This window comes from Barbus barbus (genome assembly GCF_936440315.1).
Source record: "Barbus barbus genome assembly, chromosome: 10".
Classification (NCBI taxonomy): domain Eukaryota; kingdom Metazoa; phylum Chordata; class Actinopteri; order Cypriniformes; family Cyprinidae; genus Barbus; species Barbus barbus.
In genome coordinates, this window is record NC_136738.1 from 12,722,680 (window position 1) to 12,777,620 (window position 54,941).

Consider the following 54,941-nt stretch of genomic DNA (forward strand, 5'->3'; position numbering starts at 1 on the left):
AAACATCATGGACGGCTAAAGAGCCTCCTGCAGATCTGGGAAGTTGCCTGGTGGCCCACGATCCGCAGCGACGGCGACAAATCTCCAGACGATTGCAAGTTGTGTGGTATGGAGACCAAGGAGTGTGCAGTCATCAATCCTAACAAGAAACCACTTCACCAGCAACATCATCACTGTTCATCATCACCGAAAGAGACCCTTAAGCCGGATAGAAGGAATTGCCGGGGTGAGTGGCATGCCAGGAAAGCTGGGTATTTCAGTACCCTGGGAGGAATGGCGTCACCGACCCAAGGACACCCAGGCTGGTATCGGATTCCACCTCTCTCTGGTGTTCCCATAGATTCCTCCGGCAGACTAGTGCCTGTGTGGGAGGGCCTAGTTTTATCTAATTTATTACAAAGGCATTTTTGGGCACGCATTCAAGAGGATACCCACTACATGGACATTGGCTGACAGTACCTTCAAAGGACTAGTACCTTCCCTGGGGAGCCGTAGGCTGGGGGGGGGGCTATATGACATTGTCACACATGACACATGTTTTAACCACTCTATGTATTATAATGATTTTATGTATATTAGAGTTTTAATAGGTTTACATGTTGTTTTAGTCCATTTTATTCCTCTTTATTCCTTTATGAGCAATCACATGACAGGAAACAGGTAATAGCCAGCATAAATGAAGCAGCATGGCAAACAAAAGGGGTCTCTGTCAAGAGGACCAAAGCTGGATTGAGGAGTTGCTTTTAAGGATTTACCATTCCAGCAAACCACATCACTTTCATTGGATTATCACTACAGTTGGATTGTATATACACCGGTGGACACTTTCACATTGGGACTTACAGCACGCAAGGACTCTTAAGGACTGTTTTATGGTATGGAACCAATGGACTATGCTTTTAACAGCCTAAGGCTTCTTTGTCGTATTGTGTTTTAAGTTCCTGGTAGAAAATGTAAATACACTTCATTTATTCACTTTATTTCTGTTGTTGTCTCATCTTTTAAAACACTTTAAAACCTCTCACAGTTTAGTCTGACCCCAATTTTATTCTTGTAACGCTACCGGTTAGGCCGATTGTTACACTTGTCACGTGGTATTAGGCAAGGGTGTCCATTATCTCCTTATTTATTTTTACTAGTTTCCCAGATATTCGGTCTTCATGTTATCTCAATTGCTGGCAAACAGATACTCATCAGTCAGCTGGCTGATGATACCACTCTTTTTTTTTTTTTTTTTTTGCAAGATGCTAATCAAGTTCATTTAGCATTAAAGTATATCCAGCAGTTCTCCAAAGCATCAGGCCTGTTCTTGAACCTCTCAAAGTGTGAACTGATGTCCATCAAAGAATGTAATTTGTCAGAAATTTGTAATATTCAAATCAAGTATCTTATTTAGGTGTTTTTATAACAAAAAAAAACTTAGAAAGATTCTCCTTAAATTTTAATCCATTAATTGAGAGTACTCAAAAATCTGAATATGTGGCTCCAACGTGATCTCTCATTGAAGGGAAGCCAAAGCTGAAGGTTTGTCAAGGTTAACATATGCTGCTCTCTCTTTGAATGTTGACACTGCTATTCTTTAAAAATTGATACAATGCTTTGTTTGGAAGAATAAAACTCATTTTATTAGAAAATATGTATGTATGAACACCATTGAGAAAGGGGGTTTAAACTTTCTTGATTTCACCACTTTAAACAACACCTTTAAAATAAATTGGATAAAAAAAACTGTATCAATAAGCCCTCATCTATATGGAATCTGATCCCTAATGTTGTTTTTTCCAAACTAGGTGGTTTAAGTTTCTTATTAATCTGAAAATCCCTGTCAATTATCTCTTTTTCATAGGCAAATGTTATTAGCTTGGTCCCTCATTTTTAAACACAATTTTACACCTCACTCGTATCTAATCTGGAATAACAAGAATCTACTGTATAAACACAAATCTCTTTCTTTTTGTACTGGTTTAAAAATTGTATTTTTGTCTCAACTTTTCAATCAAAATGGTTCAATCTGTAATTACTCTGAGGTTTTAGTTAAGCATGGAATTCCTTTTAGTCTGAAAGAGTTTGCAATTGTTGCTGATGCAGTGCCACATGGAGTTCTCGTGCATTTTAGAGGTCTTTCTTTTTCAATCTCATGTCACACTGTGGATCTTTGTGAAACATTTGTTGGAAAACAGTGCCTTTCGTCATCCAAGTCAAAAAACAATAAGAAAATTAGTTTTATTTCAGATGGAGTCTATTTCGGTGCCTTATGTGATCTCTTATTAGAATGGTTTAGTAAGTGATATTCCCTGGAAGAAAGTTTGGTCATTACCTCACAAATATTTAATTGAAAATGAGAGAAACTGCATTTAAGTTGATTCATAGAGTTTACCCGGATAAGTGCTCTCTTAAAAGACTTAAGAATAATATTAATAATGATATAACCAACTGTTCTTTCTGTTTAGAAAACAATGAAACATCTTTACATTTATTCTGGAATTGCTCTTACACAACATAATTTTGGTTATTCTTGACTTCTTGACTTTATCAAATGTTATGTGAATCCTAATTTTGAGTTTACTTAGCAATGTCATTTTTTGGCTTTCATGAATGTGAAAAAAAGTGACGCTTATTTTATAAAACTTATTTTCCTGTTAGCTAAATATCATATTCATAAACGTAAATTTTCTAAATGTAAACCTCTTTTTTTTAAGATTCAAACTTGAAATGAAAATGTATTTTGATTCTATTGAGTTCTCTACGAACATAAAAGCGATAAGAACAATGCCTTTGTTGAAGGACTTGGCACTTCCTTTGGACCGAAAGGCTGAATGTCCCTGAACGGCTGTTGTATTATGTTTTGACGATGACAGTTGTTATTGTTTTCTTTTTTTTTTTCAAGCATTCAATTAAAAGAAAAAAAAAGACAGACTCCATTTAATAGTGACAATTGTGTGGTCGTAATTCTGTGTTTAATATTTAATTTTACACGTATTATTTTATGTTGTATGCTATTATATTATATTATGACGGCGCATGTAAACCGCGCATGCACCCTGATCTTGCGAGCAAACCACGCCCTTGATGATGTCGTCAGACAAAAGCTGTTTTAAAGCAAGGCTATGCAGCGCGCCGCGGAGGAGACCAGAGGTGTTTTTTTTTAAAGGATGTCAGTGGAGGAGAGGCTTCACTACGCTGAATAGGCCAAATAAACTGCTTTCTTGGGAAAAGAAACATATTATTTTTTTAATTTAATGAATCAACCGCCTATAATGCAAATCATCATGACGTTACTTTCCATTAAACATTTGTGTTGGATAGATCTATAGGCTATTTTATATCAGACGTTACGGCACTGTTAATTAATTTAATATGCGCAAAAAGTGATTGACTTTTGCTTCAATGACGTTAAGGCTGTAATTAGTGTGATTGGTAATCAAGGCAGACGTGAATGTTCCAAGTTGACCGTTACGCTTTTTCCAATGATAGAGCCTCAGAGGTTGATATCTCCCGAAATTTAGACCATCTCTGCTCAAACTCGAAACAACAGGAAGACAGAACCGGAAATAGTAGAAGAACAAAGGAAACGAAAGTGTGTGTGTATCCACTGTACATTATTTTTGCAATGTCAAAAGAAAGTATATAATGTGTCAGTATTTAAAAAAAGTATTATGTGAGGAAGGGGAGTAGAACCTGTAAAAAAATAAATTATGGGATGTCTCTGGGAGAACAGATGAGAAACAACTGATTGATCAATATCACGCAAGCATCGCAAAATGTATGTAATGGCAAGGATACTAACAACAATTGCTTTGTTTCACCTAGGTAAGTTTGCTATTATTTATATTTGCTCTTCTGTTTAAAACTTGTTGATAAGTGTTGTTAGATGAAAAATTCTCATTTAGGGCTGTAGTTTATTGTGACATGAGGCACACAATGTAAAATGTAAAAGGGGTTTTCCATGGCAAATCAACAAACTCACAAAACAAGACTTTCCTAGCTGAATTTTTATTGTACTGTGAATGTGTGCTATTTTTGTTTGAAAATTGTCAATTTTTTTAAATCTCGAAGATCAAGATTATTTATTATTATTATTATATATTTTTTACCATAAATAATTTATTTAATACAAACAACATTATTTGGTTTGACCTCTTAAAGTATAAGTTGAAGCATTCCAAAGTTTTGGTAATATTACTAAGTGGGGAAATAAGCTATTCTTCTTTGATTCAATGCAAATATATTGTGTGTAATCTTTTTAACAAAATATTAAAAATTAACAATTTATTTATGATTATATTTATTTGTCCAATTACATTTGAGCCCCTGAAAATGGGGGGAATGTGTATAAAATGGTTGTGTATAAAATCGTTTTGTTATATTTTTGTTCAACCCCTTGAATTAACCCCTTCAATTTAATCTTGATTGTTTTATTTTTAATTCTGTTCTGGTGGGATACAGAGCCGGAATTATTAAATTTGTGTCAGTGTCCAAATATATATATATATACAGTCAGGTCACTGACACAATTTTCATAATTTCGGCTCAGTGTGCCAACAGAATTAAAATGAAACAATCAAGATGAAATTGATTGTTTCATTAACAACATAAACTGCACGCATCCATACCGAAATTGTAAAGCAGTTATGTTTATTTTTGAAAATATGTTTCCAATAAGTAACTAGATAAGCCAGTTTGGGGTGTGCAGTTTATGTTGTAGAACAAAACGTATCGTCAAGTTTGTTGAAAACAGGCTTTATTTTCATCATAAATTGAAAATGTCCTGTTCTGAAGCACACGTTTCCCCTGCTGGTGAACTCGAAGAGTTGCCTCCTCAGATGGGCAGACTCTATGAAGAGTTTGAGCCAACATAAGATCAGACATTAATTGCAGTCTGCGTAACAGACCTTTATCAAGTGTACCCATGACTATTCGATCCTGAATGTGTTCATCTTTGTTCCCGAAGTCACGGTGTTCCAGCCTTTTCCTTTTCACCAGGATGTTGTACTCTTTGATAGAAACAGGCTCACTCGTGAATCACAAGAAATAGGGTAAACAACGTACCTCTTAAGCACACTAAAATCTACATTGAGACATTTTTAGTGCACAATATATTGGTTTCAGTACAAAAAGTTACGTTAAAATAAAATAATCTCACACAAAAATATTTAATTTTATTTTAAACGACAAAAGCATTTCAATTAAGATATACATCTTTAAATTCAAAAAGTCCGTCTGTGCTTAATGGGTACATTTTTGTACCTTTTAAGCACACCCCTGTTCCCATTAAGCTCACATCATGTTTTATTAAAAAAAAATTCATTTTTAGGAAAAATGTTTAAGAATAATTGTGAAAATATATTTTTTTGAAGGTACAAAGTCAATCACAAAAAAAACCCCAGAAGACTAAAATCAAGCAACAAGGCATTCAAGTCGATCAGTTATATATTCATAATGAAGTGGCATCTAAGCACATTGCAACATAGGCTAGTCCACGTTCAGCAAAATAACACATTCAAAAATCAAATAAAACAAACCAATAAAACATTTAATACATGGAGATGAACGCAGAAACTAGCTTCATTATGAAACCTCTTGTTAAATGGATGTAAACCTATCTATAGTCTCTTATGCTGAAGAACATTACATGATTTTTGCCCGATTTTCCACCGATTTACAGTCTGGAAAAGCTGATGCTAGTGGCCAAAGATCAGAGTCAATCTGCAGATTGAGTTGAAGAATCCATAGAAAATCGATTAACTTAATTTAAAGTGACAACCATCAGTTAATATTTAAAGTCTGTTTATGAAGTATTTACATTGACGTTCAATGTGGAAGAGCTTAAAGAGAGCACACTGAGCTTAATGGGAGCAGCAACAATTTTTAATAAATTTCATGTAATATTTATTAAAATGACAGGATTTGTGCTGAATAAATAGTCCAGGTCATATATTAAGTTCATACATATTTTAATGTGAACGACTATTATTAACAATATCTATGAAATTATACTTTTTTTTATTGATGTCACACTGAAGCTGTGTGATTTTCATAGTAGTGCACCCTTTAAGCTCACCTTAAAATATGAAATCTTTAAAAATTACAGCAATATAAAACCACAGACCAGCAATAAACTGTCAATTTATAATATTATGGATGTAAAAGTACAAGCCAGTAATCAGAATCAGAATGAGCTTTATTGGCCAAGTATGTTTACACATACGAGGAATTTATTGCCTGTGAAGTAGTATGTTAGCGTAGCACACAATCTTATACAGCTAGTCAGCTAACTGTGTTCTGTAGCATCTGTGCTATGTTGCTAAAACTATCTTTTGGATCTAATGTAATTATTTCCCACATCCAAGTTCCAGGTTATAATATGCAAAAGTCTGATCATTAATCTCTTAATTTTACAATAAGTAGTGAAATTTACCCAAAAGTCTTAAACATCAAAAAAAAATGCTCATTTAAAGGGCTCCTCTTTTGGTGAAAGTTTTTAGACAGCTTTCAAAATGGCCACCAGATAGCATGAACATATAGAGACCCATATCTCAGTGTGCAATGATCTGATTGACTTGAAATTACAGGAGGTATATAGTAACAAACACATCAATTGGTTAAGACATCAAGTAGGATAATAAATTATTTTTTCTTTTTATAATCTGATCTCAAATATGGAAGTGTGCTTAATGGGTATGTGAGTTTAACAGGTACGTTTACCCTACTCCTTGTATTTAACACAATATCAAATCTCTTCTTGTCACTCTCCTCATTATTTAAATGTGTGTTCAGCTTAATTTCCAAAGGCATAGATTAATGAACTGACCTGGACCCAACCATCTTTTTAACCAATTTTGTAACACTTTATTATCACTGGGAAACGTGAACTCACAAAAAACATAAATTGTGATGAACTACCTCCCTAATCACAATGTAATCACATCCTCTTAAAGGCATTATGCCCATTACAATGGCCTTTGACATAAATTGGTTTATAGAGCTCTATGTTGCAATAAAGGTGAAAAACATTTGGATGGTATTAGACTTAAGTTTAAGTATTTCTTAAGTTTATCTTAATGTTTTCATTTTCACCTCTTAAGGATTGTGCATGGACTTACCTGCCCCTGTACATCTGGTCCTGTCTTCACAATACTTTGTCCACTTGTTGTCTTGGAAAATGGGGCCAGGCTCTCCTGATGGTGTCCACTATACAGTCAGCGTGCATGCACTCAAGTATGTGATGTACTGTTTTCACACATGACAAAATAGAGCGCAGAAATGAGTAATTTGGTTACTAATTGGAATAAAACGGAATAGATGGAAATATACAGGATTTTAGAAACAATACAGCATTATAGAGATATGTTAAGAGGCTATTCCTACTTTTATACCCAACCAAAACAATTTTTTTTTAAAATATGTACAGCATAAAGTTAAACATGAAAGACATTAAATTACAATAATTTATGTATTGCAACAATGCCAGAAGAGCTACACCAAAAGTAGTGTTGTGGTCGCAGTAATTTCTTGTAAGATACATTAGTTTTGTGTGAGTAACAGAGCTAAAGTCACCTAAAGTAACTGAAATTGTTTTGGTTTCACTTTTCAGGACATGTGAGGCACACTTGATTTAAACGCACATCACAGTCTGTGACGAAGCAGGCGAGAGCCAGTGTGCATTTTGATATCGATGCTGTAAAACCTTTCACATATATTGAGTCACATAAATTTCACAGCTTCTTGATTTGGCAGTTATTGAATTTGTAATCAGCATGGATTTTTGGGTCTATTCCTCGCAATCTTTTGGATTGTAAAGATTTGGATTATAGCACACAAAACTGATTACTTTTGTGATTCTTATGTTGTGTATTTTATGGTTCTATTGTCAGTAACAGGATGCCTTTTGTGTCCCACAGCAAACAAAATGAAAACTACATTATAAGTAATGGTAAAAAGGTTACAGAAATATTATTCATTTTAAGGTTTTAAAGAGTAGTAACTTAATCCTTCGAAAGGAGTTGGCAGCACACAGAAGTCACACAGAATAGAACGAAATGCTATCATGTCATATTAAGTAAATGAGTGAACTACGTTTAATAAATGCAATAGAAAACAATGCATTTATATAACAACTGAATACAGTGTAATCAAAATGATAATGAAACAATTTCAGTATTCATGTAGCCTATTCTGTAAAGTTGCTCATGAAATTAATTTTAAAATTTAATTTTAAAAATTAATTTTAGATGTTGTCAATACATCAATATTATGTTTAGATGTCACTATTGTACGTTTCAGTGTCTATGTAGACATAAGTAAATGTTTGGTAGTTCCACACATTACATAAAAATACATATGAAAACTCATCAGAGCACGTTGGAAATACAAGTTAAGTTAAATTTTAAATTCATGTAAATTGGTAAAACTTTCACATAAGGCTCAGTCTAGATGATTTGCCCTCTGTCATGCTCAGATGGATGCTTATTCTAATTCTGATTCTGTTCTGTGTTGACAGTGGGGGGGAGGTGGTGGTGAAGGAGTGTGATAAGGTGACATTCCCTCTGCAATGCAATCTCACAGAAGCCTTTTCTGATGTGGATGACACCTATTACGTCAGTGTGTCTGCTGCTCTGGGCAACCGCAGCTCACCGTCTTCCTTCTGCGACCCATTCAAACCCATTTCTAACAGTAAGAGTGAGACCGTTTCATGTGATTTTTATTTTTATTATTTTTATTTATAGGCTTACATGAACCACAAAACATGCCCCATGGTTACGGCGTGTTGCAACTTTTGTGTCGACAATCCTGTCTTGGATTAATGTAAAGCTTCTGTAATACTTGTTGGGGTAAATTATACAGCTCTTGTACATCAAGTCTAGTCAAGGCATCTTTATGTAACTCTTTATATAATACACTTTGTTTCAAAGCCAATAGCTTTGATAGACAATAGTCATTATTCAGTTGAGATCAGTTCATTGTTGATTCAGTTTGACTCAATAACTGGGGTGCGTTTTCCAAAAGTATCGTTAGCTTACTATTGTTGCACGTTCCTTTGAACTCTATTGGTAATGATGGAACTTGCGACTATAGTTGCTTTTGGGAAACGCACCCCTGCTCAGCTTAGTTCAGTTCTCATCCAATAGTGTCTGTGTAGTCAAGTCAATAATATTACCAAACATCAAGTGTCCCCAACTAACCAAACCAAATGGCGACAGTGACAAAAAGCCCAAGTTCCACTAGTGAAAGAAATGGGAGGAGTAAAAAACCTTAGGAGAAACCAGGCTCAGTTGGGGGCCGGTTATCCTTTGGCCAGACAAACCAACGTTATGTGGTTTAATTCCAGGCTCATGGACTGATATCTTTCAGAACAGTTCATCCAGTTTCTTCTCCTTTGAAAATCAGGATGAATTATACCAGCATTTGTTGGGGGAATCGAAGCTGGCCATAGGGTCTGTGCAGAGGACTTGTCTGGTTCTCGTGGTTTTCGCTGAAGGTCTGTGCCGATGGCTTTCTAGTCGACAAGGTCTTCGCAGGGGATCTGTCTCTGTGGCTTGTGTATTTGTCTGTAGTGCTGATCTGGAGACAGACCGGATTTGGGTGACTACAGTAACCTCGGAGTAAGAACGAGGAGTCCTCAAATAGCGGTCTGGTTCCAGACACATCTTGGTTCCAACCGGGCCGCGAGACATAATGACAGTGATTTAACGGTAGCACCAGTTTACCATTTCTACAGTTTAAAGTGAGCAGCTCATTAAAAAAATGGAGCTGTACACACCACAAGCACCCAGGGTCATTTATTGTAGTGGTCTTTCTGTGCTGTATCCCCTAATATTTATATTTAGAGCCAAACACCTTAAATTCAAGGCCTTTTTGCTCCATGTATATGGTGGTTCTCTATCCCGCTAAAGACTAAAAGCAGTTCAAGAGCTGCAGATGACATAGTTATTTTAACAACAGTAGCAAAAACATGGCGAACAAATAGATTGATACTTCCACTAAAACACAGTAGAAAACATTTCTTAAATTTAGTCAGTTGAAACAGTTTTGAGGTTATTTTCAAGGTTAATTTTGTGTCACTGGAAAGTAGTGATCTATTATATTGTTGTTTATATTTTTACATTCAATACAAATTATACATGTAAATTATTACAAAAAAAAAAAACACAACGACAGGACATATAAAAAACAATATCAGACTTAATAACAGATTGAGTAGTATACATGCCTATTTAAGTGTTTATATTTTTACATTCACAACAAATTATACATGTAAATTATTACAAAAAACAAAACAAAAAAAAAAGTTTCCTTAACCAGAACAGCTGTATATTTCTTCCTTTAACCTTGTCCATGGTACCTAATCTGCACTCAAGCTTTACTTCTCTTCACATATTTTTATTTTTCTCTCCCAACTATATACAAAAACACATGAGGATGTTTCATTTACACTAGATTAATATTCTATTTTACAATATGGGTATTTTTATTTGTTTTACTTTCTTCAATTCCTTTGATAACCCCATTGCCTCACCTAAGATTTCTCTTTTAAAATCTATGTTAGGTTTGGCCTAATTGGAAGAATATAATCTACCCATTTACTCCATGTCTCGTTAAATTTCTCAGCTTGTAACCTAAGATTCATTGTTAATTTTTCCATTTTGTAAATGTCATACACTATTTCAAACCACTCATTAATTTCTGGTTTCTCAGGTTGTAACCACTTTCTAGTTATAGCTTTTTTACATGCTATCAATAGAATATTCATTAAATATTTGTCAGTTTTGTTTTTTAACTTAGAATTTGTGAGGCCAAAATATAATGATGAAAAACTAAAATCGATTGACTCGTGGAATATATTCTCTAAACACTTGTGTATTTCTTGCCAGTATGTCTGAACTTTGGGACACTCCCAGAATATATGCATATGATTGGCTCTATTAGAGCCACACAATCTCCAGCAGTCTGCATTTTTGTTGAAATATCTATTCTGTTCAGGAGTGAGAAAAAATCTTGTTATATTTTTCCAACCACATTCTCTCCAAACTGAAGATGATGTTGACTTCCATTGTAATTTAAAAATGTTCTTCCACTCTTCTTCCGATATATAAAAATTTCCCTCTTTCCCATTTATTTTTAATATATTGGCTGTTCTCTGATTTACTGTCTTGTAGACTTCTGTATAATTTCGTGATTATCTTGTTCTTGTTACCTGCTTTATATGCAGATATAAACGGTGTAAGAATACCATTATTTGTTTTTTCATTATATTTCCTAACAGTATTTTTAATTTTATGTTTTATTTGTAAATACCTATGGAAATCTTGATCTCCTAACAAGAACTCACTTTTAAGCGTATCAAAATCCTTCACTTCTCCTTTATGTAAAAAAGTGCAGTATGAGGTGAGACCTTGTTTAATCCAAGATTTGAAACTGTTATCTATATTATTTGGAGCAAATGTTGAGTCATAAGCAGGCCATCTCAATATTGTTACTAAATCTGTCAAGTCGTTTTTTTAAATTATATCTTGCCAAATTTTTAAGTTGCTTGTCCATAGGCTGAATTCCTTTCCATAGCTTTTAATCAAATTATCATCTGCCATTATAGCTTGCACTGGAGGTCTATTAGGGTTAGCATTTTCTATTTCTTTCCATCTGGCCTTATAATTTGGATTGCACAAACATATTAATGGTCGTAATTGGGCTGCATAGTAATACTCTTCTAAACATGGCAGGGCAAACCCTCCATCTTCTTTCTTGCATTGTAGTGTATTGAATTTAATTCTTGTTTTTTTCCCTTGCCATATAAAACGTGATATCAACTTGTCCCATTCTTTAAAATGTTGCTTACTTATTTCTATAGGGAGTGCTTGAAAAAGATACAGAAATTGCGGGAGTACATTCATTTTAATTGACTATTCTAGAATGTAGACCTAAATATGGTATGAGGTTCCATCTAGCTATATCTGATTTTATTTTAGCAGATAATGGCTTATAATTTACATCAAATAAACTTGAAGTTTCTCTGGGGATATTAACTCCTAAATATTTCAAAGAATTTTCTTCCCAATTAAAATTAAATTTTTCCCTTAAATATCTAGATGGTTGATAATTAAAAGTTAAAACTTGAGTTTTTTGCACATTTAATTTATAGCTTGACAATTCTCCAAAGGATTCTAATGTTTTTATCAGGATTTCTAGTGTTTTATTAGGTTGTCCTAAATAGACTAATATATCATCTGCAAAAAGAGATAATTTCTGCTCTTCTCCTAGTATATTTATTACTTTTAATATCAGGATTTTGTTTTATACATTGGCTAAGTGGTTCTAAAAATAAAGCGAACAATAATGGAGAACACGGACACATCCTTGTCTACATGATCTTTCTAAAATAAAAGATTGTGAGAGGTTTCCATTAACTTTTATTCTGGCTGTTGGATTGTAGTACAGTGCTTGGAAAGCTTTAATAATAGTTGTATGAAAACCAAACTGTTCTAATACCTTATAAAGATACAACCATCTGACTGTATCAAAAGCTTTTTCTGCATCCAGTCCCAGGAACATAGCTTCGATTTTATTATGCTGGATATGCCAGTGGATGTGTAGTGTTTGTGTAATATTATCTTGTGTTTGTCTTTGGCGAATAAAGCCTGTTTGGTCTAACTGTACAAGATTGAGTATTACATCTCTAATCTTTTAGCCAAGATTGATGTATATATTTTATAATCTATGTTTAAAACCGAAATTGGCCGATAATTTTTACACTCTAATAATTTTGATTTATCTTTTCCTTCTTTAGGGATAATCGTAATTGTAGCTTCTCTCCAAGATGGGGGAATCTGTCCCGTTTGGAGGGCCCAGTTACATGTAGTTTGGAGTCTTGGGACTATTTGTTCTCGAAAGCATTTATACCATTCAGATGTGTATCCGTCTGTGCCTGGGCTTTTGTTAGCTTTTAGCCTTGTTATTGACGCTTTTAATTTTAGTTCTGTTATTTCTTTTATCAAATTGGCATTCTGCTCTTCAGTAACTCCTGGTAAGTTTAGTGAGTCTAGAATTTTTTTATATATTGTTCATTCTGCATTTGGGGTTGTGAATATAAGGTTCTATAATATATTTCAAAACTCTGCTGTATCTTTTCCAATTTATGATATACTTTTTTTAGTTTGGGGATTTTTTATTTTATAGACTGCTGAATCTGTTTGTTGTTTTCTTAATTTATATGCTAAAAGTATTGTAGATTTATTTCCTGATTCATAATACTTTTGTTTAAGAACATTAATTTACGCTGAATTTCATTTGTGAACAAATCATCTAATTCTTTTTGCAATTTTTTTATTCTGTCTTTTTTCCCTGGATCCTTTGTTTTCTTATGCTCCTTCTGTAACTCTTCCAATTGTGTTTGTAAACTATCCATTCTTTTTTGTCTATTTTTCTTTAATAGGGCTGAACGGGCAATAATTTTCCCTCTTAAGACCGCTTTAAAAGCGCCCCATAAAATTAACGGTGAGACTTCACCATTATCATTTTCATTAAAGTAAGAAATAATCTCGGATTTGATGCTTTCTTTCACTAAAGGGCTATTTAGTATACTTGAGTTCAACTTCCAAAGAGTAGTTCTTGTGCTGTTGCTGATATTTATTGTCATTATAATAGGTGCGTGATCTGATGTATCAATGTTTCCAATATCGCATGAAGTCACTCTATGTCTGTCTTTAAGAAAAGTAAATAAATAATCAATTCGACTGTATGTTGAGTGAGGGGCTGAGTAATGTGAGTAGTCCCGTCCCTTTGGGTAAAAAATTCTCCAAATATCAATGATACCAATATTTTTTATCAAAGTATTAATTTTCTTCCTCACTTGGTTCTGTGATATAAGATTTTTCCCTGAAGAGTCTAATTTTGACAATCGAATATTCATATCACCCCCACATATAAGAATACCTTCAGATTCTGTAGATATCATATTAAATATTTGTTTATAGAAGGCCCATTGACTTCCAGTAGGAGCGTATAAATTGAGTATTGTTACTAAAATTCCATTTATTCTCCCTTTTAATGAAAATAAATCTGCCATCTTTATCTTTCTTCTCTGATAAATGTTCGTAGGTTACTTGGTTTGATATAAGAATTGCTACCCCCCTTCTATGTCCAGATTTATATGAAGCTGAAAATAAATATTTAAATCCTCCTTGTTTCAATTTCAGATGTTCTGTCTCGTTTAAATGTGTCTCTTGTATGAGAGCTATATGAGTCTTTTCTTTCCTTTAGCTTAGTGATTATTTTTGTCCGTTTTTGAGGATTTAAAACCCCATTAACATTGAATGAAATTATTCTTAATCCTTGTTTATTAGTCCCCATGTTGGTACTGCATTTACTATCTAAGACTTTCTTAGATAAGTCTACCAGACTTTTCAATACCCATATTATTATGTTACATCCTCTTGTTTGCAATGAACATCCGGCACAAAACAGTGCTCCTCAAGAATAGAACTAACAACACTGTGTAACTTAAAGAACATTACAAATACCTTAACTTTAGGTTTTAGGACTTCCAAAAGTGAGGTTCTTAAAATAACCCTAATTGTGTTTGGAAAATTTGTTTCCAAGGAGAGAATACCTCTTTCCACCGCAAGAGGGCTCTCCAACTTCACCTTATAGTAAAAGTCACTTATGACTTCAGGCGCGTGAGTTCCTCTGTGCTCCCGATCTTATTATCTCAATTTGTTCGGCAAAATGTAGTCATCAGAATTCAGTCCGCTGAATATTATCTTAGTCTCCAAAATGGGTGGGAATAAATCAGTCCAGTTGCGTATAAATAACTACACAAAGAGAAGAAATGCCGGCAAATACAGTCATTCATTGAAGCCATATATTTTCCCAATTTTAAACTTTTTTTTTTTTTTTTTTTTTTTTTTTTTGGAAAAAGGGAAAAAAAACGTCATAAGATTAGTCGTCTTCTGCAGATTCACGTCTGAATTGCTGAAGTTTCTCTACCACTGAGTGCTCGGCTCGCCTCCCTCGTTCCTTTCTTTTACCACTGCTTCTTCCTCTTCCATCATTCGTTGACCAGGTCATCTTCTTGATTTTCTCCATCAGTGTCTCCGGTTGTTTCACTATGGAGACAGGTAGACCCCTCTCAGCCATGTCTCGGGTCGCCTCAGTTGCAGAGCAGTAGATACGGATGCCGTCCTCGTAGAAGACCCGCATTTTGGCAGGGAAAGGAGTCTGAAAGCGTATCCCTTTTTCTTTTAGTTGTTTCTTTACCTCCGCATATTCTCTTTGCTTTTTTAACACTACCGATGCGTAGTCATGGTCAAAGTTGATTTGTCTTCCATTCCAAACAAAGCCTTTGTTTTGCCACGCAGTTTTAATAATTTCCTCTTTTGTTCTGTAGTTCTGAAATCTTACAATGATGGATCTCGGTGCTGATCCACACGGTGGAAGTGGGGTGAGCGCTCTGTGAGCTCTTTCGATCTGCAGATTAATTTCCGTCGGTAACTGGAGATTTTTTTTTGGCAACTGCTCAATAAAGGATATCATCGATGGACAGTTTTCCTCAGATCCTTCGGGTATTGAGTAAATTCGTATGTTATTGCGCCTGTCGCGACCCTCTTGATCGATTAGTTTCGCTTCAAGTTGACCGTGCAGCTTTATCATCTCCGTGATCACCTCCTCTGTAGTTTGCATTCTTTCCTCCATTGTCATCCGCTCCTCCATTTCGTCAAGTCTCTGATTTGCTTTATTGACTTCCTCTTTGAGCTCTTGGAATTGTTTCTTGTTATCTTGACGGAACTCCTTTAACTCTTTGAATATCATCTTCAAATCAACTTCCATGTCCCCCTCTTCCTCGCTGTGGGTAGTTTGTGAATCTGCGTCATTTACCTCAGCGACGCTTTCGGTGTTCTGTGCGGTTTTCTTGCCTTTATTTTTGTTTTGCCTGTCTTTTGTCATGGCCCTAGACTTTATTAAGTCAAACCCTCAAAACATATAGAGTACTACTCTTCGTTTAGGCCTTTTTATTCACTTTGTCGGGAGCGACTCTTGTTGTCGTCCAAACCGGAAGTCGTAAAAGTCTATTTTAAAGTAAAAAGATAAAATTAGACCCTTGGAGTAATATGACCCCCTTGGATTTGGCACAGAAGCCCCCAAATGTTTGTTACTAGTATTAATTATTTTAAATGTAATACTTATTGCAATTAACAGGATTATTAATTATATTTCCATGAATTGGATGTATTTTCCGCCATCTTTGCTTTCATTAATGGAAGGGAAGTGGTGTGTGGCCAAGTATGGTGACCCATACTCAGAATTTGTGCTCTGCATTTAACCCATCCAAGTGTAAACACAGTAGTGAACATACACCCGGAGCAGTGGGCAGCCATTGCTGCGGCGCCCGGGGAGCAGTTGGGGGTTCGGTGCCTTGCTCAAGGGTCTCACCTCAGTCGTGGTATTGAGGGTGGAGAGAGTGTTAAAATGACTAGAATATTAGCCATGTATTAGTGCTAAATAAGCACATATTAATGCCTTATTCTACATGAGCTTATTCTACATCCCTAAACCTACCGAATACCTAAACCTAACAACTACCTTACTAACTATTAATAAGCAGCAAATTAAGAATTTTTTGAGGGAAAATTGTAGTTAATAATTAACAAGTGTTACCTATTCTAAAGTGTGACCGTTAATTGAGTAAAATCATTAAAAGCTATAGGTTAATTGAGTGAAATCGTTAAGCTTGCATTCAAAGTGTTTCTGTTATGACGTATCTTTCCTTAAAATATGGGCAGTTAATTACGTAAATATTTATATGTCTGTATGTAAGTCTTAGAATAATTTTACCTTTCAGATAAATCTCTTTTACTGGGATTCTGCGTTCAGTTACTGAATTATTCAATGAAATTTTCAATATAATATTTTAAATAGAATAGTTTAGTATTTTACATACAGTATTTTAAAAATATATAAATATTAGTCATTCTTTCAATATTTTATTTTGTACTATAAATTAGCAAATGTTTTTATTTTATTATTATAATTTTTTTATAACAGCACACTATTTGAGGCATCATCATCCAGCACATGCTAAACTTATTTCTAAATATGTTACAAATTCTTAAGGGGTGCATCTTGCCCCATCTTCAAATTAACCAGGTTTGTGAGAAGACGTTTTTTTTGTCGGTAACACTTTATAATAACTGCACGCTATCAGTGTTGGGGAAGCTACTCTGAAACTGTAGTTTGACAAGCTACAAGCTACTCGTAAGTTAAAGTAGTTAAACTACAGTCAAGCTACCCTTTTGGAAAAGTAGTTAGCTACACTACAAGTTACTATCAAAAAGTAGCTAGCTACATTGAAACTACTTTTGATTTTTTTGAACAACGTATATTATAAATAACTGAATAAGTGTCTGAGGAATGTTTTAAGCAAAATATTTAGTGTTTAAAACAATGCAATACAATTATGATTTCAAAGAGTATTGTTTTATTACACACAACACTCAAATATCTCAGACTGTTTGTCAAAAGTGCAAAAATTGCAACAAATACAACATTGCAAGACCAAAATATACATCCAACGTAAATTGCATGTAGAACTTTTTCTCAAAAATACATAGAGAGCAATAAAGCAGGATAATTAATACATTTAAAATGGCCATTACTCACCTGTATGTGCGTCCTTAAATTTGTGCTTGAGGTTTTCGACGTAGACAGCGTTTTAAACTTTGGTTTGCAAAGATTGCATACAAAAGTGTAACCTTTACTTGTCGTTTCTTTGAGAGACATGAACTTGGACAAATAAGGCCATGGGTAACCCTCTGATTGTTTACGGGGTCTTTTTGACCCCAAATGACTTTTGCTCAATTTTTAAAAAATGTTCCCTTTGTCCAAATGGTATGAAACCTTCTACGGCTCTCAACACTTTCTAGATCTACAAAAAAAAAAAAAAATTGGAATGATATCTGTTTTTATGTTAGCGTGACAAAATTTGTGACACTCGTGGTTTTCGGGGTCTCTGGAGACCCCGCAATCAAAATAGACAAAATTCATCATCAAAATCAGAAACAACGCAGAACACATCGACAGAAATGGCACAAATAAAGTGGCACACTTCCACCAATGCAAAAAACATCCACAATGCTAAATTATATTGCTCACAACACTCACACACACACACACACATAGAGGAACACATTTTTGAGACTATAAAAACTGTTCTCTTATCATTTGTAAAATAAAATCATCCAAAATGCAGTACCACCACAAAAATAAATTGGTGACACTGACACATTGAAAATGTGCACACTCACACACACACACACACACACACACACATTTGTAAGGCTATAATTTGTCAAATAAAATCATCCAAAATGCAGAACCAACACAAATATAAAGTGGTTACACTGACACCGACAATGTGTACTCACACACTCTCACTCACTCACACACACACACACACTTATTGTTCCTCGTTGTTTGATTTTTTTTCCCCATTTACTGATTTCTTTTACTAAATTTTATCTTTTTACTGCTTTATTTGCTCACTTGTTATTGCTGTTCAGTTCATGTGTTCATATGTAATATAACTATTCATTTTTGTTCTGTTACAGTTAGTAACTGAAATGTTGATTAAAATTGTAGAATTATATTAAAAATAGATAATTGAAATAAATGATAAAATCTTAAGACTCCAACATTTCTCTTTGTAACATTTTGTTCAGGTTTGATTCTAATCATAATGTAACATTATTGAAAAACTGGGGGTTTTTCAGTACAAAAAATACTAAACTTTGACAAAAAATATTTTATTTTTGTTATAATTGTGATTTTATAATATTTAGATATGAATGCAACTGAATCCAACTTGTGAAAAGATATCTTTCAGGTCTCTCAAATAGCAAATAGTGGCGCTATATCGCCATCTAGTGGTTAAAGTGATTTTTATTTTTATTTTAAAACTGCATTTTCCAAAAAATGGGTATAAATGTTACATTAAATAATTTTAAATGATCCATGTTATCCCCATGAATGAAAGTTAGAAATCTGGGCCTTTTATAAAGTGAATTTTACATCAAATGCTGTTTTTTTGTAAATTTGTAATTTAAATAAATATTTATTTATTTATTTATAGAAATTTGAAAGATATCATAAATCCTCCAAAAACTGCACAAACGTTGAGTAAAAACATTAACAGAGTAAAATTACATTTGTAAAAAAAAAAAAACCTATTATCTTGTTACAAAATTAAATGTTATTGTCTGGGGTCTCTAGAGACCCCAAAAAAAAACAATAGGGGACAGAAATAAAAACCATCTGAGGGGTAATTAACGTTAGTTGTTTCTCCATCCTCCAAATCTGCCGCCACGTCTTGCTCCATCATGGATAATATGGGTGTCAACCCACTTCTGTACGTCAGTGAACTGTTAGCCGCAAGATGCGTGATTAAACAACAGGTGGCGGTAATGGCAAAAAATGAGTTTGTAATCTAACAAGAAGAATATCCTTGCATCGCGCTGATTCGCGCAGGCTCGACAAAACGCAATGTAGCTTTTGCTCGCGCTACACCGCTACTTTCTGCAAAAAGTAGTTAGCTACTGGAAAAGCTACACTGTTTAAAAAGCAACTGAGCTACTGCCAAGCTACTGAAAAATGTAGTTAAGTTAGTAGCGTCGCTACTTGTAGTTAACTACTCCCCAACACTGCACGCTATGAATCATTAGGTAAGCATTAGTAAATAGTCAGTTCATCCTTTACAAATTGGGATGCAGGGATTGTGTGATTATCAGGCAAAAGTGAAGCGAACGCGGAGAGAGCGAGTGTGTCCGAGAGAGAGAGAGATATGGAGCGACAATGTATGTATTCTCATATGTGATAAGGGTACAGCGAACCAGTGTTGCCAGGGTCGCGGTTTTCCCGCACAATTGGGCTATTTTAAAAATACAAAATACAGTTGTGGGAAAAATTACAGAGCCGTGGGTTGCGGTTTTTTGGGCTACTTTTATAAATGTACCGCAGCCGCCCAAAGTATACACGTGATCGCAAAAGGAAGTTATTACAAACACTCGATGGTGGTTTAAAGTGAGTTCTGAATAAAAGTGTATTAATCTCATAAATTGTCTTATCTAGCATGATGCTAATGTTAGCTCTAATGCACCTGCAGAACAGGTCCAATTCTTCTTTATAATGCATTTTATTATAATACTTCATGTAAGGTCGGTCGCAAGGAAATATTTTGTTGTTTTTATTTAGAAATACTTTTAATAATAGTTGGGTAAATGTGATTGAAACGATGTGGCTTGGTAAACTTTTTATTGCCAATATAAAGGCTGATAATGGCTGAATTAAAACAAAAGAATAATAAGGATTATGTCTCATACCTGGCGGAGATGTGAAAGGTTCTGTTTCCTTAAACTAGATTGTCATGCATTCCTTTATTTCAACACATTTACAGGTAAATCCTAGTATTTTAAATTTGCGATTAATCATGATTAATCACAGTCCAGGACTGTGATTAAGGCGATTTAAATTTTTTAATCGATTGACAGCACTAATATATTTTATTTATATATATATATATATATATATATATATATATATATATATATATATATATATATATATATATATATATATATATATAACACACACACATATATACTACTGTGCAAAAGTCTTAGGCCACTAGTATTTTCACCAACAAAAAAATGGTTTTAGGTCAGTTATTTCTATCTTTTAACTGGTATGTCTGACTGGCGCCGAACATGGCCTCTTCGGTTTGTTGCACCTTGGTACTTTTTCTGTTTTTGTTTGTTTGTCCTGTCTTAAGCAACGTTTTTCCGATCAGCTTCACTAGAAACAAACACTTGGACATAAGAAATAGCACAGCAGATAACTTTTTGCCGACGTTTGAACATTCGGACGCTTTACTGGACATTTTAGTTGGAGGAGCATGCGTTCCTATACAAGCGCTCCAGGCGACGCAAGCGAGGGAAGTGCGCTGGTGAAATCCAGACAGCACGGTTTAAGGACTCCGCTGCTGAGTATTCACCTGGCGAATCTCCGCTCCCTTGCAAATAAATCAGATGAACTACAACTCCTCACCCGCACAAAAAAGGACTTTTTAAACTCTTCTGCGATTTGTTTCACGGAAACCTGGCTGAACGGATCTATCCCGGACAGCGCACTACATCTAGCGGGCTTCCAGCTGTTCAGAGCTGACCGAGTCATTGGGGAAAATGAGAGGCGGTGGATTATGTTTTTATATCAATGAAGGCTGGTGAACAGACATGACAGTTTTAAAGAAGATGTGCTGCCCAAACCTGGAAGCTCTCTTTATTAACTGCAAGCCTTTTTATTCGCCGCGTGAGATTTCCTCTTTTATTCTGATGACTGTGTACATTCCTCCTGAAGTGCGTGTGAGCGCCGCGCTAGAAGTATTGGCCGACCAAATCACACACACAGAGCAGCGTTACCCGGACTCTTTCATTATCATTCTCTGTGATTTTAATAAAGCTAATCTCACCCGCGAACTGCCTAAATACAGACAACACATCACATGCCCCACCAGGGACAGCAATATACTGGACCATTGCTACACTGTTTTAAAGGATGCGTATCACTCTCTCCCCCGTGCAGCACTGGAACTCTCTGATCACTGTTTGGTTCATCTTCTACCAGCCTACAGGCAGAAACTTAAATCTGTGAGGTTTCATTCCGATATGTATTTCTCAGCTTTTTTCTGATTTTCCACAGAAATGCCTGAGATCTATTTATCTAAACCTTGGAACGCAACAGGATTCCTCCCCCTGACATGTGGAGATGCCAGACACCACCGGATGTAGGGACGGACCATAAAAACACAAAAACATTCTTCAGGACTTCATTTTGACATCAGACAGAAATGGACAAACAATTGTACCAACTATGGAATTCCACATATGCCGGTTTCCAACAATGGATCTCATTGTTTCAAAAAGGTCAAAGCCATAAATCAATCTTAACAATTCTCCAGGTGTATGTTCACTACTGTGTGTACACTTGGATGGGTTAAATGCAGAGCACAAATTCCGAGTATGGGTCACCATACTTAGCCACACACCACTTCCCTTTCCTAAATCATTCTTGACACCAGGTACTCCATATTTACTACTCATGGATCAGTTTGAGTACATTAAAATACTTAAAGAGGTTATGTTGCCTTATGCCGATGTGGAAATGCCCTTGAAATGGGTGTTCCAACAAGACAACAACCCCAAACATACAGTAAGCGAGCAGAATATTGGTTCCAGACCAACAAGATTAAGTGGCCAGCCCAATATCCAGACCTTAATCCAATAGAAAACTTGTGGGGTGACATCAAAAATGCTGTTTCTGAGGCAAAACCAAGAAATGCAGAGGAATTGTGGTATGTAGTGCAATCGTCCTGGGCTGGAAAACCTGTTCACAGGTGCCAGACTCCATGCAACACAGAGGTGAAGCAGTTCTCAGAAACCGTGGCTATACAACTAAATGTTAGTTCAGTCATTCACAGGAAAGCTAAATCTTCAAGCATTTTTCAGTTTATAGAGGAAATGTTTGACTTTGTAAAGACAAATGCAGACATTTCTATTTTTTTGAACAGCCTAATATTCCTTTTTTTCACTTTCTGTAAAGTAATAACAAATTTGATACATTTTTCTTCATGTTTTGATTTAGAATAGAATGCAATGTTCCCAATGCATTTGTGTGTATTGAAGTAAAGGTTATTATACGGATTTTGAGCTTTACTCACTTTTTTAAACACACTGCTATTATTTTGAACACAACTGTAACATATATTATGTGACATATAGCGTATGTGACATATATCGTATATAACATATAACGTGGTTGCGCTACAGTCCCGCCTCCCTCTCTCTCCCTATCCCAATTCACTTCCTGTCAACTCTAAACTATCCTATCACAATAAAAAGAGACAAAAACAATTATATTAGATCTTCAAACAGGTTCTCCCCACTGAGCAACCTGATGAAAGTGCTCTAGTTATTGGCGATTCTATTGTACGGAACGTAAAAGTAGAGACACCAGCCACCATAGTCCAATGTTTACCGGGAGCCAGAGTGCCAGACATCTTGGCAAATTTAAAAGTGCTGGCTAATGCTAAACAAAGTCAGTAAGATTGTTATTCACATCAGCACAAATGATGTTCGACTTGAAGATCACTAAAAATAACATTGAAGAGGTGTGTGAACTTGCGAATACGGTGTCAGACACTGTAATATGCTCTTGTGCAGACTGTCATAGCAGACTGTCGTTACTCAATGGCTTGATGTTTAAGTGGTGCCCGCAGAATAACATGGATTTCATAGACGATTGGACGAGTTTTTGGGGCAGACCAGACCTGTTGAAAAGAGAGGGTCTTTATCCCTCCAGGGGTGGTGCCTCTCTTCTCTCTAGAAATATGGCACATAGTCTTAGTTTTGGACATGACTAACTGGGGCCCAGGTCAGGAAGCAGACAGACTGGCTAAACGACCGTCTGCTATTTCACTGGGAATCTGACTTTGTCAGTCTCTCAACAGTAGCAAAAGGAGTGTGAGTGTTGTTTAAGTTACGGTTTATAAGGTTTGAGAAGAAGGTCTGTCTAGCTGTAGCTAGTTCCACATTGAAAGCATGAAGGCTGTCTTTATAGATGCTATAATGAATTTCAAGATTCGTCTTCCGCCACATCCGCTCAGTTTTTCTGCATTGTCTTTTCATACTCTGAACTGCTGTTGATTTTCTCCAAGGTGACTTTTGTCTGCCAGTCTTCTTACTGACTATTACAGGAGCAATATCATCAATAACATTCTTAACTTTTGAGTTAAACGAGTCTGCAGAAATGCTTGGTGTTAACGATGGATGAAATGTTTAGACCTCTACTGATGAGTAAATCTGATGATTGTGCCCACGATTGTGTGTGGGTCCATGTACATGCTGAATCAGGTCAAAAGTGTTTAAAAACAGTTATAATTTCTTTTGTAGTTTTGATTTCCGCATTATGTGCAATAGCAAAACAGTCAAACTCATTGATCATTGATAACAGTTCTGTGAACTGATCAAACTAAGGAAATCATTGATAACAGTTTTGTGAACTCTTCAGCAAAGGCTGGAGAGTATTTTGGAGGCCTGTAAATTATGATAAACAGAATGCGTGGAGCAAATCTTTCAGCACAATACCTAGATATTCAAAAGACAAGACCAAATGACACTTGCTTGCATTGATAGACATCTTTAAATAGAGAAGCTACACCTCCACCTCTCCTAACAGTCTTGCAGACACTTATAAAATTAAAGTTAGGAGGGGCTGTTTCATTGAGGACTGTTGCACAGCAGCTGTCTTCAAGCCATTTAGAAACATAAAATCCAGGTTATTAAGTCATTGATCAGAAATTATTTATTTTTTAGTGAGCGAACGTTTAAAAATGCCTCTACAGCAATCTTAGTTTGATGCATAATAGGCTGCAGATTACATGGGTCAGCCGTAACGGCTTGAGAAGGCCTTAGCCTTTCTATCATGTGATAAACCAGAAATAGAGAAAGCTACAGGCACACTGGGTTCACGCTTGTTCTTTTAACATTTGTGAATGTTGCTACTATCATAGCGGGGACCCGACACATATCACTGAGAGCTGTTAGTTGTTTCTGGTTTACCTAAAGCAGATGGAGGGTTTGTTTTGGCTGCGTGGTGTTATTAGTGTCCTTGCGGGATGTCAACCACATGATGACTTGGAAGCTGATATGAAGTCCTGTGGTCACTCATATTCTGTCCCGGTGTGTGTGCCATTCAGGCTGAGTGGATTAGCACACACTATTCAAGTTCAAGTTGAGCTTTATTGTCATTCCGCTACATGTGGGGACATACAGTGGAACGAAATGTCGTGTCTCGCAGGACCACGGTGCTACATAAATACAGACATACAACAATGAAGTAAAAAAAACACTATAAACCTATACACTATTAACCTACTGACAGATTTAACTATAAGTATACTATATATAAGTATTTATCAAACTAAAAGAATAAAGGATAAAAAATACTAACTATACGAATGCTTCACATAAATATTACCCTGTACAAACTAAAAAATAGAAGATAAAAAATACAAACTATACGAATGCTTCACACATACTGTACATGTGCAAAGAGAGACATTTGAGTCAGCAGCTGGTTGGGGAACAGTGCAGGATGATTTGTAGTGCATGAGCATGTAAACATACATATATTGCTGAGTCTTTTGTGGGATTGTGCACACGCAGCAGTGTGTGTAAGTGTCCATAGTGCACATAGTGTAAAGTGTCCATAGTGTAAAGTGTCTAGTGCACATAGAGGAGAGTGTGTTACTACAGGTGGTTTGTACAAGCCCACTCGCCTGTGTGTAGCACACTTCGAATTGCACAAAAAAATAAAAAAAATAAAAGTTCCATACAGTTTTTCTTTGGTGTGGTAAGGTTTGGGGTGGGGGGTGGTCCATGTTTCAGGAGGTAGGGGTTTGCATGGGGTTTCAGAGGGGGGCGGGGTGGTTTGAGTTCAGGGCTCTCACAGCCTGGGGGAAAAAGCTGTTGAGCAGTCTGGCGGAGCAGGCTCTGATGCTCCGGTACCGTCTTCCTGATGGTAGGAGCTGGAAGAGACTGTGGGAGGGATGGGTGGAGTCCTTACACGATGCTCCTGCAAAACCAACAGCATCGTGAAGGAAAATGTCCAGGATGGAGGGGAGAGGGGCACCGATGATCTTTGCAGCTGTGTTCACTGTCCGCTGGAGGGTCTTGCGGTCAGCAGCACTGCAGTTCCCATACCAGACAATGATGCAGCTGGTCAGCACACTCTCAATGGTGCCTCTGTAGAATGTGGTGAGGATGGGTGGAGGGAGACTTGCTCTTTTCAGCCGGCGGAGAAAGTGTAGGCGCTGTTGTGCCTTTTTGGAGAGTGACATGGTGTTGGTGGTCCAGGTGAGATCCTCTGTGATGTGCACCCCCAGGAATTTAGTGCTGCTGACTCTCTCCACAGTCGAGCTGTCGATGGTCAGTGGGGGGTGGTCAACGGAGTTTCTCCTGAAGTCCATCACAACCTCCTTTGTCTTCTCCACATTGAGGGACAGATTGTTTGTGCCACACCATTCAGCCAGCTGTGCCACTTCCTCTCTGTAGTGCGTTTCATCGTTGTTGCTGATGAGACCGACCACTGTTGTGTCATCAGCAAACTTGATGATGTGGTTGGAGCTGAACTTGGCAGTGCAGTCGTGGGTCAGCAGTGTGAAGAGCAGCGGGCTAAGCACACAGCCTTGTGGGGCACCTGTGCTCAGTGTTGTAGTGCTCGAGGTGTTGCTGCCGACACGGACTGACTGAGGTCTTCCAGTTAGAAAGTCCAGGATCCAGTTACAAAGGGAATTGTTAAGGCCCAGCAGGTTTAGTTTATTTATGAGCTGTTGTGGGATTATTGTGTTGAATGCTGAGCTGAAGTCAATGAACAGCATTCTAACATAGGAGTCTTTATTTTTTAGGTGGGTAAGAGCCAGGTGGAGGGTGGAGGGAATTGCATCGTCCGTAGAGCGGTTTGGACGGTATGCAAACTGGAGCGGGTCGAGTGTGTTGGGGAGGCTTATTTTGATGTTATGCATGACTAGCCTCTCAAAGCACTTCATCATGATTGGAGTCAGTGCTATGGGACGGTAGTCATTGAGACAGGACACAGGTGATTTCTTTGGTACCGGTATGATTGTTGTGGATTTGAGACATGTGGGGACGACTGCCTGGCTCAGCGAGGTGTTGAAGATATCTGTTAGGACATCTGTCAGCTGTGCAGCACAGTCTCTCCGAACACGGCCAGGTATGTTGTCAGGACCCGCAGCCTTGCGTGGGTTAATCCTAGATAGGGTCTTCCTTACGTCGGCTGGAGACAGACATAGCGCCCGGTCGTTGGGAGGTGTGGGCAGTTTTTGTGCAGGTGTGTCATTCTGCATTTCAAACTGTGAATAAAAGTGGTTGAGTGCATCGGGGAGGGATGTGTCCTGTACTGAAGGATGACGGAGGGAGAAATACATATTGTCCTTTAGCACTCTTGCACCAAGTTTTTTTGGGTGGAGGCCATCCAGTTTAAATCAGTTAAATCTAGGCTGCAGCAGATTGTGCAAATGACTCCTCTGGTTCCTGTGGTCTTCACTGGGGATCAGTCTCTGGGGCTCATCTAGTTGTCCTGGTCTCTGCTGACTTTCAGGGCTGTAGAGGTCATCTATAGGTGCTGATCCACCATCTGATCTGGATACAGTCTGGATCTAGGTGGCTACGGTGACCACGGAATAAGAAAGAAACAGACTAATATTAGCGTAGATGCCATTCTTCTAAAGATGTAACAAGTACATCGGGTGTTTTGTAAAGTGTTCCCGGTTCCGGTTGACCTAGTACAACAATTGCTGCCTTCGTCCTTAAATAAGGGTCACTTGTTTGTCACTAGTTTTTTCACAAAATGATTTACCTCTCTAATTAAACGCCACACTGCTATTTTGAACATGCCCCTTTCAATTAATGATTCAATTACACAGAATCAGCTGCATGCATGTCATGACTGTTGGGTCTGTTGGTTTTCTATTACTCTACCACACCTACTAGTAAAATATTTGCCATAGAAATATAATTTCTACCAAAAACAGTGATTGATCTGGTTATTATATGGACTGCTATTATTTTGAACACAACTATGTTGAACACAATAACACAATATGTTGGCGCACTGCTCACAAGGCTACCGGCGCCGACCCTATTTGAAGTTCTGATAGGAACTGGAGTGATGTTTTGTCCTGCGACTAACTGCCTCACCGTCACCCAGTTGAACTGCAGTGGGAGCTCTGCAGCTGGAACTGTTCAGTTGTGCGGGACTTGCTAAGACTTGCAAAGTTTGGACTAGTTCTGTCTAGTTCTAGTGTCACTAGTTCTGAAATCTTCTCTGTTAGCCTGACTGTCCCCTGCATTTATCACATGTCAATCCCTCGCCGCTGACAGAGAAAGCTACACTAAACATGTGGCAAGCAGTGCAAGTGACAAAAAAGTAGCAGCTATAAACCTCTGGCTTGCTTAGTTGGGGACACTTAATTTCCAGTGATATCGTCGACTTGATTGCACAGATACTATTTGAACTGGACTGAGCTGGATGAAGACATCACTGAATTCAATGATAAACTGCCTTTAACTGAAAATTGAGTGTTTAGTGTTGTCCTTTTGCATTATTGACACACTACTTTCCTATTTAATACTGTAAAGCTGCTTTGACACAATCTCTATTGTTAAAAGCGCTATATAAAGAAAGGTGACTTGACTATGACTCACTGTGATTGATGCCAACTTGTGAAAGTTGGAGTGAGAGAGAGAGAAAAGAGATGGTAAAGCACAAATGACAATTTAACAGGCTAGCGAAATGCTAATGCACTGCTCTAGTGGTTTAGATTATAAAGCTAGCGATGTCAGAGTAATTTGACAGACAATATCACATTATATATGTATTAGTGCTGTCAAACGATTAATCACATCCAAAAATAAAAGATTTTGTTTACATAATATGTGTGTGTACTGTTTATTTGTGTATATATAAATACACACACATGCATGTATATATTTAAGAAAAATATAATATGAAAATGTTTATATATGAAATATATTTATATATGATAGAATTTATATTAATATAAATATATACATGTAAATACATCTAAATACTTTCAAAATATATGCTGTATGTGTGTGTCTTTTATACATACATAACATATATACACAGTGCACACAAAACAAACTTATTTTGGATGCGATTAATCGCGATTAATCGTTTGACAGCACTAATATGTATGTATATGTATGTAATCACATGTGGTACTTGTGTAGAATGTCTCTTTCAGCATGTTTTTTTTTAATTTTATGTCTTTTGTCTTATGTCTTTTTCTTTTTTTTCTCTTACAGCCACCTTTGAGCCTCCGCTGCTGACAGTAACTGCATGTAATCAGTCGCTCTGTATAAGTCTCAGAGCACCTGCTGATAAACTCTACAGCATCTATAATTCATTCAAGTTTTACTATAGGTTGATGGTCAGCAGTGAAGATAGAGCAGAGGTGAGAGAACAAACTTGTCATGATTTAATTTGGGTAAAGTGAACAGATAATATAGTCAATTTTAAACACCAGAAGTGTACTGTATCCTTTAAAGGAAGAGATCACAAATAAAAAAAGTTGTAAGCTGGTCTGTTAAAAAGCCCAAAAATGCAATTATGCTATTTTTTTTTTTTTTTTTTGAAGAATAATAAATTATTTGCTGTCAAGTGAATAAACATGTATAAATGGCTTACAGTCAGAGGATTCCAGTGAGTTGTGTTAAACCCATTCTCTCATCAGCACAGAGTTGTGTTCTGTGTGTAGTGTGTGAGATCTAGTGATAATGTGAACCGGTTTTACCCTCCACTCATGTCCACAGCTTTAAAATACCCTACGTGTGTCAGAGAAGACATCTGTTTATACCCTCACTAGTCAGCCCTTACATTGCAGTACACACTACAAAGTATTCAAAACCTGTTGTGTAAACGCATGAATAAATCATTTACAAAGCTTTATGCATCCCCTAATCTAAAGTGTAAACAATTAATCTCTTGTAAATATGCTACACATCATTTGTAGATCTTTCTTACCTGTTACAAATGATCTGTAGGTGTGTACAAGGTATACACTTTCTGCATTCCCTAATCTAAAGTGTAAAATACTCATTAGTTGTAAATGTTTTACAAACCTGCCGGTTACAGGTTGTGTGTGTATACACGGGTGAAAGATCTACAAATGATGCGTAAAACATTTACAACTGATGAGTAGTTTACACTTTAGACAGATATTAATCAATAATAATATTCAAAACCTGTTGTGTAAACACATGTATAAATCATTTTCAAAGCTTTCTGCATCCCCTAATCTAAAGTGTAAACAATTCATCACTTGTAAATGTGTTACACATTATTTGTTTCATACAGCGATAGGCTTTTTCTAATTATGCTCCATATGTATGGAATGAGCTTCAAGGTACATTACATATATGGAATCCAGGGCTTGACATTAAACATTCTCATGTGGTTGTCCTTCAGACAAATAAATTTGTCATTACTTGCCCGGAGAGAAAAAAAAAATGAATTGAGTTATAAATATAATTATTTATTGTGGTTATACAAAACAAATTTAGTTTATTTAGTTAGATTTTTCTTTTTAAATAAAATAATGAAAAAAATAATAAAGTGTGATTATACAGTTATATTTTAACATAAAAAGCGAGTATTAATTACAAATACAATTATTTTATATTAAACTTAAAAATAAAATGATAATATTTACTACTTTTTTATATATTATATATTCTTTTTTATTTTCAAACTTTCAAAATTTTAAATTTTTTAATTAGTTCAATTTAATCAGACAATTAGTATAATAAGACATTTGGGCTGTTACCAAACTAATGAAATAAGTATCAACAAAATTCATCTTTGCAATGCAGAGGAAACTGCATCTGAAATAAAACGTTGTAAACTGATATTTTCAATTATTTAAAAAATACTGTAAATGTGAAATTAAAACCACCAGTAGGTGGCATCAAGTCACTTTTTATAAGTGAGTCATTGCGACTGAACCGAATCATTTAAACGGTTGATTCATTAAGGTCATGTTGCTCAGAGACGCAGAACAGTGCTGTGGCTGTGTTTGGAGTTATTTTTGTTGTTGACATAGCGCAATAGGGTGTCTAAAACATAAGTCTCTTAATGTTAACTTCTTGTTTATTGAACTGTTATAAATTCACATTTGTAATCATGATGGTTTTTGGAGAAAAAAACGGCGCTCGATCTTCGTTTGAAACTATATGAAATTATATAAATATACATTTTCTGCTCCCATCTTGAATTTTCTGATCATTCTTCATGCATTGTAATACTGAATCATGCAGTGAAAGAACGCTCTTGCACGTGAGCTAGTCTAACCTAGACGATTTTACGCGTGCACTCTCGTTAAAACAATTACGAAATTATCGCAAACGATATATATCGCACACCCCTATAACAAAGGCTAAATCATAAATAAAGGCAGTTATTATTGTTTTTGGTATTGACTTTAAGTTACTTGTCCGATTGGGCATGTAAATTTCTCTTTCACTTTCATTTCTCTTTCCCGTTCAAAACATTCACTTGTCGCGGACAAGCGTTAATGTCGAGCCCTGGAATCTGTACCATCTCTCGCTATGTTTAAAAATATTTTAAAGTCTGTTTCTATAGAACAGTGTGCATGTTTTAATAGCTGACTAGGATTTGTATTGTTTTTAGAAAATTGTGTTTTATGTTTTGTTTTATGTTCATGTCCACCTGGTTAATCGCTGCCTTCACCAGAATTCCCACTGGAATGGGTGTGGTTGTCAACAGGACTAGTGGCATGTGATGAGAATCAATTGAAGTGAATGATGCCACTGTTAAGAGCAAAGCACACCCCTCTTTTAGGCCTGTTAACTGGGCCAAACACACTCTCTGCCTTCACTACTCCTGGGCACAGTAAGGACAGCAGATCCCGTTTATTTTGGACAGGGTTGCTCATTTGAACACTTTAGTCTCCGCTGTCTTCCTCAACCTGCCAGTTATAGACCTAATGCGCTAGAGAAACAAGCACGTAGCCATCTTTAGTCAGTGTTTGTGAAGATGCTGCAGGCAGCGACACTGTGCAAATCCATGAATGAATGTTCCCGAAGTGAAGTAAACTTCAGCGGATTTCCCCTGCTCAGGCAATGAACAATGAACACGGTGTAGGGATCATATCAATCGGAACACAGTTCATGCACGGAGCTGACTTCTAACGAGCTGGTTATCTGAATCAGGTGTGTTAACTAAGAGAGACAAGCAAATATGCAGAGCAGGGGGCGCAAGGAATGGGATTGGGAACCACTGCCTTAGAATAATTAGCTAGTGAATTGGATTAATTTGTTAAGTTAACGAAGGTTATCAGGAATGTCTTAATGTTTGAAGCAGACAACATACTTAATGTCAGTGGACCGGGAAGATTTAAAAACAGTTGGTTCATTCATTAATCCGTAAGATTTTATCTTCACGCTGTGGAAATACAATGCGGGAGGCAGAAGACAATGAGTGATGCGTTAAAAGTGGCAGGGCTACATAAGGCTACTATACTCAGAATAAAACTGAGCTTTATTTGCCAAGTGTGCACAAACACACAATTTCTCACTAATCTACTGCAAGATCTCTTTACAGTAGTGTAATGAAAGTAAACTTTTCAACAATTGCAAATGTTGTATTTGCTGCTCTTTGTGTTCACTTATAGTTTCATGTGGATACTGAAGGATTAAAGAATGTGACCCTAAAGGACCTGGCCCCTGGCCGAAGGTACTGTGTGAATGTCAGCATCATTGATCTCAGCCCACCCAATAGACCAGCAGTATGTGCCTCCATTCCCGAAAGAGCAAATGTTTCAGGTACTGTATTTTTCAACAAAATGTAATAGACTCCAACAGTGTTACACTGATGCTATAGATTTAAAAAAATGTAATGGCCAAGTATAATGCATCAATTAATCATGTCCTAGACAATAGTTTCAATTTCAGTTGCTCTGAATGTTCTTGTATTTGACATATTGCAAGAGACTGCTAACCAGATCGAGGTGTGCACCAAAAGTGCTTATGTGAAAACACTTTAATTTATATAGTATCGTATTGCAAATCATCAAGTCACCTTTATTTATATAGCGCCTTATGCAATAGAGATTGTGTAAAACAGCTTTACAGTGTTAAACAGCAAAATGTTTCAATGTTGCAAACAAAATTTAATTCTGCTGTAAAGCAGTTTTAAAAAGGCAAGTCGTTATGTAGTTAGATCAGCTTCTGCTAATACAAGCATTGCTGCAAACATACTGTCGTCCAGAACCAAAAATATAATGTAAACCGAAAACAGAGGAAAGGGGGAAGAACTCTAGCTTGAACCAAGCAATGGCATCAAGTGTCAGCCCCCTTAGCTAGAAAATTGGTTAAACTAATAGTTGAAATACCGACCATGTAAATGTTTTGTGAATTTGCCCCAAAGTTTGCTAAAATCCAGTGTTGTATATTTGTTGTAGATGCCATCATCTCTGTTATCGTGTTTCTGCCGATGGTGCTGTTACTGATGTGCATACCAAGATTTGTTTCTCGCTGTTTCTGTCTAAAAAGAAGTCTTCCTCCAGTTCTGGTAAGTCATGGCAGACATTTTTAATTTCAAGAAGTGATGTGAGAGACTCAGTTTGTGACTAAAGTACCTAAACAGAGATATAGTCAAATAAGCTTTAGCTTCACAAAAATGCAACCATCTTAATTACTGTATTCAGAAAGGTTTTAAAGGAATAGATCTGAAAATGTACTCGCCCTCAGGCCATTCTTTATCGGAACATATTTGTAGAAATTTCCACCACTTGCTCACTAGTGGATACTCTCCATCAGCGGTGACCAAACCTGTTCCTGGAGGGCCACTGTCCAGAAGTGTTACCTGAATCAGCTAATCAAGGTCCTCAGACTCACTAGAACTTCTAGGCGACTGTGGTGGAGCTGGTTGGAGTTACAGGACGTTGGCCCTCCAGAAACAGGATTGGACACCCCTGCTCTGCAGTGAATGGGTGCCATCAGAATGAGAGTTCAAACTGCTTATAAATACATCACATTAATCACAGTTATTTAACATGACTCCAGCCCATTAATTAACATCTTGTGAAGTGAAAAGCTGTTTGTAAGAAACAATTCCATCATTTTAACTTCCATAATCCATCATAACGCCAGTGTTATTCCTTTATATATGGCATCCTGCATTTTGTCCTATCACATCAAAATCCACCAACATTGATTTGAGCTGTTTTAGACGTTTCTTAATCTGTGCATATTTCTCTGCTAGTTCAGATGAGACCACCGGAGAATTTCAGCCAGAAGCAATGGTTTGAGTTAAAAACATCATAATGATGGATTTGTTTATTACAAACACGCAGCTTTTCACTTAATTAGATGTCAATTGATGGACTGGAGTGGTGTGGATTTTTGTGATGTTTTTATCACCTGTTTGGACTCTCATTCTGATGGCACCCATTCACTGCAGAGGATCCATTGGTAAGCAAGTGATGGAATGCTAAATTTCTCAGATCTGTTGGGATGAAGAAACAGACTCACCTTGGGTAGCCTGAGAGTGAGTAAAGTTTTTAATTTTGGGGTGAACTCGTCATTTAATTTTTTTTTTATACTGTGCATTGTAATTTCTTTTAAATAATTGAGAAAACGTGGTTGAACCAGTTGTAAGGCTAAATACTTTACTGCATGACATTGCATAAAGCATCCATCCAAATCCTTTTAAGAATAAAATATATATATATAAAAAAAAATTACAGTGCAAAAAACATCACTGTTCTGCTATTTTGTCACCTCAATTTCTGTAATTTTTGACATAATCACTAATAATTACTAATGCGTGTTGTTTTCCAGAGTTCATTTCAGAGTAGGAATAAAGTTCTTCTTGTCACTGCTGCTGAATCCATTAACAAGCTTTGTGAGGAGAGAAACTCCATCGAAAAGTTGAAGACAAAAACAGAGGAAAATGACATGGAAGAAGAGGCAGAGGAGGTTTTGAAATATGAGAGACTAGTGGCACACTATCTGAACACTCAAGGTTCCCCACTCTCTGTTTTTCGAGAGTCATCTAGCTCTGTTTTGCTTATGAATCAAACTCCAGATACAAGCCTTGCGTCTTCCACAGATGCTCACAGTGGTAGTCTGATTGTGTTTGAAGGCAGCCATATCCATACTGAACCAACAGCCTCTCCTAGGCTCCTTAAAGTGCCAACAAGTGCACATCAAAGTTTAAGTTCTGTTTTTCCCGTGGAGAATGAAGACCGAGAGAGCAGTACAGATGTAAACCTGTTTTCTGTGATGCTAGGAGGAGTTTGTGATAAAGCTGAACCTGATAAAACCTGCATTACTGAAGATATGCAGGAATCATGTCCTCAGCACCTGTTACAGACTTGTGATACATCTACCTGGATTTCTGATTCACAGTCCCAAAACTCTCATAAGTCCATTCAGATGAACATTTTAGAGGAAGATGATGATGATTCAGGGTACTTAAGTCGAAATTAGATTCCTGAAGAAACAAACATTATTTTACATCAAATGAGACTGAGAGTAGATCTGGGTATCTAAAAGCATTCTGAAATTCTAATAATATACAGAGATGTATACTCTATTTTTTATACTTGATTGATATTTTTATATTTTAAGTGTTTTTATTATTATTATTATCTTTCAATATGCATTTCAGTCTGATAGAGATCATGGGATAGCAACATGTATTACTCTTATTTGTCTGGATGAGGAATAAGTGTTTATTGGCAGACATGTTGACCCAGAACCAAGTTTTCTTAGGGGAAACACTTTACTCTTAGGTATTTTCAAGTGAATAAAGATGTTAGTGTAGTGATGAAATATTTTTCATTAACAAAATATCAGAGTTGTCATCAAAGTCCTGTGGTCATTCTTACACAATGTGAATAGGGCTTTTATTTAGAAATGTGGCACCACGGGCTAGGCAGGATTTGGAAAAGGAGATGAGTGTAATCACAAAACTGTTTTCATCTAATGAATATGCGTTTTTACTACTAAGAATACAAATGTACAGTGCTGTAATTTGAATTCTTAATAGTAATAAACTGGAGAGCTCTCTAATTCAAATATAATAGTAGTACTTGTAATAATCAAATTACTGGTGAGAATTTAGCTCTCTAATTGATGGACACAGAGCCAGTGCTAATAACAGCACTATAGAGTGCAACAGTCTGTTTCTCAAAGTAAAAAAGCCATTTAGTTTCCTTATAGGAAAACTGATTTTTAATGAACTTGGATTAGCTTAGTGTTGGATTAGATTCCTATTTTCACTCAATTACCACTGGAAGAAATCTGCATCTAAAATTGTTACAGCATCTTATTTGACTTCAAACTACAATCAACAATATATACAATCAACAACTTTAAATGGATCATTTTTAATTTGTCATTTGCACTGCTCCGGGTGTGTGTTCACGGTGTGTGTGTGTTCACTGCTGTGTGTGTGCACGTTGGATGGGTTAAATGCAGAGCACGAATTCCGAGTATGGGTCACCATACTTGGCCGTATGTCACTTCACTTCACTTCACTGGGATTGTAGTTATTTCCCTCATTAAAGCATTAAGTAAACAGTCTTGTACCTTTGTCTTTTTGTCTGATTTTTAAAAACATTTTGTTTCAAATCAAAATTTGTACTGTTGTGTTACCACCTCATAGCTGGTTGGCTTGGTTCATGACTTCTAGAGCTTCAACAAGGGCTTTTTAAAAAAAATCCCAATGGGAATTTAAAACTAATGGAAAAAATATGATGCATTCTTCGTGGCACAGGAAGTTCAACATAACCTAGGCACAGGCGTTATTACTGGGAGATACAAGGGTCTGTGGTTCTACCATTTGGAGAAAGCACAACAGTCAATTTGGATCACATGTGCCTCGATTACCAATCACATCCCAGCCTTGACATCACTGAATTTCAGTCAGTCGATTGACTGTCTAAGGATACCATAGGAATAAATTAGGAATGCTGTGAACTGAATCCCACTTGTCACAAGAACTTGTGACTTTCTTATAAAATGGCTTTTTTTTCAGTGTAGGCTCTCGCTCTTTTCTCTTTCCCTGCATACCACTAAAACTGCAGCGTTAGCCTTAGCCATTATGCTTTTTTGGCTAAAGGTTGCAGACTTGCCTTCCAGTGGCTTTGAATAGTTTCCAGGGGCCTCATTTATAATGCGTGCGTACACACAGATTTGATCGTACGCTTAAATCCACGCCAGCGCTCATATTTATAAAAACTGTCTTTGACATGGAAAAGTGCTTAGCTTCACGTCAGGGTCTGAGAAGACGTACGCACTTTTTATTGTCGGAGTATTGCAGGTTTTTTAAAATGCAAGCTGTTCTTGCAGCTCGCTGTTCTAAATTATGATGATTGGTGATATTTTATATGTTAATGATATAAATTAGGAGTCATTTACAAGGCAGATATCTGAAAGCATTCAATTGCGTGCAAGTTCAAGATAATTTGCGATTTATAGATTTCACGTCTAAAAGAGTTCGAATGTTCATTCTATGAATCAAATGTACGCATTTTCAAGAGATGACCGTAAGATCAAATGTAGAATGGTTTCTGCACAACATTTTATAAATGAGGCCCCAAGAGTGTGATTATAAATTCAGTGAGGCTGTAAAAGTGCACTACTGTGTAGATGCGATTTCCTGTCCTGTGTTTAATGGCCCCGATGACCTCTGTAGTCTCATTTAGCCACTTGTTAGCAACCGCCTTTTTCAAGACATTACTGCTCCTCCCAAAACACAGCAGCATGTTAACACCATTTCTTGTAGACAGAGGTGGAAAGTCCAGGGGTCAGAAAGTAAATGTCCTGCCATGTATTTATTCCACCCATGAACTCAGCCAGCTGATTTCACTAGAGGTGGGACCAAGTCATTCCTTTCAAGTCACAGGCAAGTCTCAAGTCAAATCCCAAGTCCTCAAAGAGTTCAAGTTAATGTGATAATTAAGTGACTAAATAAATGATGATTGTGCATTAGTGATAAACACCTGCTGTTACTGAGACTACATTACACAGGATCAAATGTTGATGAGTTATTGGTTAAAATGATGCCACCATCATGAAGATCACTATTTACTTAATTGGGCTCTTGACCCTTGACTTCCTGTGTTAGATTTCTTTTGGAGCAATGCATGTGGTGTTGTAAAGCAGTGAGGTCAGTGTTGATCAGTGAGCAGCAATTAACAGTTAACTATTAACACTAAATAACGTTTTTTGTTCCTTATATGTTAGGTTTTGCATTATCAACCCTGTGAAACTATAGCATGCAAGCAAAGTGTTGTTTTAATAGTTATAGTTAATTAATTTTAAATCTATATAATACATAGAAAAATATGAACTCCTATACAACTTAGACACACACAGACATCAAGAACAGACAATCAACAAAATGCTTAATTCTGCAATGCATGCTGGGTAACAAAATAGTCCCATCATGCACTACAGTATGAATAATTATTGTCACCACTGTTAAGGATCGTATGATAAAGTGTACATGTCTAAAAGCCTGAGCCAATACTTTTTTTTAAATCTAAAGTATTGACATTTGTTTAATAGGACTTTTATTTTTTTGCAGTTCTGTAATAACTGAATGTCAGTCAATAAACCAAAGAGAGATTGCTTCATGATGCTCATTCATCATGAGTGTAAGATTTACAGAATCTCAGACACTTTGATAAACTGTAAAGCTGATGCCATTTATCTGGACCAGAGGAGGGCTACAGTCTGAAAAGACAAAGAACTCTTGCGAGAATCGACGTCTGAACACTGTCTAACAAGCCTCATCCTCATTCAAGACAACACACCTAACTGAGAGAGACAAAAGTATCACACCTTGTGAATGATTACACTACAGAGATCACCAAAACCACTATTCTTAATCAGAGTTTATAACAATTCAACTGTTCATGTTTTGAAGTCATTTGAAAGGTCTCTGTGTGTCTGGTAGGTCACATTCGTTTAAACAATAGGACAGACAGCCATCAAGATTAGAAAATACTGAAAACAGACTACTCCCCGTGTCTTTGATGCAAATTACCTTCTGTCTCAAAAGGGGATAACTCTACTTGATCAATGCAAATTCCAATTGTTAGTCCCTGTCTCCATTTCGGAGTATGTTTATCTTGGTCAGAGTATGTAAAGGTGCTGTATGTAGTTCTGTATTGCAGTCCAAATTCAAAATATTGGAGACAGGTTTTTTTTCACCCGGCCCCTCCTCCTCAGACTTGAGGCACACGCAGGTTGCCAGATTAAGGACACCAACAGAGACGAGCGCACATGACGATGAATGAAATTAAATACGCTGTTTTCTTCCTCCAATTGGCAACCCAGGGTGCCGAAATACAATTGGGTAAACTGGCAGTGGGCGGGTTTCACAAAGTATAACAAACACAGACATTCCAGGCCGGAATGCACATTTTCAAAGGAAAATATTACTGACTGTAGCATTGTTTTTCAGATAAACTAGTATGTTAACTTAGCATGTTTCTTAAATATCTGCAAACATATTATGGTATTTTTATGCTTTAGTAGAGTCAAAATCGTACCTACAGCACCTTTAAGGAAACCTTGTGAGAAGATCAGGGTGCTTTCTGTAGCCGGAATGAGCCCGTGGTAGGATGTGTTGTTCACACACTTCATACTATGTATTTTTCTAAAGTCAGGTATGCATCTTACTCTTAGATTCGTCATTGAGATTTTGATGTCTTGTATTGATTTGATATCTTTGAATTGGCTATGTAATTGGCATAATACATATTTACCTGACTGATAATAAATTGTTACATTTGAATTTATTCTGTTTTACTCTGTAATTCAGTTGAGAGAGCACACCAAATATCTTTAGGGATCCAGGTAACACTTAGTATTAGTTCAAGTGTACTTAGATTGTAAGGGCTTACAGTGAATTTCCGTTGAAGTCAACTGAATGTTGTTCAGCCGACCTAAATAGGGTGAGCCTAACCTCTGTTTATTGTAATATTATTCTAGGTAAGTGTACATGAGGAAACGATGGCATGACCATACCAAAGCTACTATCAAGAAAGTAAAGTTGTTAGGCTTATATCTGTAGTAGTCGTGACCTCCGACTAGAAATAATGTTGCTTTATTCAAGTGTGTACTAATCTATGGGGGCTAAATAAAAGCACTTTTAGAATGAGCAAGCATAGGAGCGGCCGTCTAAAGTATTAGCCAATTACCTGTCTAATAATCAAGACTGACCAGAATGTGACCGTAAGATACGCTAACAACGGCCGAAGCATATCTTTGAGTGACATGAGCACCCGAATTAATGAGTTCAATAATATTAAAGAATAAATAGAATAACCAGATGTCTAGATAAATTATCCTATGAATGATAACAATTGGCATTCTAATCCAAATGCGAGGTCATTATAAAATTGATTCAGATAGATAATAAAATGGAGTCAGATTTGAATTTAACCGAAATTTAATAACTTGGCGTGCTGACCTTCCTCCGTGATCTCCCAAACCGGTGACATCTTTCAGCGGAATATGGATTTGTACCAAACAAGAGGTTTGATCATCTCCTTCCCCAGACATCAACATAGTGTTGGCCCAGATCCGGCCCACATCTGGCCCGTGTGAAATCCATGCAGGCTAGATGTGGGCCGGATCTGGGCCGACACTGCTTGCTGTCTGAGTCTCTTATTTCTCTAGCTGCTGTGGTAAGTCGATTATTTGCTTTTTAGAAATATCGAGGGAAAGACTGACGCATCCCATACAGACACATTTATAGAATGAGCCGGAATGCTCATCCCAACAAACACAGAACGTTGCCTCAACGTAGCTGACCTTTTAGCAACGTTGTAACAACATGGCTAAAAGGTTGTTGGTTCTACGTTGTGTTGTTAAGGTTGTTACTGCGTTGTCATTCAACCACGGTTCGGGGCCATTGCAGAAGGTTGTGTTTAGGCTGTCTGGACAACCACTGTGCGACATGTACTCGTCATTCTTCTTCAAACCAGCATAAGTGAGTATTGCTCATGATCTCTCTTTTAGATAAATATGATATGTAAATATCCAAACAAAACCTACAATTTTCGTGTCCAATGTGAGATTTATTTGTTCTGTTAACAAACAAAATGTACAGAATAGCTGATAATTCACATACTGAGTGTTAGTTTGCGATCGGGTTTGGTGTAATGCTAACTATATTTCTTTCAGTCGGCCTATTCAGATATCGTTAATTAGGAAAAGGCATTAAACATATTCTGGTCATGTGATAAAGTGTTTTAACATTACACCAAATGTTATAAGCCGTAATGAAGCTGATTGATATTTCACCACAACAGACAGCACCTAAGCGCGTACTCGCAAGTTAATGTTCAATCTCGACTGATAATATCTATCGTTAGCCATTGGCCAAAAAATTGTTAAATTTAACTCGCCAGTGTTTTTGTTAAACGTGTAAAAGATATTTCAGGACAGACACATTTTCACTTGCCTGCATTTGAACAGCTCTGACTCAACGATTACGTTTGAGCGTTTGAGCGCATTATTGGCTGAGGAAAGCGCTCTGCGTTTCTCTCTCTCTCACACACGCACACGCACGCAGAGAATGAGTCTGACATGCCGAGTAAAATTGGCACACGATATGTGTATATGGCATTTTCCCCCCTGTTAAAATGACTTTGTTTTCATTGACTAAGGCCAACTGATTGCGTTCACGTTCTAATTTCAGCAAATCAATTTGAGCCAAGGATTATAACGTTTAGGTCATCAGATCTTATTGCGTTTCATATTGATATTAGGCATATATTTAGCATGCATATATATATATATATATACACACACACACACGCACACACATACATACATACACACACACAGACACACACACACACACACACAGCCGCTCAAAAGTTTGGGATCAGTAAGATTTTTAATGTTTTTGTGTCACAATATACAATGCTATTCAAAAGTTTGAGGTCAGTTTTTTTTTTTTCTCTCTCTATTTTTTTTTAAAGAAACTAAAACTTTTATTCAGGAGGGATGTGTTAAATGAATAAATGTCATAGTAAAGACTTGTATTGTTTGAAAAGATTTCTATTTTGAACAAATGCTGCCCTTTTTAAAGTTGTATTCATCAAAAGACTCATAATAAACCAGCATCTCAGAATGACTTCTGAAGGATCAAGTGACACTGAAAACTGGAGTAATTATGTTGAAAATACAGCTGTTCTTTACAGAAATAAATTATGTTTTAAAGTATATTAAAATAGGAAACCAATATTAGAAATTGCAAAAATATTTCACAATATTACTGTTTTTTCTTTATTTTTGATCGAATAAATATACAGCCTTGATGAGGAAAAAAAATAAAAAATCTTACTGATCCCAAACTTTTGATAGATAGATAGATAGATAGATAGATAGATAGATAGATAGATAGATAGATAGATAGATAGATAGATAGATAGATAGATAGATAGATAGATAGGATATCTATAGTATAGATATATAGATAGCTAGATATGGTGAGTACACTAAACAATTTACTTGCCAATGGTTATATTGCCTAGGTTTGCATAGAGTGTTGGTTAAGTACATTTTTGGGAAATGCGTGCGAAAGAAACAAATATTTGTAAACTCACACACGAAAAAAAAACATTCATTATTACAAAAGTCATTAATTTGTGGTGCTGACAATGGCAAATCCAGGTCTGTGTAGCAGTTCACATTATGCACATAATGTAAAAACAAAATATGCCCAGACTAAATTAGTATTTTGATTGGTCTCAGGAGGTGTAGGTGTAACATCTTTTCCAGTGTTCAAATAAATAATTTATTGTGATATTGTTTCTTTTTATTTGCTTAACAGGCTGTTTTCACATTGAGGTAAGAATAATACATTATTAAGTCTTAAGTCTTTTCTATTAAACAATGACATGGGTCTATTAAAATTCCATTAATGTCTTATCCTTAAGAATGGAAAACAAAAGAAAAGTTGGCAGGAGAGAATATATGAGACGCTGGAGAGCAGCCAACAAGATTCTTTCTAATTGTCACCAAAATCAGGCCAAAAATAAATATAGGGATATTTGCGCTAATCCTGTACTTCAAGAACCCTTACAACATTGTTCATCCTCTGCAAGATCAATTTCAGAGTGTAGCACAGCTTGTTCTTTAAGAGAGAGTGGAAGTATATCCTTAAACCAAGAGGACACATTCAGTACAGATGAACGCTCTGAGTTCTCCTCAGATTGTGACACATATTTGTCAATCTCTGAGGAGGATCGTGAAACAAATTCTTTGAGGGAAGACCTCATTGCTTGGGCCAACAAACACCAAATCCGACAATGTGCTTTAGATGACCTCTTAAAAGTCCTGCGTTCACAAGGACATGACACATTGCCTGCTACAGCACGCACACTTTTGAAGACTGTGCGAGCAGTTGATATTCAGAATAAATCTGGAATGCAGTATATTCATCTCTCATTGTCTGAAGAAATTGAGAAAGTGTTGAAAAGATATCCTTGTGAGGTGACTTCAAGAATACATTCTCTAGAGATTTCTTTAAATGTTGACGGACTTCCACTCTTCAAAAGTTCATCATTGTCAATGTGGCCTGTGTTGTGTTCCATTCATCTTGAACCAGTGATTGTATTTCCTGTAACACTGACATTGGGATCTCAAAGACCCTTAGATCTTACATTTCTTGAGGATGCTGTTACAGAAATAAAACAATTACTAGAAAGTGGTCTTAAATTTGATGGGAGGCTCATTGAAGTTAAGCTAAGGTGTATTGTATGTGATGCACCAGCCAAAGCAATGGTGAAAAACACCAAGTCATTTTCTGCATATTATGGTTGTGACAGATGTGAACAGAAAGGATTCTGGGAAGGAAGAATGACTTATCAAGAAGTTGATGGGTTTGAAGTAAGAACAGATCACTCATTTAGAGCTCAAAACCAACCAGAACACCATAATGGAAGAACACCTTTGACAGAGTTACAAATTGATTTGACTGACCAGTTTCCCATTGATTACATGCACCAGGCATGTCTTGGTGTTATGAAGAAACTGTTGACAATTTGGACAAGAGGAGAAAAGGGACGCAGTAGACAAAACCATGATCTCCATTGGTCAAGTAGATGTGGTGAGCGCAAGGCTTATTAATCTTCAGCAATGCAGTCCTTCTTGTTTTGCTAGAAAACCAAGGAGTCTGAGACACCTGGAAACGTGGAAGGCTACAGAGCTTAGACAATTCCTGGTTTATACTGGAAAGCTGGTTTTATCAGGAATTCTGCGACAAGACCTTTATGAGCACTTCCTAACTTTCAGTGTTGCAATAAGCATCTTACTATGCCCCTCCTTGGTCAGTCAACATGTGGCATATGCACACAAGTTGCTACAGTATTTTGTAGCTAAGGGTAGGGAGCTGTATGGACCATCATTCTTGGTATACAATGTACATTCAATGCTTCATCTTGCTTCTGATGCCAAGAGTTATGGCTGTCTGGATGAATGCAGTGCCTTTCCATTTGAGAATTACATGCAGAAGTTGAAGAGAATGGTGCGCTCAGGAAAGAGCCCTCTTGTGCAGATTGTGAAAAGGATCAGAGAAAACCAAGATGCCACAACCTTACAAAGTATTCAAAGAGGCAATGCCATTTCTTCAAAACAGCCAGACAATTGCGTTATTGTGGAAGATGGCAAATGTTGCGAGGTCATCGATAAAACAGAGCATTCATCCAGACAGCCATAACTCTTGGCATTACCTATGTCGAGTTTTTCTGCAACCATCTCCACTCTTTATCGTACGGAAGCGTATTGCATTCACTTGAGGAAAAAAAATCTACTCTGTTTTTCTGAATTAACGAGTTAATTATCTCAGAATTACGAGAATTTTTAATGAAAAAAAAAGTTTTTGCTCTGTTTTTCTGAATTAATGACTTAATTATCTCAGAATTACGAGATAATTTTTCATTAAAAAAAGTTTTTGCTCTGTTTTTCTGAATTAACGAGTTAATTATCTCAGAATTACGAGAATTTTTAATGAAAAAAAAAGTTTTTGCTCTGTTTTTCTGAATTAATGACTTAATTATCTCAGAATTACGAGATAATTTTTCATTAAAAAAAGTTTTTGCTCTGTTTTTCTGAATTAATGACTTAATTATCTCGTAATTCTGAGATAATTAAGTCATTAATTCAGAAAAACAGAGCAAATTTTTTTTTTCTTTAAAAATTATCTCGTAATTCTGAGATAATTAAGTCGTTAATTCAGAAAAACAGAGTAGATTTTTTTTTCCTCAAGTGAATGCAATACGCTTCCGTATTATCGAGCCCTGTGAATCATCAATAATTGGAGCATACGTGTGTCAAAAGAACAATGTTCTACAAATGATCCAAAAAGAAAAAGTCAGTCAAGCGATCAAGATTGATCAGAGGCAAAGAGTAGTCTATTTGACTATTCTTCACAATCATGACAAGTAGACATCAGCAAATTATCTCTTTAAAACACATATCATGTGTAAGTAACATTTATATTAAAAAAAACTCTATTAATGTACAACTGACTTTTTTGTTTTTAATAGTCATATACCTTTCAGAATGTTTTCAGTTGTGGAATTCACCTCAGATCACAGTGTAGCTGTAATTCCTGATGCATGGAAAGAAAAATTCGACCAGGTAAGACATATAGACCTAGACGTATACATATTTGCTACATAAATATCACTGGTTTATGGTTTTAAATTGTTTCAGTAATACAGTTGCCACATTAGAAAATTACCTAACTTAGTCAATAGATCATTACAAAAATCATGGATTTTATTTTGATTATGCAAGTTATGTAAAATATTTTGTAACATGGCAACTGTAAACTGAATTACTGTAACATCTTTATTGCAGTAACAAGAGTGATTCAAAACATGTATCTTGAATCTTCTGCTAATTAAAGTAACAGATTGTTAAAAGTACTATATTAAAAGGAAATAATACTGTTGTGTTTTGGTGGCCAAATTATCTCATTTGATAGTACAGTCATCTTGTACTTTCAAACAATGATTATGTGTAAAGAAATATGTACAGTTCATCTGGAGTTAAAGTATGAAATCAGGTTTGAAAGAATGACCAGCGGTGTTGCAAAGATGATCAGTTTGGAGTTTTTACTAATTGTATTATTTTATTTTATTTTTTTTACATAGTAAACTTGTGAAAACTGTACCAAAGGAAATAAAAAAAAAATGTATTGCCAAATTAATGTCAAAATGAATGTATGCAAATACATTATAATCTGACCCTTTTTTGCACACCAAAATAAAATATGTAAATAAAAGAGATGCATTTTTAAACATTTTTGTTGAAAAATCTAATCCTCAAATGTTTTTTTTTTTTTAAATATATATTTATACTATTTTTTCCTCAGGAGATCTATTGCTACTGGCCACCCAACAATGTCCAAAGTCTATTAAAAAAAAGGACTTTATAATTAAGTCTTTACATTAAAATAATATGGTAAGAAACGCAAGATTGCAATATTATGCAGCATAGCAAGCTGATTTGTACAGATAAAAATCAGCTGGAAGCGGATGAGACCAGAAGCCATACACATTTAATTTACAAATGGCCACGACAGCTCTTACGGGTAAAATAAGGTGGATACTTTGATAAATTGTTGTAACTTTCAATGCCAACTCAAAAATTATTTTTTTCTTTAGTTGACTACATGACAGCCCATAAGCTTATGAGAAAAGCTCAAATCACCTCGTGTCCTGAACTCTCAGACTCTTCCATCACTGAGAAAAGGCTAACCAGGCTGAAGAGACCACCTTTACGGCTTTTAGAGTCAGATAGTGATATCACAGATATTGAAGACAGTATGTATATGAATTCACATATCTTATTTAGTTTATAAAATAATTAAATGATAATAACTTAAATTTAATAAAATTGTTTTAGGTAATATCAACACCAGACCACCAGCAAAAATACCAACCCTTCCCTCTCCACCGAGAACAATGGAACCAAGAAGGAACTCATCCGAATGTACAAGAAAATTATATATTTTTAATTTGTAAACAACATACCAATATACATTTATTTACAGTAAACAATTAATATTGTTGTCATTAAAACAACGGTATTAATACAATTATATAAATCTTTCTTTTCTTTTTTTTTAGCACCTGAGCCATCACAGACACATGGGGGTCTTGACAGGTTGCCAAGAGCTGGATTTTGTGGTAAGTATAAATAATAACGAAGATAAGCAGTTTTACACAATACACCATATATCAAAAATGATTGCAGCCCTGTAATTTATTAATATCTCAATGATCCAAACATGCCAGGGGTCTACAGAGCAGCTCTCCATACCGATAGCACCCATTCACTGAGGCCACAACATTTAGGTATTGTTTGTTTGATTGTTTGTTTATTAGTCTGACTGGCATACAATTTCCACTACAAAGGCATAATCTGAATGCCATCTACTAGCCATGTAAAAGCTGTATCTGATAGGCAGTACAGAATATTTATTAAACATTTAATTGTACTAACACAAATGAAATATTCATTTTTAGATTTCTGCAATACACCAAACAGGGATGTCCAGAGTGAAGGGCATGGGGTTATGGCACATCAATTCGAAGGCAAGATACAAATTTTTCTGGAAAATAATGAGCACTTTACCATTTTGATGTGTAGAGGATCCTTTTGAAAAATATCAGTGTATCAGTTCTGACAATTGTCCAGAATAAGAAGTTATTATTTGTAAATTACTGTTTTGATGCTTGTGTGAACAAATTAAAAAGTCTGTTTTGAATCAGTCAAAAGTTCTGATGGACATAATTGATGATAATGATAAACATCACAAAATGTATCAGCATTTTATTGTTGATGTAATTTATTAATATGTCATTGATCCAGAGATGCCAGGGGGCTACAGATCAGCTGTACATACGGATAGCACTCAGTCAGTGATGCCACAACATTTAGGTAACGTCTTTCATTTTTTCTTTCTTTCTTTCTTTCTTTCTTTCTTTCTTTCTTTCTTTCTTTCTTTCTTTCTTTCTGTTATTAATTTCATTTATTTATATTGATGTGTGAAAACAGGATTTGTCTTATCGAACTTAAAAGAGATGTATTTAAATATTGTTTATATGACAGAATCGCAATAATGTCTCTTTTGTAGCACCAAGAATGCAAGAATTGAGTCATGAACATAATTCAAATGTTGATCAACACCAACATAGTATGTTAGTTTTTATCTTTGATGCAAAATTTGATCAAGATAAAGCACCAGTGGCTTCGAGTCTATTTTGAAAACCTCAAAATTTATGAAGTGCTATTGTGAGGCCTGTTCATTTTTAATAAGTTCTGCATACAATTTTTACATTTTTTGCCTAGAATCAGCCTGGACAGCCAGTGGCAATGGAAGCTGGACAGATACTCAAAGACAAAATTGTAAGTAATATTAAATCGGGTACTACATCCAAAAATTTCAATTTTCCCATTATTTACTCCACCTCATGCCATCCCAGATGTACAAATCCAATCTGAAATGGGGACGTTCTGTAAAATGTAATAAAATCAAAATCAAGTCTGTGAAAATTAAAATCTATTTTGTTTAGGTCTTGCCGCAGAATTCCTTATAAAGGTACAAATAAAAGATTTACAATGAATTTACTGACCAAATTACTTGACCCTCTAACTCTAGCACTCTCTATTCTAATTTTATTTTATCTGTCTTCTTATTTATATATATATATAAAAAAATTATCTGTACTGCGTTTAGGCTAACCAAGACTTGTAATATCACTTACACGTTGTTGCTCTTTTGTTGGTTTTGATTGCTGAAATGTCCTCATTTGTAAGTCACTTTGGATAAAAGCGTCTGCTAAATGACTACATAAATAAAATTAATTGTATTGTGTAAATGTAAAGAAATTTTGCAATTTTGTGATAAGCCATGATCCAGCTTTGCTGTTTCAAAACAGTTTAATTAGGATATTCTATATATTATTTGTGTATTAACTGTATTGCAGCCATCAAAATCAAAATTTCTTTGTTTTTACAAAATTCATTTAAGTTGGTCAGTGAAAGCATTATAACTATTTTCTTTGTGCTTTTGTAAATTAAATAAAAAACAAAGATAATTAACAGACCACAGATTCTCAATTCTCATTTTCTCATTTGGGGTTGTATGACTTTATTTCTCCCTTCTGTGGAACACAAACTGAGATTTTTAGAAAAAGAATCCACCTTTTGTGAGTCTATATAAAGCAAGTAAATAGGACGTCAAAGTTGATTTGTGAAAAAAACACACTGAACAAACATAACATTAATCCATATGACCCCAGTTGATGAATCAGTATGTTCTGAATCAAACTGATATTCATATGTGACAAAAATACTAGTATTTTAAACTTAAACCATAAACCACTGATGTAAGAGAAGTGATGCAAGCATAGAGGGTGCTACTTATTGCAAGTGCTTTGCTTCAGGACACATGATTCATCAACTGGGGTAACCAATTTGTTTATTTTTTGAACCATTTCTTTTCATCTTGAAAAAATGAAGTCATGAGTCTTTTTACATTTTTGAGTGGAGTATCCCTCTAAGTAAATATTCTTTGTATGTGTACTGTATGTGTTTGATTTTTTTTTTTTTTTACTTGGTCGGTTTTCAGACTTCAGTTCAAATGGGCAAAATTGTACACCAAACAACAGTACGTAATATCAATAACTCCATAATATTTATAAGAGGTTTTCTATTTTATATAAACCTTTATGTATAAAAGGTTTTTTATATATAAAAGATCAAACCATCAGAAGTTCTTACAAACTGATATTATATTACAGATTTCCAGTTAAATGTCCTCATGAAACTGGATAAAATAATTGCAAAACACGAAGAGCATTCTCTCTTGCTTCGGCGGCTACTTCAGACAAGAGAGGAAGACACAGGGTCAGAGAATCCTATCCCATCTATTGGTCAGTTACCTGACTTGCTCTCCTTTGAGGATAAGCTGAGGGTGGACGAAGAGCTCCAAAGAAAAACAGTTAAGAATTTGACATTCTTATTTGCAGCTGAACTGTTCTGTGTGTATGCATAGGATTTGACAATTCAATTTAAATTAAATTCAGGTTAAATACCTTTCTACCATTGGAGGACCAAACTATGGAGAGACAGTGCGGCGAATCATGAGAAAAATCACTTCCTCAGAAGTTTGGTCATGCTTTAGCCTCAAAGGAAGGAAGGGGAAGAAGAGACTTGAAGAACTCTCCGTTTATATTAATAAGTATTAATAAGAGTTCTAATAAGTATGAAAAAAACAACAGTATCTGCATATATTTTATTGTATACATTCTATTGTATTTTCAATTATCATAGATTTAATATCAAGAGGCACTGCATTATAGTGACAAAATTCTTCATGATTGGCAATACAAATGGGATGAATACCCGTTTATTCAAATTTGAAGTATACTTGTTCATCTCTAAAAACATTACTTAAACCATTTAGGGGCAATAATGAAATCACAACCTGGGTCTACTAGCATGGATGCTGAAAGCCAGATTGCAGAGACCCTTAAACATGCACCAGGTCTGGTTAGGAGAAAGGCTAATGTGAGTATTTTTACAATGAATAATATTACTGACAATGTGTATGTATAATATGTTATACTTTTTTCTTGCCCAGCCATTTTCACTGGCCCTGCCACAAAAATAAAATTGCTGTTTATATTGTTGTTTTTGATCCTTGTTATCTTGTATTCTTATAAATAAACGTATGGCAAAAATTAAGATACTAGTTAAATATAAGGTAAATATAAGTGAAATAAATGAACAAATTACAAACAAGCACAATAAATAGAACAAAAGTACTTATTAAACACTGCTTTAGGTTTGTAGGTGATCAGGTACAGAAATTGAATAATCAAATGTTATAACATTGTATATTCCTCACTGTTTAAATTAAATATAGATGAATCATTAAAGCTACAAAAGTTAATCAGTCAAGAGCAATGAGTGTTTTTTTTTTTGTTTTTTTTTGTTGTATCAACATCAAGTACACTGACAGCAGTGAGGTCACTTTAGATGTGCATGCATCCAATATATTGTTACATATATAAAGTTTCTCAATTTTTTACTTTCAATTATGACATAACTGACTGTTTTTGACGATATACTCCAAGACGGGTATTTTATTATTACTGTCCAGCCCTGGTTAAGTACTTTTTTCCCCCCTTCCCTCAAAGTCTCAAGGCTACAGTTAAGTGCAAATCAATGTTTTTCATATACTCTAAATTAATCCAAACTAAAAACCAAGTGTGAGATTTTTAATATTGCTTTAATATTCTGTACAGCTGATATTGACATGACACTAAGTTTGACGTTTAATTTTACAGCGGTCAGTTACTCCACATTTACAAAATGGTTCATTGGACCTCTTCTCATAATTTTAAGTAAGTATTCAGAGACTCAGCCTTATGGGTAAAGTAGCCTAGCATTTCTGTTCATATGACTGGAGCTCAAACCTGGCTTATGTCACCCTACACTTTTCTCACTATCTTTTTATTTCATACCTGTACTATCCTGTTAATATAAGGACCTAAAGTTTAGTTCTTTGTGATAGATTAACTCATGTCTATCTATGCATTAGTTAAGCATCAATTAATGCATATAGTGTCACCGTATTGTAAAGTTTTTCCATTTCTCTGCTATAGTGTGCTCTGTTTCGTTTTTACTATTTTCGTTTTAGATTATTAATTTCTTCTGTCTGCTCATGCTAGACATGTATCCTGTCCTGTCGTATCAAGATCCTATTTGTGTCCTCCTGTATCGGAGGCTTACCATTTGATTTTGCTCCGTCTTGTTCTCTGCCCAGTTTTACCTGTGCCTGCCGCCCATCATTCTCTGTCCCCGGACTGTCTGCCTGGTTTTGACTTGTGTCTGCTGACTGGTTTCTGTGCTTGCCCTTTCCCTCTGGATTTGCTTATCTTTATTGGACTGTTGATGTCTACCGACCTTCTCGTCTGCACTCCCCTGTCCGCTGTGTTCTCCTGTCCCGAGTCCACCTCATCGGCTGGTGACCTGCTGACTGTCTATGCTGCTTGCCTTTTGTTCAGCAAATGTTCTCAAATGGCCTTTTTATGCTTTTTTATTTGTAGTCTATTATATTTGAGCTAAATATAATTAAAATCTATATTAACGTACTTTTTTTTTTTACTTTGTATGTTTTGGTAGTGTAATTATATGAATGCAATGTTTTAATAAAGTTGGATTATATGAACTTGTATGGCATTTTTCCTCTTGAAAGTTTCATAGCAGGTTTTACGTTAAAAAGAACAATTAATGATTACCAGTATTTAAAAAAGCGTTACATATTCATCTTGTGTGATAATTAAGAGATTCACAACAACAACAAAAAAATAATAATAATAAGATGACGAAAAGTCGTGGCCTAATGGTTAGAGAGTCGGACTCGTAATCGAAAGGTTGCGAGTTCGAGCCCCCGGCCGGCAGGAATTGTAGGTGGGGGGAGGGAATGTCCAGCGCTCTCTCCACCCTCAATACCACGACTGAGGTGCCCTTGAGCAAGGCACCGAACCCCCAATTGCTCCCCGGGCGCTGCAGCATGGCTGCCCACTGCTCCGGGTGTGTGTTCACGGTGTGTGTGTGTGTGTGTGTGGATTTGTTCACTACTCACTGCTGTGTGTGTGCACTTGGATGGGTTAAACGCAGAGCACCAATTTCGAGTATGGGTCACCATACTTGACAATACGTCACAAAAAAAAAAAAAAAAAAAAAAAAAAAAAAGGTAATATAATATTAATAATCTGGCATAAAAATAAATGTGGTCGGAACGTCGTCTGGCAGTTGCTGAATGTTGCGCAACAACGTTGCTACAGCCGCGTCTTATTACAATTCAACGTTGCTACAATGTCGCCAGCACGTAGACAGCAAATGTTGCCACAGTAAAAAATGGAACGTGGCAGCGACGTTGCCACAAAGTAAATGTGTTTGTTGGGTAGGAGACGTTTACTAGCCTAGGTCTTTAATTAACATTAACATTAATTTGTGCGCAGCCTACATTCCAAACTGTCCTGGTTGAACTGTAGCCTAAATGCAATTGGTCAAATCGGTGTTGTTTTGAGCAAATGAATTGCATCTCCGCTGAAAAACAAGCGTTCTAGCGTGAAAATGCTTGGGAACTAATGTGCTCGGAACCAAAGTTTACAGGACTGCGTTCTCTGGAACCCTCTCAAGCGGAGGACTTCTACATTCCGATTGGTTGCCGCCCAACCGCGTCATAGCTCATTACCATAAAGTTGACCTGACTTCAACTCTCCTCGACGCCCTCACCGTCCAAGACCCGCCGCGCCGCTCTCGTAGGCTCACATTGAAAATGAATGACTACCGGCCACTTTGACGCTCTCGCCGGCGGCGGTATTAACGCACGGTTAACGCACAAGGGGGAACCGGACCAAGATGGCGGTGTGAGTGCACGTATGCTTCGGAGCTGTTCACCTTCAGACTTGCATATTAGTGAATCATAGTTACTTTAAATATTTTTTTGGAGAGACATTGATACAGATTTGAGTGCACCGTGTCAACTTATTGTTAATGTTGTATCGTGTAGAATTCTCGCCTCTTAACGATACACGTGGGGGAAAACCTCGGCTATCAGCATAGCTAGCTAGCATACCACAACTACGGCAGCATGCAGGTACCGACGGACAATCCGCTTGTGAACAACCTACACGACTACTGTATGGCGGATGCTCCTGTGTTCTCCCTCGGGGACCCAGATTTCCCCTCTCTCCCCATAACTCCTTCCACAACTCCCTCCAAACCTCCTGCACCAAAAAAAATGAAGCCGCAGCGCTCCGTGGATCTAGACAGTGAAGGTATTGTGCAGAGAATCTCAGTCATTTTCAACACGAGACTCGACTCTCTGGAAAAGAATGTGGAGAGAATGATTTCCAACAATACACTGAAGATTGAGGGGCTAAAGAAGACTGTTGATTTTGCCTGCGCTGAGATTCGTGAAGTGAAAGGTAAAGTGACACACATTGATGACCGAGTCAACGTGGCGGAGAAAAAGACGAGCCTATTGGAACAACGAATTACTGAGCTGGAAAACTATTCACGACGGTGGAACCTGAAACTCTACGGTTTGGCTGAAAACAAAGACCAGAACGTCCGCCAAGAGGTTATACACATCTGTCAGTCCATCCTGCCGGCGCACAAGGCCAACTCCCTGATGTTATTGACTCAGTGCACCGTCTTGGCCAACTAAAGAAAGATGCCACCAAGCCTCGAGGGATAATTCTACAGTTTGGTGCTCGTATTTACCGCGACGCTGTCTGGAAGGCTGCAAAGAAGTCCACCTTCCTGCAAAACAACAAGCTACGTTTTGCCGAAGACCTGTCCCCAGTAGTCAGAGAGCGAAGGATGCAACTGTGGCCACTGGTGGCCAAAGCGCGTGAACAAGGGAAAGCTGCTTACTTCGTGGGAGCTCGAGCCTTTGCTAACGGGGCTGAACTGTTTCCAGAGACTTGAAAGTGGTAAACGTCACACCTGTCATATGTGCCTTAAGCCGAGTTAAGCTATAATTTCCTAATTGCTTTTTCTCTGTGTGTATATTTTTCTATCTGTTCTGATAAACACTATATTTTTTTTATTATTTTTATATGGGTTGATGAGCACTTTAATGACACTCAACTGAATATGTTTACAAGACAGCTTCTTTTACATCTTGTTCAATTATTTGCATTGCTCTATAGACTAGCATTTTATGTCTGTTAAGTGCTAAGAACTGGTATGTGATAAGCTGTCGACTGAGATCCTAGGTATCTCCTTAGTTTTCACTGTTTCACTAAGTTTCGCTATGCACCCTTTTTTTAAGTTAATTGGTGCAGCTCCTTTCAGTAAGGTTAAAAAATCTAATTTCATCCAAACTTTACTTATTACATTGTTCTATCCGTTGTTGTTAATACGTCTTTATCTATCATTACTTTCAATGCCAGGGGGATAAGGAATATTGTTAAGCGCAAGGCGTTATTTTTGTTTGTCAAGCAGCACAAATCTGATTTTTGTTTCATTCAAGAGTCACACTCCGTTCCGGACGATGGTAGATTATGGAGATCCCAATGGGGGAATGATCTGTGGCAGGCTCATGGGTCTGAACATTCTGCTGGTGTTGTGACTCTAAAATATAATTTTCCAGGGACTATTCTTTTATCTGTCAGTGATACATCAGGTCATTTTATTTTTCAAGTATTA

At 36.2% G+C, this 54,941-nt stretch overlaps 1 protein-coding gene across 1 annotated transcript; it reads left to right on the forward strand.

Annotated features, from left to right (window-relative positions):
• The first annotated feature begins 3,504 nt into the window (after positions 1-3,504).
• Positions 3,505-36,301, forward strand: LOC306876413 (interferon alpha/beta receptor 2-like). The gene is made up of 7 exons (XM_079427547.1): positions 3,505-3,810; positions 7,086-7,218; positions 8,501-8,673; positions 28,947-29,095; positions 32,333-32,483; positions 33,122-33,231; positions 34,503-36,301. Exons 1-7 carry the CDS (start codon positions 3,762-3,764, stop codon positions 35,151-35,153), a joined length of 1,416 nt encoding a protein of 471 aa, XP_079283673.1. The 5' UTR covers positions 3,505-3,761; the 3' UTR covers positions 35,154-36,301.
• Positions 36,302-54,941: the final 18,640 nt, after the last annotated feature.

Bases quoted from the DNA above. Each gene is read 5' to 3' on its own strand.
- LOC306876413 (XM_079427547.1), top strand. From the start codon at position 3,762: ATGTATGTAATGGCAAGGATACTAACAACAATTGCTTTGTTTCACCTA. The intron at 3,811-7,085 runs GTAAGTTTGCTA...TCACCTCTTAAG, and splicing joins AATTGCTTTGTTTCACCTAG to GATTGTGCATGGACTTACCT. The intron at 33,232-34,502 runs GTAAGTCATGGC...GTTGTTTTCCAG, and splicing joins GAAGTCTTCCTCCAGTTCTG to AGTTCATTTCAGAGTAGGAA.